Here is a 59,181-nt window from a genome sequence, read left to right on the forward strand (position 1 = left end):
TCTCAACACCATCTATACTTTAAATGTTATTTTTGACGGTAAAGAAATATCAAAGGTCTCGGATTTCCCCCTAGGAGGTAAAACATTATCCTCGAATGTGATTTGTAATGCATTCTTTCAGTATGTAGTTACGCAACCCACTTCGACACAGATAAGGCAAAATACTAGCCCACCAAATCGGCTCTTCCAAGAAGCCAAATTGAAAACAAAAACTTCTTCATGTTTGTGGACTTCATCACCTTCAAATGGGTTTCCATTAAAATGAATGTACTTCAACTTTTTCCTCAAGTATAAGAAGTCAGAGTCTTACAGAGGAGAAAGAAATAAGACTGGATCAAACCAAATGCAAATGTGAGGAGCATTAACAACAAATACAATAAAAAAAAAAAGGCTCAAAATATGATAGGTGTTCACAGATATGAGTGACAGTGATTATTACAACTACCCAAGTCTTAAATGTAAAAAAGAAAATATATCTCTATTAACAAACTTGTAAATTAAGAGCTTTCTCTCTGTTTTAGTTCTTGCATAAATTTTAGAGCACATAATCATTTTTTGTTCATCGATACAACATAATAACGGCTAAGGAAAAGGCTCTGAATGAAAAGAGATTCAATTTCTTCTTAGAGACGAAGCCTTTCAAGAATTTCAGCTGTGCTGAAAACTCCCAATAGGATGATTCTTGCAGGAATGATGATGATGAAGGAGATGGCCAGATTTTTGGGGAAAGAAGACTAAAGGAGTGAATCTTTTACACAGAAGAAACTGTTTGAACCAATTAGATTTCATCTCAGTTACTTCCTTTTATCTGTGCCGAGTGTGAGAAACTCAAAGCTTCGAAGAGTAGCATCATCACGATGGGATCTTCCACTTGTGACACGAGAAACAGATGCAGATTTTGCTTCGAGGCCAGGGTGGATCCTCTGGGTAGCACCACGGCTGCTGCTTGAGAGCAGTCGGCTTGATCTACTATCACTCAGTTCTCCAGAGGCAGGCCTGCTGCTTGAGCCAATAGCCCTCCTAGAACTGCTGCCATTGCGAGAGGAAGAACGGCGTCTTTCAGTATCAGGTGCCTGTTGATCAAGCAATACAAAAAATTGAGATGCATTTCAGTTTAGTGATACTCTTATAAATACTTCTAATACAGATAGTATAGAGATAGTAGCAAAAAATAACGGACACACGAGAAAACTTAATATTCTAGAACAGTGTTACACCTTGATTATGGAAAAGAAATATGTAGAGATTCAAACAGGACACAAAACAAGGAGAATAATAAAGCAAAATGTGTAAGTTGTATTCTTTTAGGGTTTGATGTTACGAACCACTTCTTTGGATGATGTTAAATCCCCATAACTCTTGTGCTTGGAGTGATCACCATGAGAACCAGAGCCCACGGCATTTCTTCTAACAAACGCATCGACTGCACTTGAGAATCTCTCTCGAATATCTTGTCCCACTGGAAAAACAAAAGGGTATAGTATTACATAATTATGTAGGAAAAAACTTCAAACATGTGGATTGATTCACCCGCAAGTATTCTTCGAGTTTGAAAAGATATCTAGATTTTCAGTTCTGTAAACTACATATAAAAAAACAAACCTGTAGTTCTCTCAGCTCTTTCTCCAGATGGTCCAGGGTTTGGCCCTACTTTTCCATTGGAATGCTGCAGATGGTTACAAGAATAAGAACTTGCACAAAAGGATAAAAACGAGTAAGATAGTCTAGCGCACTTACTCGTGATCTAGAACTGGCACCAATCTGAGGATACTTTAGTACAGTCCAGTCAAATACATAGTCAAACTGATAACCTGCAGCCATGACAATGTCAAGATCCAAAAGCAGTTGTGTATCCTGAATCCAACCAAGATGAATATAAACCTGAAGAATGTAGACGAGGAAATATCACCTTCTCGGATAAATAAGTCACGGAATAGCTTTTTCAGATAAGAATAATCTGGCTTGTCATCAAATCGCAGTGAACGACAATAGTGGAAGTACGATATGAACTCTGATGGATACGATTTGCAAAGGACCTGTTGAATGATATACAAAAGAGTGATGAATATTATTTATAAGTCGCAACTGAATAATGAATACATCAGTCTGGACATGAGGATTGTTGACACATGGAGAATGAGCTGAATGAAGGTCAAGAAACTAGATTCCAGAGCATAAGCTCGAACAAAAAAATTTGGCAACATTGTAACTTTTTTACTATCTGCATTTATTTTTGCATATTTTTTATACTAGTTCATTTTCAGATATTAAAACAATGATTCTTAACAAATGAATGCAGTACCTCTATGGGAGTTAGCATTTTCTTCTCACTGATTTTATCATACTTCTGCTTTTTAGTCCCCGCTTTCAGTCCCTGCCATGGAAGGCTAATAGAGAGCAAAAATAATAAATGAATCAGAAATGAGAAGGATACCAACAGTCCCACCAACTTAATGATGATGAGAAACAAGTAAAAGAATAGTAGGAAGCACTATAGTCAGTTTGCTATTCATCGAACCTTCCCCTTAAGAAGTACATAAGCACATAACCTAGGGATTCCAAGTCATCTCTCCTACTTTGTTCTGAAACGGGCAAAAAACTCCCATTAGAGCAAATATAACGCTAACAAAGACAGAATTCCTGAAAGGAAACATGGAATCCAGTTCCAATTACTATAAGTCTATAACTAACACAATTTACTCACCAACTCCCAGATGTGTGTTCACACTTGCATATCGAGCTGTTCCAGTTAAATTTTTGTTTTCTCTGCAAAGAAAAAGAACTCAGTCTTCATGATGAGCACTAAAAAGGCAAAGGTGTGAAAACAAGAGCAGCTACCATATATAAAATATTTCACTGCAACAAAAGCTCATTAAAGAAAAAATGTCCCAACATTTTGAATAAGTTATGCCCACCCATGACTACTATGAAACATGTAGATATTTTAATATCGTTAAAATTGAAGCTGATTATTAAAATTTTAAACATGATTTGTACATCGCGGAAAATAGTATCCCGTTAAATCAAAACAGCTCTCTAACAGTCTTAAGATAAATGAGGAAGCAAGAGAAAATCAACTGCCACTAGAGCAACTTTCACCAGTGCCTCTCACTTGTAAAATCACATCAACTAGCAAGGGGTCAGGATCTACTCAATTGCATCCAAAGGACAGCAGCTAGACATAGTCCTTTTCCATTAACATGTTTCCGAACTTGAAGTGAGTTAGAGGATGGGTCAAATAAGTTCAATAAACAAAAAATATGGTAATAAGTAGCAAGAACAGAACATTGAATTGTATACCTGTATGGTATGTGCTTATGGGTTTGGAGATCCCTGAACTTTTTTGCGAGGCCAAAGTCAATGGCATACACCTGTACAGAGAACACAATAAGAAAAGAGGAAAAGTCAAACGTGGAATATAAAGAGCAGCTTTTATGACACTAAAGTCACTCGTCTGCGAAACTAGATGTGACCAATACTTTCAACTGATTAAAGTTAGACTTCACATGCCTTCTGATTGACAACCTGTATGTCTATTATAATGAAGAAGATTACCTGATTTGCCCGGCGCCCTAAACCCATCAGAAAGTTGTCAGGCTTGATGTCACGGTGAAGAAAACCTCTAGAGTGCAAGTACTCCACCCTGTTAATCTACATGAAACAATTATGGCAGCTAACATCAACAACTAAAATTACTAATATTACAAGTAACAATCATTGTGCTTTTTAATTATTTGCTACATGAAAACAGAAGTACATAAATCGTGTACTTACTAACTGATCAGCAAGCATTAGTACTGTTTTCAATGTGAACTTCCGATTGCAATAGTTAAACAAGTCTTCTAAGCTTGGCCCGAGAAGATCGATAACCATGACATTGTACTCGCCCTGGACCCCGAACCACTTCAAGTGTGGTATCCCAGCTTCAAACAAAAAAACAATCAAAGATTACTTTCAGATGTAGATTCACCAGACGATTTAAACACACCTATTGTTCCTCAAGCTCAAAACAAAAGTGCATGTACTTTAGCTCTTTCCCTAAAGTGGAGATTGGAGAATCTCTTTCTTTAATGCATGAGAATAAAAGAACTACTAATGCAAAGAAAGGGTTATATTAAGAATATAGTAAAATCAAAACTCACTTCCTCCTTGTAGGAGCATATACAATTTTGATTCATAATGAAGCTGAGGGTGCTTGGTCTTTGCAGATTCCTGGAGAGGATAGTAATATAACAACGATACGTTAATAGAAAATAAAAGAAGTGCAGAAGACCAAAAAGCTCTAAAACTTTGCAGTTCATCAACCAACACATAATCATAGAACCCTAGTTTGATTTTTTTTTCCATCAGGATGCCAGGAACAAAACGGCAACAAAAAAGAAGCTTCAATATAATGTACAATAAATATCATGAATAAGAGGTTAAATCCGCGATGGAACAAAACTCAGTAGTTATGGATGCTAGTGCAACATGGAAAAGCAGAATCACAAAATTCTCATAAGAATAGGCAACTCCAGATGTACAAAACTACTTTCACATGATCATAATAAAAACATTAGCCCACAATGAAATTTTAAGATTTTGTGTGGTTCTTTGCTTTTTCGGAAACAATAACCCTCAAATTTGGTTTCTCCGGTAAAGAGATATACATGACTTGACCACTCAACCAAAGTGAGCTTCACGGATCTGTCTCGTTTCGGGTTTGGAAAAATCAATATCTCAATCAAATGTATAGAGGCATTTTAACATCATCAAACTATCTATGCCTAACTAAAAGAAGTTATATACCAGCTTGATAGCAACCTCCTCTCCAGTCTGAATATTAGTACCTGAAGAATCAAACCCAAATCACCAAAACATAAAAACCCAAAATCAAGCAAAATACAAAATAGAAATGAGGAACAAGGAACAAAATATTAACCTAAATAAAGCTCCCCAAAAGATCCACTTCCGATCTTACGGCCAAGTTTATATTTTCCACCAATAGCATTCTCCATTATATACCAATTCCTTAATAAAATTAATTACCTTCTCTCCAAAATCTAAATCCTCAAATAAGCTTCCACCAACCCAACAAATAAACAACAACAAAAACAAAGTTCTAATCTTTTTTCCCTTCTGATTCACCAAGACCACATTTTACAATCAAATCGAACCCTAATAATTATACGCCCAACCTCGATCTAGCTCCTAGTAAATATGAAGAAAACATTCATCAAAAGATGAACCTCTTAATCGAAACCTAATATATCTCCAAACATCAACCAACATTTTCTATCACCTTATCAAATTTAAACAAAAAAGAGAAGATGCATCCGATTCTAATCGGAAAACGAAAAAGATATACTAACAGATTTTTACAAATCAAATGCCGGAAATTTCACCGACACCATCACCGGAAAAAAACATTTGACGATCGTGTTTGGATCTAACATAAGTACAGAAAGAAGAAGAGATTGAAATCGAAGAAGAGAGGTTTGAAGTTTAGAGAGAGAGAAAGTTAAAGAGAGAGAGAGAGGAACGAATGAGCGAGCGAAAGCTGTTTTGTGATTTTCCCTTTTTCGTTTTTGTTTTTTCTGTTTTATTTATTTTATTTTTAGTTAAAGATTTCTGGTCTTAAAGTGCGATATCTGTTTTTATATCGACGTGGCAAATTCCTTAAGTAAATGGACCCGAATTAACATGGTTTATTAACCCGTTCACAAACCCACGAGTTGTGTTGGGTTGTCAGACCAGCCCGCATACAAGCCATCATAGTTCTTCATAAGGCCAGGCCAGTAGCCACACCCTATTTCAAAGCAAACTAGCTAAACATATTGTGTACCTTATAATTGTCCTCAATCATGAAAAGAGACTGCCCACAAGCTAGCTAGCTAGCTCAATATAGTTTGTCCAAGTATATAATCAGACGCATTTAGATGGAGAGCCAGAGCAAATATATTGAAGGCCGATGGATTGATACGTGCATATATCCTTGTATAAATAGTTATAAATTTGTTTTTTTGCGAAGGGTCTTTCTATTGTAGCTGTTATTTCTTTTTCAATTTCATCTAGTTTTCTCTCGAGTTCCATTGGTCTCTATAATTTTATTTCCTATCCCTCCCCATACCAAAAAATGGTGTACATGTCCAAAATCCTGTCGAGATCATTTGACTAAGTCGAAGGGTCACCCTTGAGAATGGTGGTGAAGATCCCTTCTAAAGATTTTCATGGCATACTAAATAGAATAGTACAATAAGTTTAGAACATGGATGATCTCATTATCCACATTAATTTACTTAAGGAAACAATCAGACGCGTATAAATTTGTTGAATACAATGGTTTTGATTATTTTACTCGAGGAGAAGACAATGTAGCACCACCTAAGGGATTTGCAGGGTTATGGGGTTCAACTAAAATATTAAATATACATACAAAAATTATAATTTCGAGAACTTTGGATAATATTTTCAGACATTTTAGCTAACCAAGATTAACCCACCCTTGATAATATAAAATGGAGTTGGCAGATCTCATCCCTAGATCTTTGAAGTTTGAACTCATAATTGTAGATTTTGTGAAAAGGTAGGTTCTCTTCTTCTGCGGAGTCGCTGGACCGATGTTATTGAGTTTAACATTGGATCTCTCTAAATTTATTTTATCAATACTTAAGATCAATTTTCCTCCTGCCAACTCTAAATTTGGCGATTAGTTCCATTTTCGAGAAGTCTATTTTTTTCTTGTTGCAAATAAGTAAACTCATTTGTATGAAACCCACGAGAAACATGTGAAAAGCAAATTGTATTAAATTTTTCATAATCAATATTAGAAAGAGAGGAAAGAACATGTGTTACTAAGAATCCACATTATGGGTCCGAGCAGATCCACAGGTTTGTGTGGGTCTAAGGTTGGGCTTTGAAGCCCAACATACCATACTTGGCTTATACGATCCGTATGGGCCTAAAGGATAAATGGACAGGTCCGTATATCTTCAATGCCAAAGATGCCCACGGGCCTGTTCGGCTATAAAAGATAAACCCATCTGATACGGGTCGAGACAGACCCACAAGTCTGTGAGGTTGGGGAAAACATGGATTCTTAATCCACTGCAATACAAGGTTAAGGTTGGGCAAAATAGGGTTCCCAACCCAAAGTTTGATTGTTCTTGATATCACATTTGCTACAATGTCCTAACCTGAAACAGTTTCAAAAACAAGAAAGGAACAGAGAAAAAGGTATGGAGTAATAAACAATCACAATATTTACTTCAATAAATAGTAGAATTTACAGAAACCCTTGAGAAAATACAAAGTTGCTTACTTTCTCTGAACCATTTCTTCCCTTCTCCTTTATCTATTGAAAAATGCAAGCTCCTGTCAGAGAGAATAGCTGAAGCTCCTAAACTCGCCTTTCTTTTATAGGCAGTTGGAGCTTTCTTCTTGTCTGTCTCGTATTCTTGTAGAAAAATTATCAAATTATGGGGATTGGTTTTGGTTCTTGGAGACTTCTAGTTGGGGAGGTAAGAGGTTGAGAAAGCTCCCTTGAACTGGCTGATCAGCATTCACTGCTTCGTCATCTGTATCGTTCGGAAGTTCAACAAATAAGTTTTTATAAGCGTAATGAAAACAGAGTACACCCTGATTAGAAATACTGTGTATAGAATTAAACCCCTACTGAAAAGTGATTTGATGGATGCTCGCTTTGTTTTGGAACTCTTCTTCTTCAGTTCAGCTGCAATAAGAATATGAAAGAAACTAGTATTGAATTTTTAATCCTTCTCTGGAATCTAAGGACCAAGCTAAGAAAACAAAACTTCAATGACATGATAGAACTGTGAGGGTATGTGGTGGTAGATAAAGCTCACCAATTCCAGGAACTTCATGATCACTAACAATTTCAAAATTCTTATATGTATAACCAACAAAGTTGATGTCCTTCGACGAGAGCATCTGCAAGCAAAAGAAACAACACCAGTCGAAAGTCAAGAAACCGGTGTATTAACATGGTTATTAATTGAGACCACGTGAACCAAAAATACTATATAGAAGTTATTTTACTAACAAATTAAGGAATATAATTTTACTAACAAATTAAGGAATATAATTGGTAATTTATGAATAGTGTGTGTTTTAAGCGATCTTTCTAACAGTAAAACATCTGCTACTACATAAGGACTAATTAAGGAAGTAAGAAGAGCATCTAATGGTTCTGAAAAATAAAATATATTTTCAAGATATCATCGGGGTTACATTACCTTTCTCCACGGTCCTGAGTTCGATGAAGTTTGAACTTGATTCTCAGTTTGCTGCAGGAAGACAACCCAAGAGAGAAGACAATGATCAATATAACATGATTTAAAACAGAGGATCTACGAAAACATAGATAATGAAGCGTAGATTTACTTCTTCAAACTTCTCAAAGTTTTGAGTATCTAACTCATCATTGACTTCTGGAATAAAAGCAGCTTCTATCTGATAGAGATTATCCCATTTAGTGCCTTCGAACCATGGATGATCCTGACATAGCCAAAAAGACCAACAAAGTGATTACGTCAATCAGTGATTTACTTTTGAAGTAAAAGCACGAACATGTAATATATAATAGTAACACCAAGCACACCTTTATTTCTTGAGCTCCTTTTGTTCCAAGCCTCTGCTCGACGTTGCATAAAAGCTTACTGATAAGATCTTTAGCTTCGGCAGATAGTTTCGCTTCCTCGGGAAACTTTAAATGAGTTTTCCAACTTACAATCTGCATAAACGGTATTACAGGCCTTCAGGTTTGATGAGATTAGTGCTTAAACCTTTTTGTTAGAGTGATACTATTTAATTCCAGAAGAATACAACAACTCGCTACAATGCACCATAAATTTGACTGAAATGAATGAGAGTGAGTGATGTAGACGTGTTTGCAGTTATATGAAGGTTTACACTTGTAGATAGGATCATAGGATTCTAATTTTTCAACTATAACCAACAAAGTGCTTAAAGCTGCCGCTGGGCTTCCCAAGGCCAAATGGTGCACCTGTCGGCTGGGGTTTCTCTTGCTCAAACTAGGTTCTTTCTCAAATGGGCTTCCGGAATTACTCACACTGACATAAATCATGCATGTTGACTTAGTTGTACTCAAGTTTCTAACACCTTAACAATGACGATGAGGCACATGTATCATTTTCCAAGAAATTCAATGTTTTCCAACACAAGATCTTCAGTGAAATTTTATCCGAAGCAAGCAAATGGACATCAGGAAAGAACAATGCTTTCTATGGACATCTTTTAACAAAAATTACTACGAGGCCAAGACATCAGATGGGAATTCAATCAGAGTTATAGGACTAAGAATCCTACCTTCCTACAGGTTGCCATAGGTTCATCAGAATAGAAAGGTGGATATCCTACAAGCATTTCATACGTTATAGCTCCAAGTGACCACCTGCAAGAAAAATTGAAGAACTATAGTTCAAGAGAATGTGTATCTTCTTCACAGGTATTAAAGATTGTGTTAACACAAAATAGTTAAAAGTTATATTCATTAATTACCAATCACATTCCATTCCGTAACCCTTCTTAAGCAAAACTTCGGGAGCAATATAGTCAGGTGTTCCGACAGTTGAGTAAGCCTGCAATTTCAATATCAACATTTAAGACCAGATTGAATGCAGAGCAATCGGTAGGAGATATACTCCAGGAAACAAGTAATTTGCAATCTATTATATGTAAAGAAAAATAACTTTTGTCTGATCAAAGTGAAACAACCCTATTTGCAGTTGACTGTATATTTTGGTACATGTTGAAAGACAAGTTTTATGACTTAAAAACAGAGAAGATGAAGAGGAAGTGGCAAGAACCAACTGAATCTAAAATATTTATCACCAGAGAAAAAAACCACAGAACAATGACTAACGGAAGAATTTGCTTCAATGAAAATCTCTAACACAGATAGCAAGCCTACCAGCATCCTCCTATTTCTTTGCCAATGTTGCAACTGCTCCTGTTGTGTACGTTTTGGTGCAGCACGACGCTCATAATTCTGCGAGGAACCGTTAACACTATTTGGTAAAGAAAAGTCCTCATGTAGTGTGCTGCAATCTAATGGTTTACAAAGTCCAAAATCCGATAGCTTCAGATGACCATTTTTGTCGAGCAAAAGATTATCAGGTTTGATATCTCTGTGAAATTGCAAGTAAATATCAATCTTTCTGGTCAAGTTGAAAAATAATACGCATTAAGACATATCCATAGCTCCATGGACATATTCAGTGAACAAACCTGTGGATGTAATTATGCTTGTGTATTGATTCAATAGCTAAAACTGTTTCCCCAACATAGAACCTTGCCTCATCTTCAGACAAAATGTCCTTTCTCATAAGTAATGTCATCATATCCCCACCAGGTAAATATTCCATAATGAGATACAGGAACTCCTCATCTTGGAAAGAACAATAAAGTTTGACAATGCAATTGCTACCAACTTCAGCAAGCAAATTTCTTTCAGCTCTAACATGCTCAACCTGAAGAAGACATGGAATAAGCATACTGAAACAAATACACCAATGCTGTCTTCCCATGTATAGTGGATACGAATATACCTGTCCTCTGCGGAGCATTTCTGATTTCTTAAGCTTTTTCATGGCATACACATGACCTGTTGTCTTCTCCTTACAGATTCGTACCTGCAACGTGAAGATAATGTCAAGATAGGTTTCTAAATTCCTTTCTCTTTCCTCCATTTGCAATCCTTTACCTCCAGGACCAATTTATCCCTATAAAAACTAATTATAAACTCAATGAAATGCCAAAATCATGATAAGATTCTTCCCGTAAGTAAGACTACGCTAGCTCCATTCTGCGGCTTTTGCTTTCTATAGAAAGCAACTGCAACAGAGGCGACATTGAATAATCTGACATTGCAATACAGGGAAACCTACTAACTGGAACAGGCAAAACAGATCGATAATATGATGTGTGATAATATACCTCTCCAAAAGCGCCCTTTCCTATCATAGTCAACAACTCAAAATCGTCAACACCCATTTTATGCCTCTGAAAGCGCATATATTCTGTTTCTTTCTTCTCCAGGTGTTTGAGGAGATTGTTTTGCTCTTCCTCCGTTACATCAGCATTTGCCAACTCTTTTTCTAGTATATCACGCCTGATTCAAAATAGAAACTTAATTAAGTCTGAAGTGGGAAGCTTACTCAATTGTCCAAACACAGTATGGGATCAGAGGTCAGTAAGGATATGATGAGGTCTATTACTTTAATTGACGTATCATAACATGCATATATAAGTATCTGCATCTAACATTCCGTGTTAAAACGATAACCAAGTATAACCTGGCTGAGAAACTGAAAATTTACATTCCTGCCTCAAATGATGAGCCATTTCTCTGCCAATAAAAAGTGTACAAACTACACGTCTCTTATAAAGCCTATATCTTAAATTATATGTAAAAAAATGTTATCCTAATTCTTCTAATAAAGAAAGGAAGACGTGTCAACTAATAAAAAATTTCCTGAAGAATACTCTCGCCATTTTTTAGGTCTAATTCGGCGTTACTCGTCGGTCAATTAGCCACGTAATCTTGCTTTTATCTATAATGGGTTCGGTACTATAAATGCAATAATGATCCGTAAAAGGTTTGAAGTACAGAAGTAGCACAAACTAACTGTTGAAGCATCAATTATAGCAACACGGATATAATATACTAACACATTTATAAGTCCAAAAGCGTACCTCTCCTTCCTTTCCTGCAAATTCTTCATTTGCTCCTTGTAATGATTTTCTATGTATTGTTTTGCTGCTGCAACTTTCTGCTTTGTGACATTTGAAGGAATTTCTTCATTTGCAGCCATTTTCATCCCTTCCTTTCCATCTACATCCTTCTTACTTGAATTTTTCGATTTATCTCTTGGTTGAAACTTATGGAGCCACTTTCTTGCAGAATCCATATCCCAAGTTCAGCCAGAACAAATGCTTCAATACTCACAATATCATAAGGCCAACTATTCTTTCTTCCTACCCATATCAAAAACCAAATATACTCATCAACTACTGAATCTCAATTACCAATCCACAACAAATTAAACTCCTTTCAATGCTGAAAAAAAAATCACAATTTCACCATTATTTTTTCATGAATAAACTACCAAACAAGCATAAACAAATCATCTACCACAAATGACTAAATTCATTACTTTTGTACAAACATCAGAAATTGGAAATGCATATACAAACCCTAACAGATCAGAAACAGAGAACGAACACAATTATTGCATAATATTAAAAGATCTATAACATTGATAAAGATAGAGATACAAACATTATAAAGTCTCATCAAAATCCCTAAACCGCCAAAAAAAACACCTAAAAACGTTAAAAATGTCTAATCAATCTGAGAAATTTTGAAAAATGAAAAGGTAGAAAAGCGGAATCGGATGAGAATAAGTAAGAGATAGCGTATAATCGAGGTTACCGTATAAGAATTGGTAGAAGAAATTGATGAATCAGGAAGAAAAGATGAAGAAGAAATGTGAAATGGGCGCCATTATCGGTTCAGTTAAAGAAGACTCACTAATAAGCAATAACTTTAATCTCTCTCTTTCTCTCTCTAAATATGTAAATCTTTGCATGAATTAAATCTCTTTCTCTCTCTCTCTCTCTAGAAATACTTAACTCATATAATGTTGGGACATGTAAGCAATTAAGTCTGAGTGGGGATAAGGGTTAAACTTTAATAAATGGACAAAAAGAAGGATTTGGATTTAACTCAATCCACTTTAACAAATCGTTTTCACAAATTAGGCATATGAGTTGGGGGATTTTTTTTTAAGGGGGTTGGGTTTGTGACGAATATACCATAAACGTGTGAGATTACCATTTAATTCATGTTAACATGTTACGGATTTAGGTTTTATTTGATTTACATACCGTTATGTTTTGACTTAGTTAACTCGTTAAAAATATGTATTTTCGTAAATTCGTAAAGGGTTATGACTATGTTTAATGTTTAAATCATAGAAGTGCAAGAGATTTTGGTCAAATCAAAGACCATATTTTATGACACACAATAGATAGCCTAGAAAGCTTACTATTGCATAATTTTTTTGGCATCCCTACTATCTTTCTTATCTAGAAAAGGTGTGTTCTGATTGTGAGGGTTAACCCTAATTGAAAATTGAAAGAGAAGCAACTTGAATTGGGGATAAGTTCCATATAACCAGGGAATCATGTAGGACCATCTCTAATCCACTTGTATGCCATTAATGTTACTAGAAAAGCAGACCAAAATACTTTGCTCTAAAATTTTACATTTCATTATTTTTTGTAAGCAATGCTTGTATTTATAGTTTGACAATACTTTTCAATCGAAGTATTAATGACGTTATTGTAACTCCAATTTTGGTCAATTGGGAAAATTGGATAATGGAAATGTAGTTGGGTATTAATAGCATACCATATCAAATGTTCAACTTAATTAACGGAATTGATTATACTGATTAAAACACATTTTTGTTTACAAATAGAAATAACTAGTATCTTAAGATATTGTCTCCGTTTTTGATACTTAGGCCAAATTTACCAGTACAAAACTTCTTTTTCTACAAAAGTCTCACAAACTCACGAAAAAAAACTCAACACTTACTAAACCTGAGCGGGCAACTATAACTCAGACTTCAATCTATCTCCCAAACAATGTGAGACCATCACAAAGAAGTCACCAATAATGTATAATTGTATTGAAGCTAGCCAACACCATTGATATGTAGGGGTGGGAAACGGTCTCGGGTCGGGCCAGTCGGGCTTTTATACTCTCAGTCCATTCGGGCTTTTGGGTTTAATCAGACGGGTTATTAAAAAAATCCTAGTGTCCACAACCCGTCCAAGTCCGTCAGACTTTTCGGGTATCAGCGGTCGAGTATCCGATTTTCACTAAAGTTCAAAATATCTCGGTCGAAATGATCAAAATATTCCTATTTCCATGGTTCCGAAATTTCTATCAAAACTAAAATTTAATTTTCTCTTAACAATGTTGTGTCAAGGGTACTCCGCACTTGACAACAATATACGTATATATATATATCTATATTATACATTTCAAATACACTTCAAATACTTAAAAAAATATATCTATAAATATCTACATATCTATATATATGTCACGAACATACAAGCAAGCATACATATAATGTGCATAGGTATTATCGTATAAATGGATGACATTATTAAGCGGATTATGTCGGATAAAGATTATTGGACGGGTTCGGGCAGGATGCCAGGTAGGACTTCAAAACCCGTACCCGACCCGTTGATTTTATCGAGGCGGTAGGGCTAAACCGCCTTCGGGTTTCGAGTACCCGCGGGTTCTTACGAACTCGGGTACCCGTGACGGGTTTCGGGTTTCGGGTTTGCGGACTTTTTCCCAGCCCTATTGATATGGATAATAGCAAAGAGATGGATATTTGAGTTAAAAGTATGTTATTATTGATGTTTTTTTTTTTGCTGAAAGTGTTATTATTGATGTTGTTGAAGAGGTAGTTGAAAATTGAAATGGGCTCAGTCTTAAAAAAAGAGACCAAATGAAGAGTCAAGAGACACAACCATATGGTCCATACCCAATCAAGATGTGGCCCTGCTGATGGGGAAATGCCCACATGCCCAGCAAAAGGGAAGTACATTACTACAAACATCATAAGACAAAAGAAAGCTTCCCTTCACATTATTCATTCATAGGCTTATCATCTATAGATGCTGAAACGAGTCCAAAGTTCTCCATGTCTCCTGTATTACTAGTATGTCGTTAGCTCGTTCTTCGCTCAAGCCCATTTCATTTGGTAAGGTTTACTCCACAAGTTCTTCCCTTCTACAATGTTCATCCCAAATGATAAAATCCCCAACTTACATGTGAGAAACAACTACAAGATATATATTACAATCCTTACCAAAAATCCAGAGAATCTACAAAAAATTTAGTCAAAATTAACCTTGACACCTAAAATGTACCAAAGCAGAGATACGAAAATCAAGAATTGCAGTTCGGTACTAGTAAGAATTTGGTCATTCTACTCGGAAAAACAAACTATTTAGATTGTCATGCTGCTTCGTCAAGTGACATTAAGAGGTAATAATTCCACCAGCGATGTGAAGATCGATAAACAATAACTTCTCAATATTGTCAAGAGTCCAGGAGGACCAGCCTGCAAGAGCGTGCAGTTAAACAAAACATTTAGATCGAAATACACATTGAAATGGAAAGCGAAAAAGGAAACTGCAAAGCCATGGCAAAGAAACAAAAAGAGATTAGAATCTAGTTTAGCATGTTTAAGCTCAAAGAATTACCTCTTGAAACAGAGTTTGTTTGATAGACATTGTTAGAAATTTGAGCACTCCAGTTTCTTCCAAATCTATAGATTGCACTAAAACTTGTAGAACTCTTAATGTCATCTGCCTAATCGAAAGTTATTTCTTCCTTGAGCACCTTCCGATCGAGTAACGTCTGGTGTAATTGAATAGCATCTTCCGTCATACCAGCTGCGGCAACCCCTTTTATAATGGCAGTGTAAATTGTGTCATTTGCCCTGCATCGACTTGAAGCCATCATATCTAGAACTTCGATGGCCATATCCACCTTACCGTTTCTGCATAATCCTAGGATCACAATGCTGTAAGTACTAGTTCTGATTCTATGGTTTCTTCTGCTCATTTCTTTCAACATCTCGACAGCTTCCTCTACTAGATCCTCCCGGCAAAAACCAGCAACCAGAGAATGGTAAGTAATATCATCAGGATTAGGCCCATTCTCAGTCATCTCTATGTATAGCTCCATCGCCTTTTCTAATTCCCCTTCCTTTGCTAATCCATCAATCAGAGTGTTGTACGTTATTATAACAGGAGAATAACCAATGTTTTTCAAGGAATGGAATATGTTAAGAGCCTCGCTCACCATACCCTCCTTACAAAGGGCTCCGAGAAGAGTATTATACGTGATAATATCAGGGGTACAATCCCGCGAAACCATTTGATCTAGGAAGTCAATAGCTCGATCGAGAAGCCCAGTCTTGCATAGACCATTCATCAATATATTGTAAGTAACAACTGTAGGAGGATTTGAAGTCTCATTCATAATTTCGATGATTTCGTCCACTTCATCCCAATATCCTTTGCTGCAGAGGCAATGGAGAAGAGAGTTGTAGGTGACTGCATTTGGCTCCATGCCACGTGACAGAAGCTTCACGATTATGAAGGTAGTTTGTTCATATTTTCCTTCCTTGCATGTAGAGTTAACCACAGAATTATAAGTTACTATATCGGGATAACACCCCTCAACTGACATATCTTCCAAGACCTCCATAGCTCGTTCCGCTCCACAGTGCCTACAAACAAGCTCAATAAGAACAGTATATGTGATCAGGTACGGAGGGCATCCTTTTCTCAGTTGATCTTTCCAAAAATCAATTGCCTGGTCATACTGACCATGATCGAACATTCGACGAAGAATGGTGTTATATGTGATGACATCAGGAGGACAACCACTCAAACTCATGTCTTCAAGAAGATATATAGCCGATTTCACTTGCCCTTTCTTACAGAGACCACCTACTAACATATTATATGTGATTATATCTGGTACCCCACCAGACATAACCATGATTCTGAGGACTTTAGATGCTTTCTCGATCCGGTCAATTTTAACCAAGCCACGAATTATGTGTATACAAGTCGTAAAATGAGGAATCTGGCTTCTACGTGCCATAACATCAATCAGGTTCGAAGCTTCAATTAACTTACCATTACGACAGAAACTCCTTAGAATGTCATTGTTGGTTTCCTCATCATTATCATTGAATGGTCCCTCTGAACTTAATATCACCGACTTTGAAGGTCGTTTGGACTCTGTGTTCGGTTCTTTTGGTTTCCTATAAACACCCATTACAGATCTTTCCGAGCTCCAATTCTCTTTTCTATTCTCATTAACCTTATCGATGAAGACAGTTCTCTGTTGCACTCTGCATTTCAACGAAAACCCATTTCTCGTAGAAATAAAAGGCACATTTGAGTGTAAGCATAAATTAGGTCTAGCTACGTTCTTGTTCGAACAACCAAAATCAAAACTCGATAATCTAGTCAAGGAAGAGTTTCCACTACCCTGTCTAGAATTAACTGTATACCCCATTTTCTCTTATCAACGGAAGAACATAACTAAACAAATTCACTTATAAAGTATCTTCTCAGCAGTCCACATGAACAGTTTCTTCACTATCAAGCAAGCACAAACAAAATACAGTAGCTCCTGAATCAAAATTCCTGATTTTGTTATGGGGTTTACTCCATCAATCTGTAAGCGTCTCCCTGAAATAAGAAATTCAGATTACTAGATAAGCAAATCTGTACAAAAAAAAAAAAAGATATCATTTTCAGAACTTTTAATAAAAATTGGAGAAGAATATACAAACTTTTTGAGGAAGATAAAAGATACCATCTTAAAACTTCTCAATCTACAGGTTGTCACCATTAACTCCAAAATTGAAACTTTAAACACCCATAATTCACAAATTCAAAATCAAAGAACAACCCAAGTTGAATCTCAACCAACTCAAATGAGAACAATTAACAATTAGGAACATAACAATGGAACCCAAATTTATGAATCCTATAAGATAAACGAAATGAGGGTTTATGTAATTATAGAACAGAAACCAACCAGAGAATCAATGAGAAAGGAAATGAAGTAGTGAATATTTCATGAAGATGTTAAGTGAAAACTTACGTGATTAATTTTTCTTCCTTGAGGATTTGGTTTCGGCTTTGCAGCAAGTGAAAGAGATAAAGAGTTGAGGGGGGTAAGGAGTTAAGAACTAGGGTTTTGAAAAGAAAGCACCTGCGTCAGCATTACTAGTTCCATTTTGAGAAACAACCAAAATATATGTCGGGAATTGGGATGTCAATTGGGTTAACGAACCAAATCAGAACCATTTTCCTATTATGGTTCCAATCATCCCAATACTGGAAGTCTAGAACCACAACCAACAAGACCAGTTCCATCATCCTTAGGACATCCGTCTTAAGCCCATGAGATCTTGAGATCGAGTCATCGTGGAAGTAGTTTATCCCCCATGTAATTTAAGCACTAAATAAAGTAGTTGTTGTCGGGTTTCAGACCCCTTTAATCATTTGTATAACATAGGCGGTGATCGTGCTTATCACATCTTGATGATGTATCAATGCCTTGTAACGACTAACGTAGATCGAAGTCGATTTCTCAAAACAATACGTTTTCTTCTAGTAGGGGGTTCGGTGCGTAAAGAAAAATATTCGTGGCATAAAGATTTAGTCAAACAAGATTGACTCAAGGGATGTATTTATTTTTGGATCAAAAAATTCACTTGATTGAATTTTGCCTATTTATCATCTTCTCATCACCTTCACTACCATATTTTATGACCACTGCCACCATCTCGACCACCACCGCGACCTCTTCTTTCTCTTCTCTTTATCTCTCCAACTCATTCTCTCGTTCAAATTTCTCTCACAGTTACCCTTTCTCTCTCTCCCAGTCTCTGATAGTTTCGACGAGGGAAATACTTCTCTGCGCCGAAACTGTGTGTGTGAGAGAAGGAGATAAAGGAAGAGAGAGAGAGATAGAGAGATGGAAACAATTAGAGAGGGTGAGAGGAAGAGATACCGTGAGAAAGAGAGTGTGAGAGGGGCAATGAGAGAGAGAGAGGGAGAGAAAGAGAGGGAGAGAGATCGATACATATCAGAAAACAGGAAGACAGGAGAGAGAAAACATGAGAAGATGAAGATTAGGAGCAGAAATCAAAGAGTCCAATTTTTGGATCAAAAATTAAATATGTCCTCTAAGTCAATCTTGATTAACCAAGTCTTTATGCTCTTGAGATTTTTCTCTACGCCCCAAAGTTGCGGCCTTCTTTATTTCCCAAATCCGCGGCCTTTTTCTTTTATTGAACGAGATAACTTTTGGAACCACCAAAGGGTCACTACGGCGAACCCATTGGTGATTAACAATAATCCCATACTGGAAAAGTATTTGGTAAGCGAGAATGTATCAAGTCTGGCATAACTCGCGGACTAGGATTCCCCCCACCCAAGCGAGAGGGAATCGCGAACCCATTGGGGATGGGTAGACTTGCTGTTTCCTTTCCATGGAATAGTTAATCATGTAATCTTCGGACAAAATCTGGAAAAGTATCTAGTAAGCAAGAATGAATCACGTCTCGCGTAACTCGTGGACTGCGATTCCCCCACAAGCGAGAGGGAATCTGCAAGAGATCGACCTCACTAAAGTAATATTAAGAATTTCAGCATAAAAAAAAAAAAGATTCAGTTCATGATTTGTGAAGTCCACAAGTGAATCGTAAAGCATTTCTACTGAAAGAGAAAAAAATTAATCATAAAATTAAGAAGAAACTGAATTAGAACAATGTAAAGACAAACAGCAGGCATTTATCTGCTTACTACTAACTGATATAATTTTAATGCAAAAATAGAACGAAAGGAGAAGTTATCTGCTCATGATCACTTCTCTGAGTTCTTCGGAATTGCTGTAAAGCTTGATGTTCTTTATTCTGAATCTTTCAGGCTATCTTCTATTAGCCACAATTTCTTTTGAATTATAAACACGATCTGATCATCGTCATCTTGTTCTAAATCAGTATCACCATCTGCTGTAGCAACACCTTCCCAATGCAATGCGGGTAAATACTTCTTAATCGACTCTACTACTGGACGCTTGTCTCTAACAATGATGAAACCAGTAGGTCTTAGCATTCGATCCATTTCTATTAATAGATCTTCGATACTGCATCCCTTCTTCTCAATGTCGGATAAGACAGTCCAAGCATGAAGAAGATCATATGTTCTCGGGTAGGTTGAGAAAGCTTCACACCTATTGCAATAAAAGAAAATCATACTTCCATATAAACTTCTTATGTGAAGCCATAATTCAAGATCATTAAGAGATGGTTCATTTCATTTTGCCCAGTTAACTTCAATGAAAAAATAATAACATACCAGTTGTGTACAGTTCCGATTAGGCCTCTGTCGTATATTAGCTTGAGAGTGTTAGGTCCATCTTCTGGCACAACGTTCATAACCCATACATCTTTTTCCTTCAGAGAGGCAGCGAATGAACCCATGTTTGTCTTCATGTCCATTAGGTTTCTCAGAGTATTCGACTGTATTTTTGGGCCCAAAAGATTCCAGTAACTCTCTACCCTCCGATGCCAAACTTCCTGCATCACGTAAATAATATCTTTAAACTGGTTTTCGCGGCTTCTCTTATTGCATAAATGCAGAATATATGTATCTTGAGAAGAGATGCTTTAGGTTACCGTGTCTTTTTCAAAAGCTTCGTTTGAATAACCAAAATCAGCGAGACGTGGAGGAGCAGCTGTTAGTCTAGCTGGCCATGGAGCCAATCCGCTCCCCTGGGATCTGTGGACCTCTGGGTTTTCAAAGAAAGAAGCACATAATCAGTTAATACTTGGCTCAGGAACTAACTTTAACCAACTTCCTGAAAACAATGATAAATAATGTGAAAAAAAGCCATGAATGGAAGTAAACAGAACATGAAACAGTTATGACCACCTCATGATCTAAACAAAAACTAACTACGTAGAACTGGACAGGTTTTTCGTTTTGTTAAAGATTTATGACACAGTTATCGGGGTTATATGAGTTAATATTTCTATGGCAAATAAATGCCAGTTCCTGGAAGAGTCACTGAAAATTTACATATTACCCAAGCATGAAAACTAATTTGGGATTTTTTTTCTTTGGCTGTTAGTTAAGTTCATTTGTTAGGAAATAGTAGTCAGCAATCAAATAAATACTTAAAAAGGAGAATAGCACAAAGAGTATGTCAAGAATAGTAATGGTCTTCAGAGTTCACTTTTGACCCACCTCCTAAAGATGATGATGGCAGTAGAAAAAGTGAAAAACCAGAATATATGTGAAAGAAAGCTGTGAGTGGAAAGATATAAAACATGAAACGATTTCGTTCACCCCATAACCTAAACAAAAACCAACAATCGTTGGACTCTAGATGAGTTTTTGTTTTGTTAAAGATATATAATGCATGCAACCTAAAGCAGTTATTACAGCTACTCCGAGTTGTATTATATCGCCAGTCAACGCTGATTCCTGTAAGAGTCACTTGCAGTATACACATTACCTTAGCATGAATGACTACTTCGGGAATTCTTTCTTTGGGGTTAGTTCATTCGTTAATAGTCAGCAATAAAATAAATACTTAAACATCAGAAAGCACAGAGAGTATGGCGAGAACAGTTCAAACTACTCACGTTCAGTGTAAGGAGTGATGCAAGCTTCCATGCGCACACCCCAAATTGCATCTGGATCATCATCTGATCTGCACATAGGAGGTTGTGTGCCAGGCTCTCTTTCCATGTAACAGTCATTCGTTAGAGGTTTAACCCAAATGACAGTTTGGTTTCTTTTGGCGGCAATTCTCCAGCACATGCGCTCTACTAGGGCGCTCATTTCTCTCCATATCTTAAGATCTTCTTCATCCTGTGCATATGCCTCAGGAGAAGAGTAAGCAAAATACCCACCTGGTCTAAGCACCCTATCTAACTCAAGAAGAAGGATTCCATCTCTTTGAAGCCAATCGATTCTACAACGAGAACAGTGTGCAAGTTCAAAGGATCTGCTAGGGTATGGGAGCCTCTTTGTTCCTAAAACACCAAGATATGCTGGAATGCCTCTCTCTAAGGCAAACTGGATCTGGTTTTGATGCACATCATTGGGTGCTAAAGACATTGCTATGATATTAGATGAAAGAAGATACCCCCCAAAACTTGCAACTCCACAACCGACATCAAGAACCGTCCGAAGCCTTCCTTCGTTGTTTAAATTGTTATTTGAAAAGTTGAGCATCTGTCAGTAAAACCAGATATAGTATCATTCCCTTATTGAAGCATTTTAACAAATTTTGAGAGGAATACAACCTGAAAGAGTACTATCACAAAATGTGGTGCCGGTAAAAATATCATTGGTGGAGAGAGAGTATATAATGCGTTTTCATTCCCAAGAAAAGAAAGAGAGAGAGAGAGAGAGTCTCCAAGCATAGGAGTATATTATAGTCCGAGACTTTTAAATTGATCCTACTGCCAGAAACAGTGCTTGAAACCAACTAATGAAGTGTTTGTAAGCTATACACGTATAGCTGAAGCCAGAACTTGCTTCATGTGCTATCCATATGGTGACAAAAGGCAAAAATCTTACATTGGCCAGAGATGCAATATACTTATCAGCTCCATAATGGAAATGGGTGCCTCCTCCTGGAAATTCGATCTTTTCACCTTTCTCAACCATCCAGTTCTGGTCAGACTTCTCATGTGCAAGGTGTGTATGAGGTATGTTTGCTTTCCATACTTCATCTCTGCTCTGTGGCCACTTTATCGGGACCTGTGTATTTTAAAGACAACGAAATAGTTTAACATTACCCACAACTGGAAACAAAAGCAGATAATGAGAACTTTCTCAACTAAAAAAACGTCAATCTCCGTAAAGCATGATATAACCTTGTAGCCAGGTGGCGGAGGGATCAAACAATTGAAGCGCCTCTCAGGCATGGGGCAATGTCTCTCATAGTGCTCCATCAGAGATAGATCTAGCTTCAACCTCATCTGGTAAATTAAGTTCCTGTCTAAGCAGGGAATTAACTCCGAATGTCGATCATCACAAACCTTTGAAAGGGAAACAAAGGTTGTTACTAACACAAACAAAAGAATCAAAGAGAAGCAAGACCTAGCAACGATAAAAATTACTAACAGGAAAGCTCTTTGGTGCAATATCACTATCTCCGTCTTCTTGGCCTACTATGGAAGAAGATTCATCTTGCTTGCTGCTAAGATCGGCATCTTCGCTGCCGCCCAAGTAGGACGATCCAAGACGTCTTAAGGTTGATGTGCCACGTTGCACGCGAGGACCAAAAATGGATCCATAGTATACAAATAGAAAACCAAGAAAGATGGCGACAACACACAAGGAAGTAATCAACTTCCTCTTTTGACCATCATCTGCTCTTCCCCTCATCCTTTGGGTCAATTTCTTCTAAAAGTACGTTATATATTCTAATTCTAGTACAGCATTAAACGGCAGCCATTTTCTTCACTCAATTGTATCAATTAACAAACTACAAACTTAATGCCAATATAACCGTTGAGAAAAAATTGCTATGAACAAGCACTTGAACCATTAAAAGTCCAACCCCAGTCTCCTCAGCCCATACGAGGTCCCATTAGCATCTGCATTTTCCAAAATAAGAAACATCAAGCAGATTCAGAAGCTGCCAAAATCCAATTTCTTAAATTACCCTCAAATCCGTAAAGCAACAATTGACAAATATAATTCACAAAAACAACGGTTTGAGAAATATACTATATTTGAATTATCCAACTATAAATCCATATAGTACTATCTATAAAAGATAGTAGCTCCCAAGTTAGAAAATTTCTGAGACATGAAAGCAACAACCAGAGCTTTAAATGATTAAATCCATGTACGGAAAACCCGTAAAACAACTAACCAAGAGAAATTCATTTTCAGCAAATCGGGTATGGGCTCCACGATTCATAAACATGTCTCATGAATCAAGCATTAAAAACACAAACTATAACCCAACATAATAAGATATTATCAACAGTAAGAACCCAGTATTCAAAATTGAAATCTTAATTGGAGTAATGCAGGAAGCAAAACCCAAAAAATGTTCCCCTAAATTGTGCAGTATTATAATTGAGCTTCTTTAGGGTTTTTTTTTTTGGTTAATCAACTAATGCAGTTCAATAACTATATAATATTACGTCTAACACGGGATATTAAAAATGAGTCAACAGAAATTGATAATTAAATTAATGCAGGATGTTCACAAATACGAATCAACAGACCAAGAATTCTTTAAATCTGATTGATTACCAGATTTTAATTATATTAAGTTAATTAATCCAAACAAGAGAAAAAATTTAAAATAATACAAAATTCTCTTCTCTTTTCTTCTTAAATAGAGATCTTCTTGCGCATAACAAAATCAGCAAAATTTCAGATCTGAAACTAAAAATGACAATAAATATATAGTTCATTAAAAGCGAAGATACGCAATTAGAAGCAAAATGCGATCGAACTAGCTTACAGTTGGAGATAAGAAGACGTCCGTTGAGTTGTTCTCTCCACAATAGTCGCAGGAGAATGAAGAAAGACAAGTAGCGAGAAGGAGTGAGTGATCGGCGATCTCAGAGAATACTAATTCTCAGGTAGAGAGAGAGAGAGTATGTGTGTGTGTTTTATTTTACAGAAAGATATAGAGAGAGAGAGAGAGAGAGGTTTTATGATGAAGAAGACGTACAAGTTACGCAGGAGGTTAACAGGGGAAAATAAGAGAGAGAAACTTATGTGTGACGTAGATGTAGTTAGATGAATTGATATCCAACGGTTCAGAAATTTTTACTAATATTAGGGAATGTTAACAAGTGTCGGTGGAAAGAGTATTTCCCGGGAGAAAAAAAAAAAAGCGAAACTCATTTTACATCCTCTAGCTGTCTACCATCTGGAAGAGAATCGGGACCCATCCGCGGCCCGCGGGTTTACAATTACACCAACTCTATAGGCGCCCCCAAAATTCCTATGGGCCTGCTTTCCTCTTTGCGCCCACCCGGACTGGGCCAGTCCGCAGTCCTGACTTGAACAAGACAGACTTGAAAAAGTTGTTCTCCTTAATTGCATATAATGGGTAGTACTCCATAATTATTCTAATAAGCACCAAGTACTGTCACACAAAAAATACACAATTCCAAATCCCGCAGAACGTCAAGTGCCGTTTCAATATCCAACTTCGATCAGTTTATTTCATCAGACTAGTCAGATTACCGGACTCCGAACTTCAAGTGTCTATCGCCTCTAACAGACTTAATTAAACGAACTGCGAAAGTGATGCAGAAATTTACTTGGTTGTCCATGATAAAATTCGGATTTTTAGACTTTCTTCCGTTTCCTAAGAATTCAAGTCATCATCATACCTGCATCTTAATTTCTCTTGTCTTGGACTCTCAGTTATCTCTCGGTCCACCGACTAAAATTGGGGTAGAATGGGTACCATGTGATTTGGGTAATAAAGTCTGAGGTCCTACCATGTTGGTCCTCAGTCCTTTCCAACTTAGTTTTCATTAATGACAATGAACCCACTCCTAGACCGACAAAATTCGGACCATTTAGGTGAAGGGACAAAATCTAGAGAAATATAATCAAAAACAATTTTTGTTCTTGAACTTCAAAGAATTGATTGTGTATAGTGACTAAACTTGATGAATTGCAATTCCTCTTTCATTAGTCAAATAGAAATGTCATAATCATCTCAAATTCTTATATCTAAGTAAATCCAATGTTAAATTAAAATGTCTTCTCAATTTCGACATAGACTAGCATATAGCAAAGGAGTTCATCCGATGAGTAGCTTCTGGCCTCTCAACTAACAATAACAACACAAGACTGAAGGATTTCTACTAATAGCCGTTAGTCTCCGTTTCTACGTTTAAGAATAGCTCCCTGAGTACATGAGTAGGGGTCGACGTTAAGTTTCTAGCCGCTGTTCTAGTCTTAAGACAAAGTTTACGGAAAGAATATAAAATCATAGAGCTAAAATCAGAAAACAAGAATCTTTAGAAAAGGGTTTCAAGTAGAATGGTCTCTTTCGATTTGAAAGTCTTTTTGAATGAAAATGGTTAATCATGTTTTCGTGAAGTTAGTTACCTTAGTTATAGGTCGGTGTAGATCTGTTCGTTGTCGCAGACTCACTTGTGCAAGAAACTTTCCTTTTGCAGCTTTTTCTTCTTAAGAGATTGATTCTGTTTAAGAAAGGGAATAACTTAAATCCATATGTACTTTTTGGTTTTCCAACGCCTCCATATTGGTCCTATCATTATATCGGTATCAAGAATGTTCTTTAATCATGACAAGCTATCATTATCGAAGTAAATGATTATAACAAACGAGAAGTTTAAAAAGGAACTTACTCTTGTCATGTTAGATGAAGAAAATCTCAAAAATACTTCTGATGGGATCTCGCCAGTCACCACGTAACCAAGATCACCACAAACCAAGCGATGATCACCTACAAAACAGTTTTGTAAGGAAATCAGGAATATACTGGATAAAATGATAAATAAAGTACACACAAACACGATTAAACCAATCCGTTTTTTCCCTAATATTGTTAGTTTCTTTCATACCAGTATAAAAGTGTAACCACAACAATTGTAGAGTATAAAGGTCATACTTTCAGGCCACTCTGCGAGTGTTAGATCTTCCATAGTCGGTCCAGCCGCTTTACGAGGAATTGCTATCTTTTTTGTTTTCGCTTGGTGCTAAACTTTACTACTTGCCAGTGCAGCTTTTACACATTGCCGAGCTGTGCGTCCCTTTGAAACAACTGTTGGGCTTGTTTTCATGAAAAATAATAGAATTAGTCGTTTAACTATAAATATGTTGATCCAAGTGATTAATCCTCATGACACCCCTTAACGTTCCATTATCGTTACACGTCTAACTATAAACTAGTGAACGACAATTCAAATGTAAGAGTGAGATGTGCACCTTCCCTTTACGTAGGTAAGGCAGAAGTGATAATCCTAGTTATTTTAGTAAACTTTCAACCGGCGGATCTCTAAAGAAAGTTTTAACACATCTTTCAAGACTGGTTCCAAGCTCTAAACAGTGGTTTAAGCTTCCAGGATACTTCTCAAGTAACACTTGTTACTCAAGTTGGAATAGCATTGTGGTTTTCGAAGGAGCACAAATGCGAAATCAAATTCAAAAATTCCTCTTTCACCATCAACTATTTATTGCATAGAACAAAGGATTTCATGGCAATACAATACAGTCATGAAGAGGCCATCACAGAAACCTCATGCTCATCCTAACGCAGCGTGGGAAAACGCAACTTCAGGCTTTTATCAAAGTTAACTTTGATCTGTCTTTTCTAACAATTAAAGATAAAGCTTCATCTGTTAAAACACGCATGTTTATGTGTGCTTACCTACATAAGGGAAACGCACCCACGAGGGCAAATGAACTAGCAGGAGGATTGAATGGGTTGAATAGTTCGGCCACGCTTGAATGGGTTGAATAGTTCGGACATGCTACCTTACTAAACCACAACGGATCATAGATTATGTTGAAGTCAGCTATTGTACTGAGCTTTGTTGCTCTGTTCATAGATTGTCCTCATCAGTCAGCCGAATACCCCCAAATTACCAATGCCACAGAGCATGAATGATTCAACAATTATAAAAACAGACAATTGTTAACATGATCCACTTAATAGTTAATACAAAGTATAAAGGTCTCAAGGGATTAGACAATGAGAGAAGAATACATAACGTCCATTGAGATATTTTCCTTCAACCGAGATACAGACGAGGAAATTCCAAGTGGAGTTTCATGTTGGTTGTGATCTAGAAAGAAAAAAACATTTCGCTCCTTCAGTACGAAACATGGAGTACCATGCTTATGAGATCAGAAAGCATGTTTTTTGTGTTTGGGAGCACATGTCTAGACTCAAGAGTCTAGGGCATTCATCACATAGTTTTAATACCATCACATAGTTCTACTGACTAAGCATTAGAAAGAAACACAATCAAACAACCATTAAATACAACTAGCCGAAATACGTGAAAACTTACAAGAAGACTAGTTCCTGCCATTCTCCGCTTCATCCTCTTCCTTCACCAATGCAACAACTGCTTTCTTCAATATGAAATCTACTGGCTGGTGAGAGTTTTCTACAGCTTTCGAAATTGTCTGCCATTTCTGACCATGCTTTGGTTCTGCAGCAATGCACCTCTTCAAGAGATCCTTCTGGTGGTCCTCAGTCCCTTGCTGAAGTTCAGACTGATGCTGCCCAAAGAATTCCACTGGTGGAGCATTTCTTGTAAAGCCTTGGCCATTAAAATGTCAGCTTCTCTTTTGTTGCCATCAATGCCATGTCTTGATTCAGCTCAAATAGCAGCAAGCCGATGTTCGGGAGTTTCTTTTCCTCGACAAGCAGCTTCATAAAGATGAATTCTTGTATAATCAATTAAAAATAAAAAAACAGTCGACTCATTTCAGACTTCAAAACAAGCAGCTTCTGGAATGTACTAAATGATGCTTATGCCTTCTTGATTCTGGAAAAAGAATTTGTCCCATATTCAGATGTTTCAACACCGCCCACCACCATAGCCACCACAAACTACACCACCCCATATCACAACACTACACCACATACCACAAAACCACAGCACCAGTACACCACCACCACAACACTACCACCACAGACCACCACCACCCCATACCACAACACTACACCACATACCACAACACTACCACCACCACCACAACGACACCACCAGATGAACGCACAGTCCTTTAAGAACCTTATCGTGACTGCATGACTCTCAATGTGTTTGACGAATAAGAACAGAGTTATAGGGTTTAGAGGTGAATGAGTTAGATTTTGAAGTTGAAAAAGTGGGGTTGCCTACTTAACACTTTGTCACATATCAAGTTTATTTTTTACTTGGATTTAACCTCGGCAGTGCATCCATGCCTTCGGGACCTAACCGATCCTTCGATAATAGATCCACGATCATACCTGCAATATTTGCTGAAGGCGAATAGCCCTTCCAAGTCATTTCATGTAAAAGCTGCATTGCCTTACTTACCAACCTTATTCTTCCGAAAATATCCCAAAATTAGAGTATGTGTTCATCCGGTAGGTAACCAACCTTTCTTTGTCATTTCTAAAAACAATTCACTAGCTTCTTTCGTATAAACCCAGCTTTACAAAACCCATTTATCATTATAAAAAGATAAAAATGTAATTTTGGATATATAAAACTAAAATGACGTTTGACAACTCTGTAAACATATCATTTGGTAAGAACGACAAAATTATCTTTTGCTCAATGCAAGTAAGAGTTTGTTTTGCTAAATTTTATGGGTAAAAATGTCATTTTGAACATATATGGAGATAAATATTAGATTTCGAGTATCCGTATATATTAAAATATTTTATTTTGATTTTTGACTTTCTACGGAAACTAATTCCTACGGGGAGGCAAGGAATTAAAAGTTGACTATTTCATGGAAATAACTTCCCTAGGGAACTAAAATCATGGAATTATACTTCGTATCAAACAGTGGAAGTATCTATTTACATGAAAATTCTTTTATTTTCATGGAAATAGGAGATATCAAACACACCCTAAAAGGAATGGAAGGGAAGGAAGTAAAGTGGTTATTTTGGTCTTATTGTTTGAATATAACTCGAATATGAATATAAATGTAAATCTCCTTGTTTAGATCGACCTAAAATCAACAATTGACAAGAGTCGTACAAAAATAAATTTGGTGCGTCTATAGGTATCCCTCTATTTTTACTCTTGGGCCGCCCTCACTCTTAGCGACCCACAGACTAAGGCAGTCCGAGGGCAGTCGGCCTTAGCCTAATGAGTAATGGGCTTGAACATCACAGATTCCAACCACAGTCCAGGACCCACAGTGTTTTCGTTTGACCTCATTTTCCCCTTACCCTTGGATTTTCAGTTAGAGTATGACAGAATCTCATCATTAGATTTGACAGTTTCAGCCTCTACTTAATTTCAATTTCTCTCTCATCTTCTTACTCTTCTTCATATTCTCTATTCATTTTTTCCCTACCTAATTGATTCAGTTTTTTTTTTTCTTTCTGTTGGAAGATCTGGTTTCAGTTGTTGGTTTTGTGTTCTTACATATGTAAAATAGAACTTAAATCGACTCAAAACTATGAACCTAGTTGAAGAATTGGATGAAGGATCTGGGGTAGTCAGACCAAGGAATATATTGCAATTTCTAGCACATCAAAATTTATGATGAAGAAACTCCAAGAACCACCTTATCAAAAATCATGAGAAAGTGGTGTTGGAATCGGAGCCAATTTTGGCTCGACCCGACTCGTCAAACTCAGAAACCGAACGCGCAATTGCGTTCGTCTCGTCGAGCTCTTAAATTTAGAGCAAAGAATTACTCGAATCCGATTCCGGATGAATGAGAAATTCGAGTTTGAAGTTTGGGTGAAAAAACGGTTAAGTCTGGGTCTGAAACGTCAAACGGGACAAGTTAGATCAGGGGTCGTTTGAGCGAATACCACGCGCATCCAAATCTGTGGGCACATTTCGGGACTGATCTAACGGTGGGCGTTCCACCCGAGTTTTCTAGCCAGATCCGACGTCCCAGGGTCCAACCGACTCCAATATTCAGTTATTCTTTCTGTTTAGTCCCTCCTTTCGAATGGATACATCTTTTAACCCAACAGACACTATGCACCCATTCAACTCCTATATAAACCAACCAAACCCACTTCATTTTTCAATCAATTCATTCTCTTCTCTTCTTCTCTTCCCTTCTAACAATTAGAGGTTCTGGTTAGCCTAGAATATCTAATTAAAGAAGTATTTTCTAGAGGTTCTGGTTAGACTAGAATATCTGGAAAAGGAAGAAAGAAGTCTCGAGTGAAATTTGAATTTCCGAAGCATCTAGAAGATCGTCCGCATTAGTCAAAGAGCTCATAATACTGACAAAGGTTCGTCCGCTTTCAGAATAAAGAAGTACCATCTTAAAATTCTGAAAGGTTAGTCGTTGTATCCCGAAGGCATTCACCCTAACGTTTGGTACTGTTACGGGGATGTAAAATGTCTTAAGGAAAGAGAATTTATTCTTGCCTCGACTACATTAAACACCTATCTCGGTTAGCCCGAAAGAAGGAATATTGATTAATCATTATTCTTTATTAGTTTATCTCTCTATAAGTTAGAGAATGGAAACTCTGTCCAAATCAAGCCAAGACAGAGAGAAATCGACTTCTCGATTACTAACCAGAGAACAACAATCTTAAGACATTTTATATAACAATTATTTCTCTGGTTATAAGATATTGATCTGGGTTATTTTATGTGTGTTTCAGAAAAAATGGCAAGAACAAGAACAACCCTACGGGTTCTTCAGCCTAACACCACATACGTAGAAAACCCAGAGATGTTCAAAGGAACTGACTTCGCTCTGAAGCGGAAGGGTCCATCTCAAAACAGAGGCAAGTCGAGGAAAAGGCAAAGGCCTGTCTAATGCTACAAATGTAGAAAGCGAGGCCACCTAGCCAAAGATTGTCGCTCCACATATGACAGTCAAGGGGAAAAAGCCGATAACCAAGCTTCATTAGCAAAAGACACCGAAAATCGGAATCACCGTCTAATGATTACTGAATTCGAAAAGGCGTTTGATATACTTCATAAGATGAACCTCTGTGCAGAGGCACATGAAGATAACCTGGTTAACAACCAGAGATGGTGGGTCGATTCTAAGACAAATCATCACGTTTGTAGTGACAAAAGCCTATTCTCTTCCTATACAGAGGTAGCCGAAGGAGAGACCTTATTCAAGGAAAACGGCTCGACCACCCAAGTCAAAGGAAGGGGAAAGATCGTGTTAAAATTCACTTCCGAAATAGAGGTGACTTTGACCGATGTACTCCATGCTTCAGGAAATCAAAAGAACTTGATTTCTGGTTCCCTTTTAAGTGAGAACGGGTTCAGACTAATCTTTCTGTCAGATATCGTTATCATATTTAAGAAAATGATGTATATTGGAAAGGGCCACTTATGTGGGGGGTTATTTCAATTAAATGTTACCCATGTAATGCCGAAGGCACCTATTATTAATAAAATTAATAATTATGCGTATATTGTTGAGTCCTCCAATATTTGTCACGAAAGATTAGGATATGTGAATAATAAGTCATTAAAGAAATTAATGAGCTTGGAGTTAAATTCCGAAACTCGAAATTTACTCAAGACGTACATGTCAAACATGTGCATAGTCAAAATGACTAAAACGTTGTTCAAAGTCTTTAGACTTAATTCACAATGAACCCTATAACCTAAGAATGGTTCAAACATAAGGTGGAAAAAGGTAATTCATCAATGACTCCACTTGTTTCTGCTATATTACTTACTAAAGTGTAAGGATGAAGCAGTCGAAAAGTTCGAGCTTTATAAAATCAAAGTAGAAACTCAACTTTGTAAAAAGATTGAGGCTTTAAGAAACGACTAGTATGAATCTCCTTTCGCCGAGATATACGCCAAGAATGGCATAGTTCATCAAACGGCGACTCTTTTGGTAGAATGAAAGCACAGAACATTAGAAGGGATAAAACTCGATCAGTGGAGATTAAAAATCGATGATCAATCTAATCTCGATGGATTTTGTGAAGTATTTCACTAAAATCTATTACTAGCCATGAACAGAAATAAGGTTCAACCCATGGTGACCATAAATGTTGACTTAGTTAATGACTCTTAAAATATCTTCTCGATAACAGAGACATCGAAAAACTAAGCGACATCTTGACCACCAAGTATCGACATAAATACTGGGTGTGAAACCGTATATCGAGAATACAGAGAGCGATCAATGATGAATACATGATCCTACAGGTTCAATTCGATGACGAATCGAAGATGACAACCGCATAAGTTAGCGGAGAAGTATGTCAAGACAAATGTCAAAACCTAAACGGTTAGACAAGGTCAAGGTCAACGACAGAATATTACAAATAGTTACGAAACGATGAACTGTTCGAAAGAAATCATCGGTCTGAGATAATGAAAATTCCGTGAAACATTCTCGAATACAAAGTTGTCGAAGAATGCAAAATTCGAGAAAGTAAGTTATTTCGAATAACATATTCAGGCGGTAAATACTTCTCTAGAAGGTCCTGAGGCCTGTCTAAGAGTTACAAGGAATCCTCAGATGTGTTAAACGGAAGGACCTTGGCTGAAAGGTCTCGAGATCAGGAGTTATTATAAATAAATCCTTAAGTCTTTGTAAGGAGGTCCCTAATCATTACAGAATAGTCCTTATAAATCCTCATAGTAACCTAATCTTCTTGGATAGACAAGAGAATTAAGGTTGATAAGACGTAAAGTTGAATATTACATCATTCGGTCTAAACGTGACTCGAATAATAAATTCAAGGGTCTTGGTAAGATTTTCGATTCAAGAGTATGAACGAAATCTAGAAACGATAAAGGACAAAATAGGGAATGATAACTTTGATGATCATGCGACAGTTTAAATCTATCAAGAGAGTATATATGATTACGACATATAACTTAAGAAAGAGTTAAAAGAGGAACTCACCTTGTACTATATCTCAAGGTTCTAATGATCATAAATCATCATGTTATAGAACAAAACTAAACACACTACACTAAAGAAATTGTGTACGGAAATAGTTTTGTTAAAGAGGAGAATCCAATGGTTACCCTAGAACTGTGGGGGCAGATATTATCACATATCTGAACGGTACCCTATATGCAATAGTATAAGATTCCACCCAAATTGACGAATAAGAGGAAATACTCTTAAAATGTGGGGGGGACCCGAGAAGGAACCGAAAAGCCAATTATAAAGAAATAAAATGGCATATAGAACTCCAAATTCCCCTGAAGATATAACGTCATAATGACGTGAGAAGAGGGAAATTATGGAGTACCTCGGAAACCAGATTTAACCAATAAGAATGTTTGGTCAATAAGGTTTCATTGAGCTAAGAACTACGGTTATATTCACTAAGTTGTGACAAAAGTGAGAAATCAAGTTTGTGAATATAAGTGATGACGTGAATGTCTAATTCACTCAACAAATCTGGAAAAATACAAATGAAAAGAACTTCTCTTCCTAATCCTAAACTAAGTAACGAGATTCAACCGTGAATCATCTGTTCAAAAGAACAGACAATACTAGTTAGGAATAAGAAAGTGTTTTAGAAGATGTGATTCGATGCTTTTCAGATTGAATCAAACTCATGATTGATAATCTAAAGTGCATGGTTAAACAGAGAATGGTAGAATAACCACTCAAAAAACCACGATAAGCATAAATACTTGAATTTGAACAAATTCAAGAAAGAGTTATCAGAGTAACAAATAGTTCTTAGGTATCTGAGCAGACTCGTATTAATGTTTGTACATGTCATAAAGGAAAATGAAGATATGTGGACAACACTCGAATCTCAGATACAAAACAGTGGATATGACAAACCACTAAGGGCTACGATATCACAAAATCCTCAGAGGCAGACGTGCATAGCTGGATCAACAATGTAATCCTAAAGGCCTTGATGGATACATTGCTTTGGAGAAAGCAAATGAAGTAGGTGAACTTCCTGGAGGATATTTGTTTGTGATTGAAGCCAGTGCACGCAATAAACCTGAGTAGTTGTTGCGTAGGCACTAATACGCAGTGGCGTGGCCGAGAATTTGGGGGCCCGGTGCGAAAAAAATATTTGGGGCCCTTTCTCCACTGATATCAAAACGTAAACTCTTTTCACACATTATACGTTTAGTAATTATCTCTTAAGAAACTAAGTTCGATAAGAAAAAAATTTTAACTCCTTCCGTGAAGTTGAATACTTATTCTAAGTTGTGTATTTTTTCATCCCAAATACTTCTATGCAAAAACCATACACATTTGACAACACTCCTTCCACGAAAAGATAGAACAATAAGTATTCGACTTCATAAACATACAAACTAAACTAATAGTTTATCACTTTATCCATAACTTAATACCATAACTAATAGTTGTTATTTTTTTGTGAAGAAAATAGTTGTTGTTAGAAACAGTTGGAGATAATAACGAGTTCATAAAATAAACAAAAAAGTGACTGTTGGGTGGATTGAACTTGAGACCTCTTTGTTAACACTCAAGAGGTTTACCAATTCAGCTACATCACCATCTTGTTTCATTGTGTACTGCTAAATTAATATAACTAATCGGAATTTAGGGGCCCCTATCTCTATAAGAAAATTATGTGGTTTGAGGGGGGCCCGGTGCGACGGCACCGGTCGCACCCCCTCAAACACGCCCCTGCTAATACGGTAAGTCTAGAGAATTCAAAATAAAATAGACTAGCACCGTAAAGCAATTGCTCTCAAGGAATGCATAAATTAAAATTATGCTCAATCCTAAGTTACCTGGCAGATCCGTAAAGAACAAGGGTGAACAAGAGAGTTGAAATTGCATCATCAAGGGGAATGTGGCAAAAACGCCTAAAGTAAATGAGTAAAGGCATGGTGAAACCCTACCTAGATGACTGGAGATCCCACGATCTAGGTTCAAAGGGCAACTGAAGCTATATCCTGACTCGACAGTAACACTGTAAGAGATTTCTATCTCTTACCCATTCCTAGGATGATAACAGTGTTGCCTGCATTGAGAGGCTAAGCATTAAGCTTTTAATGAATCCGAAAACTTAGAACTTGATTCTAACGTGAGGTATAGCAGGATACCTTATTACGGATAACCTATATGTGTGTGAATTGATGCCGGTTCCGTGGGAAGGTCGTCTAGGCCGACTTCTCTAAAGCACACATGAATTCGGGATTGTTCAGGGCCGAAATGAACACAACCGAGAACCTAAGTCGGTAAGGGATTAGCTGTGTGATAGCTATTCAGGTTTACAATTTCCAGGACTCAGTTCAAGACGATAAGTTCACTGCCGTCCTTGTAGACCTTGTAGTTATTCACTAGGAAAGGTTCAAAGTCGAAAGACTACCTTCTTCCGATGCAGGGAAGTTCCGCATATGAGCTCTTTTAGTGTCAGTATGTCAGCATAGTATGTTTGTATATAGTAAACCTCGAATTTTCATTCATGTGGGGGATTGTTGGAATCGGAGCCAATTTTGGCTCGACCCGACTCGTCAAACTCAGAAACCGAACGCGCCATTGCGTTCGTCTCGTCGAGCTCTTAAATTTAGAGCAAAGAATTACTCGAATCCGATTCCGGATGAATGAGAAATTCGAGTTTGAAGTTTGGGTGAAAAAACGGTTAAGTCAGGGTCTGAAACGTCAAACGGGACAAGTTAGATCAGGGGTCGTTTGAGCGAATACCACGCGCATCCAAATCTGTGGGCACATTTCGGGACTGATCTAACGGTGGGCGTTCCACCCGAGTTTTCTAGCCAGATCCGACGTCCCAGGGTCCAACCGACTCCAATATTCAGTTATTCTTTCTGTTTAGTCCCTCCTTTCGAATGGATACATCTTTTAACCCAACAGACACTATGCACCCATTCAACTCCTATATAAACCAACCAAACCCACTTCATTTTTCAATCAATTCATTCTCTTCTCTTCTTCTCTTCCCTTCTAACAATTAGAGGTTCTGGTTAGCCTAGAATATCTAATTAAAGAAGTATTTTCTAGAGGTTCTGGTTAGACTAGAATATCTGGAAAAGGAAGAAAGAAGTCTCGAGTGAAATTTGAATTTCCGAAGCATCTAGAAGATCGTCCGCATTAGTCAAAGAGCTCATAATACTGACAAAGGTTCGTCCGCTTTCAGAATAAAGAAGTACCATCTTAAAATTCTGAAAGGTTAGTCGTTGTATCCCGAAGGCATTCACCCTAACGTTTGGTACTGTTACGGGGGTGTAAAATGTCTTAAGGAAAGAGAATTTATTCTTGCCTCGACTACATTAAACACCTATCTCGGTTAGCCCGAAAGAAGGAATATTGATTAATCATTATTCTTTATTAGTTTATCTCTCTATAAGTTAGAGAAAGGAAACTCTGTCCAAATCAAGCCAAGACAGAGAGAAATCGACTTCTCGATTACTAACCAGAGAACAACAAGTGGAAGCACCATCAAGGATTTGGTTAATAGAGTTGAACATAATCTACAAACTTTATGAAAATTTATGGTTCGAGTTCGTTAGAAGGGGTTTCTTGTCCTGATGGGTGGTGGTGAAGATGAAAGGTGCCAACAATAAAAATTTATAACTTCTGAGTATGGTTCAATTAAAAGTTGAAAGAACACAGCTTCAGGTTCAATCATACATTTATGCCTAAGTGGTCCAATGTGTTGACATAAACTCCAAACTTCTGGAGGTATAAAAATGTATAACTTCTGAGTATGTAGGTTCAATTAAAAGTTGAACAAGAACGTCTTCAGGTTCGATTATACATTTATGTCCAAGTGGTCCAATGTGTTGACATAAACTCCAAAATTCTGGAGGTACAAAAATTTGTAACTCTCGAATGTAGGTTCAATTAAAAGTTGAAAGAGGACATCTTCAGGTTCAATTATACATTTAGAGTTAATTCCTACTTGGCCCCCTACTTTGTGACCAACTTCTTTTATGGCTCCTTATTTTCTGTAAATTCAAATATGACCCCCTTTTTTGAAGTAAATGTCCTACCTGCCATTTCTATATTTATTTTTTCAAAATAAAATTAAAAAAAACTTCAATTCCACATCATTTCCCTCTCCCCCACACATGTCTCTCCACATCACCTCTCTCTCCAACTCACCTCTCTCTCTCTCTCCAACTCACCTCTCTCTCTCTCCAACTCACCTCTCTCTCTCTCTCCAACTCACCTCTCCCTCTCTCCAACTCACCTCTCTTCTCCGATGAAGGTCGTCGAGCGGAAAATTTTCCGGCTGACGACCTTCATAAAAAAACACTCATCTCTCTCTCTCTCTAGAAACTGCGGCGAAGGTAGGGGTGGGAATCGGCCGGGTATGGGCGCCCACCGATAAAAATACTTCGGGCTCGGACGGACCGAGTAGATCTTCTCTTTGACTATTAGGGTAGTTGGGTAGATCGGACGGGTAATTTTTATTTTTCCTTTGCCCAAAGCCCGCCCAGACCTGCGAAAGGAGTCAGGTTGTCGGGCAACGAGCGGCTCGGGTATCGGGCATAGTTCTTCATCCTAGTCTAAATCACTTTTTTATTTGTTTGTTTAGGGAATCAAGTCATTTCTTCTTTCATATTTCAATAGATTGTTAATGTTATATATAGTAATAGATCTTGTTTACAAATTTGTATTGGTCTTAGTTATAGATCTTGTATAGATAATCAGAAACTCATAGAGGAATGAGATAGAGAGAAAAAGATTAACTCGAGAGAAATAAATGGAAGAAAGAGAATCACTAGCAGAGTACCAGAACGACAGAAAGAGAAGTGGAAAAGGCAGAAGTTTAGGGAGAACGTGGGGTATATATAATAGGGTAGTGGTTGAGTTATTAACCCTAGATTTAACGGATGAGCGATATCTTAGAGATCCCTCATCTAACGGCATACATTTTCTCCGACTTATTGAAGATTTGAAGTGGACTGCTTCTTTTAGGCTTCCTAATGGATCACAAATGGACGGGTATATGTGGGCACCAATCAGGCTTGCCCTATCGGACTCGGGTGCGGGCGGGAGGTCGGGCAAGGGGTTTTACCCGCGCTCGCCCACCAAATTTTATCGGGCAGGGCGGGATCTACCCGCAACGGGTAGCGGGTTCCCGTGGTCAGTCATGGGCTCGGGTATCCATGGGTGGTTTCTGGCTCGCGAGCAACATTTCCACCCCTAGGCGAAGGGGTCATCCTTCGCCAGAAAGATTCCGACAAACTTCTTTGTTCTATGCAGATCTATGTCGAAAAAGATAACACATTTTAATTCAACATTGAAATGATTATGACATTTCTATCCTGCATCAAGAAAGTTCTCATTAAGGCAAGAGGAATTGCAGTTTATGAAGTCTAGTCACTCTCATCAATCAATTATGTGAAGTTAAAAAGAAGTGATTTTTCTTTTTGACTATGATCTACGATAGATCATTACATTGGCATTGATACATCAAAGATGTGATAAGCACGAAACTGCCGAATTCAAACTCTTACAAAGAACGGGCCTTTAGCCTAACTAAATTATGGTCTAAAGCCCAACAACATTATTTATACCTTAATAACCAAGTTTAATAAACCATGGAAACTACCTCCTCTGGGACCTCCGTGATTTTGGAGTTTATGTCAACAAATTGGACCACTTGGGCATAAATGTATAACAATGTTGTTGGGCTTTAGGCCATATTTTGTATATAACTATAACTTTTGTTCAAACATCAAGTTGTTGCTTAAAAAGGGAGCACAAGGAAAGAAATAAGGGGAGAGATTGATTTTGAACAAAAGGCTACTAGAGAGATGTAGTTGAACTCATTCTCATTGAAACTAAATGAAAGAATTACATGAGTTTAAATAGAGAGAAAAGATGAGTAACAAACTCATAACAAATTCTCTAACAGAAAGTAACTACCAATAACAACCAAATAGTGATTGTTATCTAATACATCAAAGACAAACAAGTTTGGTCCGACCTCAACTAACTAAACAACCTATACTTGTGTCTGATCCAGTGTGATGATGTTGAATGAGACTTGGTGCAGCTGTCTTCTTCATGAGAACTCTAATAAGATGAACGTCAAAGATGAAGCTGAGAAGCTCAATAATAGCTAGGCTGGCGATTTTACTCACCATTCAGTTCTTTTAGGGCTGCAGCAAGGTCTAATGGGTTGGCAAAACTAACAAACCCGAAACCCCAGGTTTTTCCAGTCCTTTTATCTCTCACAATCTGAGACATGAAACATAAATACTAGTAATCGGTAGACATCTTGTTGATATTCAGCACTTGTTAAATCACGCTAAATAGGCTGTTCGTACAGAGGTAATGACTTAAAACCGGCATGCGACTGATAAACATGAAGTCTGAAAGGAACTTACTCTTGCCATATTGAACGTGGAAAATCTTGCAAATGCTTTTGCTAAAACCTCATCCTTCACCTCATTTCAAAGATCACCACAAAACAAGCGATAATCATCTGCAGAACAAATCTATGACCAGTTAATGTCATAAATTTGATAATCAAAACAAAATGAATAACGCTATTAAAATAAGATGGTAACTTTATTCCCCAAGGGAAAATAAACTCGAAATCATGGTATACTGGTAATACCGAATAACTAAACTAAATACGATTACGTAACTATAGTCTTCAAAATTGTCAGGAAACATATAATGATAAAATAAATCCCTCCCCAACTCCCTTTTCTAAATATCGTTAGTTGCTATAGTAACAAATGTAGAGTATATAGGTCATACTTTCAGGCCACTCCGCAAGTGTTGGATCTTCCCAAGTCTGTCCAGCCGCTTTAGGAGGAATTGCTCTCTTTTTGGTTTCCGCCTTGTGCTCAATTTCACTACTAGCTAATGCAGCTTTTACACCTTGAAGAGCTTCTGGGGTAATTCTCTGTGCATCCCTTTGAAACAACTGTTGGGCCTGCTTTCATAAAACTAATCGAATTAACAATCTAACAATAAGCATTTCAATACAAATTCTCTATACAAGATGATATTATCTAGGGTACGAACAAATGTGATAACATCAACAAATATTCGAACCTCCATTTAACCTTCGTAATACTATGTTTCATCATACGAACCATTGAACATCACATAATATGTGTATACGAATCATTTCATAAGATATATTGTCCGTTATTTTCATTTTTTGAGAGTCATGTCATACATGAGTAATGTAGCATGGTTGAGTTTCATTTTTCTCCGAAATTTTTATCCTAGCTGTCCAAGACTAATTTACATGCTGGTATCAAGGAATGAAACTACGGTTTTGGTTGAAACTTCGGTGAGTCTAAAAGTGGGAATGTTTCGTGGAAACGTGTCGGTCTATATAGAAACTTTACAAATTTGTGGAAATGTTAGTATCCTTATTAACGTCTCTTTAATATGAAAGGTTAGTATCTTAGAGGCCTAATATGCATTAAAGTAGTTAATTTAGAGGCTAAATTTAATTATTCACCTCTAATAACCCTAAAACACTAATGTTAGGGGTTAATCTACAATAAAATAGTTAGTTTAGGGGGTAAATTGATTTTTTTTAACCTATTCTGTTAGGTTGAGGGGCTATATTCACTTATGAAATTGTTTATGCGTTAAGTAAAAAAGATAATTTCAAGTATATATCAGGTTCTTAAAGGCGCCCCTGAAAATAGTTTCTGGCACCCCTTCAAGACATTGGGACAAAGAAGGAACAGGTGCCAGATAACTTTTGAGGGGTACTTTTAACTTTATAACTTTTAGGGTTATTTCCCAAACAACCCCCAACTTTGTGACCGGTTTCCTGCCTAGCCCCCTACTCTATCAAAAATACTCAGATGACCCCTTTTTAAGATTCCGTTATAACACCGTTAACTAGTCATCATTTATCTCTCCTCTATCTCATCACCTCTCTCTGCGACCTCATCGTCTTCACCGGCAAATGTCGCCGGCCGGTGACCTTCAAACCTATTTTTTTTTCCTCTCTCTCTCTCTAATTTTTTTCTTTCCTCTTTAATTTGGTAGCATTTGCCCTAATTCATCCCCCTAATTTCTGAAGAAATCGCGAACTACTAGAACTCAATGAATCAGACCTAGAAATATTATCTTCAAACAATTCTAAACTTAAAGAACTACCAGATTTAGAACCACGCAATCTCCGAGTAACAAAAGTTGATCCTTTCGGAAAACTCAACCTTCGAGGAGGTAATAGTAAAAGAGAATCCAACAAAAACAAGTATCCATTTGAACGAACAAGAATTCTATCAATCTCCACAAACACATGTATTTAATCCACAGAATAATTACTTACTGATACGATTTTTGATAATACAAGACTGAATTGTTCATGTTTGATTTCGTTTTCATTAACTGGTTGAGTAAGATCCGAAGAACTAACTTCTTTTTCAGAATAAGATGATAAATTGTTCAAGAAGAGTAAGATTATAGATCCAGATTCAGTTCCGATGTAAATTAAGGTTTGAGAATCTGATTGTGTTGAAATAGCTGAAGATTTGAAAGAACGAGATGATGATGATAAAAGTGATGATGACTTTGATGGATCGAATTCTGCGATAGGTTCAAGAACAGTATGATCTTTAGGTTCGAATTTAGCCATTAGAAGATTGAACTAGTTAAGCTTCATTTGAAGTTGAACTGTCGAAGATCGGTTGTTGGGGAAGAACAGATGATTCATTGAGTTTTAGTAGTTCGAGAACAGACCTCCTCTCTTTCTCTTCCTACAACATATCTAGAGAGAGATAGGAACGAAAAATAAAAAATAAAAAAATAGGTTTGAAGGTCGCCGGCCGGAAAATTGACCGGCCGGCGACCTTTGCCGGTGAAGACGATGAGGTGGCGAGAAGAGGAGGTGGCAGAGAGAGGTGATGAGATAGAGGAGAGAGAAATGATGACTAGTTAACGATGTTATAACAGAATCTTAAAAAGGGGCTATCTGGGTATTTTTGATAAAGTAGGGGGCTAGGCAGGAAACAGGTCACAAAATTGGGGGCTATCTGAGAAATAACCCTAACTTTTACAAACCCAAAACCCTAATCTTTTATCCATCAGTCGCGCCTCTCTCTCCTTCTTCTTCTTCTTCTACGAAACCTTAGTCTCTTTCTTTTCTTCTTCTTCACCCTAAACCGACCATAAAATCTGAAACCTGAAGCTGTAAAGAAGAAATCAAGAAGATTTGATGAAGAAATCAAGAAGAAAACGATGAAGAAAGCGACATTTCGTGAGATTTCGGTCGAAATCTTACACGAAAAGTTTGTAAGTGTATTTTTGTTTCCATGTTCTGAAAACTGAAAAATTTCGGTCAGTTCGATGACATCTCTTTACTTTTGAAGAATTTCAATCACAAAATTTATGTTCAAAGATCGAATTTTTAGGGTTTCAAAATTACCCAATTACTAATTTTGATATATGAAAATTAAATTAGGGTTTATTACTGGGAGTAGAAATTCAGAAAATTAGGGAAAAAAAAATCAAACAATGGTTTCGTAACTTTGGTTTCTCGCACTTCTCTGAAGAGGAAACAGAATGAAAACGTTTTCCCGAACATTATTGTTATTGAGAAATAATATAGGGCAGTCGTTACAAGTCATATAATCACGGTAATCATCTGGACTAAACCAAAGAGGCGTACAACCCTAAAACATGAAAGAGGCTTAAAAGCGACAAACTTATCACATTACTTTTATCACCCGTAAAAGTGAAAAACATTTCGGATCAAAAACTGGATTATGGACTAGGTTGATTAGAGGGTGTTGGATATCGACCCAATATCACATTTGCTCCATCAATTATTTTGTTTTGGAACTCTCTAGCTAGAGTGCCAGACTTACAGAGAGCGAGAATCAATTTGGTAACCGGTCCACTTAAAATTATAGATTAACTTGAAAATAAGTCTATAATTTCTCGTTTCTTCGAATAAAACGAACACGTCTTCTGGTGCAGTGTTTGTACAATCCCTTTTAAAATTTCAATGGAAGCAGTTTACCCTATGAATTATCTCATATAATCCCGACATAAAATAAAGTGAATGTACGAATTAAGGATGACTTTAACGTTCCTTATATGATGTTTTATTCAATTTATGATCCATGTGGGTCTTATAATGTAATCACTCTTGAAGTCTGTGAAAATAAACATTATAACTTGTGTTTGAATGTCATTGAACATTTTGTCAAATATATTACGCCCCATGTTGGTTTCCACTGCATCACAAAATGTTGATTACCTAATCTCTCTACACATAGTCAATGTTGTCAAATTCATTATGAAGTGATCCATCCAAATGTACACATATTGATAGGATCTTACTAAAAAAGCAACTCCTTTTATCTCACTTAATAGAATTAGACTTGCCATTATACCAATCATTTGATCTTCATTTTAAATATAATTGATCTTCACTATAGCAAGAGCCAAGTGGACCAATTTATCACACTTTTCCTACAAACTTATTTAACAGGTCAGCTATATTAATTTTATTAAATCAATTTGTCTGTGACTGTTATAAATGTGGAGATCTAGGTATGGATTTTTCCTTAAAAATGACAAAATGAAATAGTGTTTTTTTTTGTTGAACAAATGAAATAGTGTTTGTAAGGCAATTAGTGGTGACAATGAATTAATGGCATTTGTATTATTAAACATTAAATATTACTTTTTATTTTGTTTTATGTGAAATAAAGAAATATAATCTACTATATGCTAAAAAGAAATATCTAATCCCGTGGATATTCCACATTAATTATGATGTATATGGCCATAATGGGTATCAAACAAAAAACAACTTGAAATGGAAACAAGCCCAATTCCATTTCATTTTTTTAAGTTTTTTAAAGAATGTTGTGAAGTTACTTTTAACACTATTATGACCTTGTTACTCTTTAAAATTAAATAACACACACACACAGCTATATATATATATATATACTTTAAACTTAATGAAAAGTATAACGTAGAAAATATTTAAAGCGGAACAATATCGTATAAGATCATGTGGGTACAATGCAAAAATAAACTCTATTATATGAGGATTTTTTTCAAATATGTCAATATCAAGGGAAAAATATACTAGAAGCAATAACAATGGCCAAAATTCAATAATCAAATATCAAATAAAACCAAATTCCACTTAGACAATAGAGAAGTAGACAAGGATCCACGTCAGATTCGACCTTGTGTGTATGGTATTACATCATGACAAAGAGTTAACATCAAACATGATTGCTAGCCATCCAAGAGTTGCCACCTCTTAAGTATACAACAATGATGGATTGCTAAATTATTTTCAGTTTACTTAGAGAAAGTTATAATACACCAAATTATATATGTGATTTTAATATAAACACGAAATCTACTTGCTCTTAGTTTATTTATTCTGGCACGACCTCAGTTTTTCAATCGACGAAATCACAATAAAACCTATTGATATTTTTCTGAACTTTATGTAGATCCTTTAATAGTATGTAACTGTTGCGTATCATCTTAATATCTTTTCGTATAGATGTGTAAATTCAATCTCGAAAATTGTTTATTATAAACTATGATTTGATAATATGAATAACTTTGTTAATAGCTTAATTATTGATTAGAACTAAGAATCAAATTTCATACTATGTATTATGTATACACCATCTACAATGCTTGTAGAGAACAATTACCTATTTTTTTAAGCTATCGATTGTATATTTTCTCTTAATTATGAAGGTCCAATGATGAGTTTATTATGAAATATATCGGTATAAGGATCGGATTAATGGTGTTTTTGTCGTTATTGTTCATCATCAATTTTATATTTAAGTGAATTATCCTAAGTAACGGCGCAATCAATGGCTCATGCCTCATGTGTTGTTTTACTTTGACGAAAATTATTAGTGGGACAATCCATATAATACAGTGTATATATATATTAACGTGGATGAAATATATGTATACACACACAAATAATGAATTAAAATTAGTATAGTAAAGGAAAGAAGTGTCAAGGGTTGCAATGTAATGGCAATTACATTTCTACATGTTCTAAAACATGTATCAATCTCCAACTTCTTGATAGAATGGAAACCAAAGAAAGTAACAGATAGAAAGTCCTTCCTCCATCTTTGTACCCCTCCGGTAATCATTTGGGTCATATGGTTAGAGCGTAATCATAGAGTTATGGAGATAGAAAGTGACAGAGAAGCTACACGGGATAATATCATCATTCAAGCTAAGAGCCTAATTCACTATTGGGCAACCAATCAACTGTGGAACAAGTCGACCCCTTTTAGCCAATATATTAGGAATTGGGATGCTTTATCTAGGCTATAAGCCTAATGTATCTATATTTTCTTGTCTTTTGTCTGTGTATTGGATGGTTAGCCAGCTAGGCTTCTGCCATTGCATTGTTTTGTTTTTTCATTAATGATACTATTTTATCTTCTCCAAAAAAAAAAAAATTATTTCATATCCGGTTGAATGAGCTGATACTTAAATTTGATTTACTATTTGGCCTTCTCTTAAAGCACAAGGCAGAGATTTCATGTTTAGTAGTGTTTGATACTTTCGTAGATTATTATAGTGGGACATATAGCTTCGTGAATAGTATTTTGAATTGATTCTAGCGAAAACGTTTTTTTACCATATAAATTTATGAAAATCTAGCTAATTATATCCACAAAGAAAGATCTTACTCCTTATCTATGGATAGAACAAGTATTAAAAATCTAGACCACATATTTCGGTGGTGTAATGTTTGTTTCTTTGTTTGTTTGTTTGATAATGATTTTCACGGTACACAGATGATCTTTACAAAAAATCAGAATGAAAGTCATTTGAATTACGTATTCTCCTAAATGCGTGCATACAAGACAAGTGCCTATGAACGATACCGATCTAAATGAAACGATCTAGGAGTTATATATGTATGAGTACATTCTATTAGTTTGTCTAGAAACGGTTAGCTAGACATTCTATCATAGTAGTTCTCCTCAAATAAAAGAGGAAATGCAATAAATTTATTCAAAAATCAAACCTTAACATTTCAGTATAAGAGTCAAGTGAGATTCACATGAGTCAAAGTCACACTAGTCTCCCTTGCAACAAAAAAAAAGTCACACTTAGGGGGGGTAGTGGATCAAGACATTGGGGGACATTTTCATGTCCCCCAATGTCCGTGTTATTCGTTGGGGACATTTGAAATGTCCCCAAATGTCCGTGTTATTGGTTGGGGACATTTTAAATGTCCCGAAATGTCTCCAAATGTCCGTGTTATTGGTTGGGGACATTTCAAATGTCCCGAAATGTCTCCAAATGTCCGTGTTATTGGTTGGGGACATTTTAAATGTCCCGAAATGTCCGTGTTATTCGTTTGGGACACGAATTTGGGGACATTTCAAGACAAATTAGTTTTGGGGACATTTGGAGACATTTTAGTGTAAATTTGGAGAGCTTTTGGAGAGAAAATGTCTCTCAAAATATGGAAGACATTGAGGAAACTTGGGGACATTTCAGTGAGGAAGATAATAAAAATAATTATTATTATCAAATTAGATTAAAAATAATAAATAACATATAAAATATTATCATATTACTGAATTATACTATTATTATATTATTATAATATTATCTTATTATTATATTACTATATTATATTATTATTATATTCTCTTATTATATTACTATATTATTATATTATATTATATTATGTTATAATATTATTATTCTATTATAGTAAAAATAATATTATTATCATTACTATATTGTGCTATTATTATATTATTATAATATTATCTTATTATTATATTACTATATCGTTGTATTATTATTGTAATATATTATATTATTATTATATTATTATATTATTATATTATTATTATATTATGTTATTTTATTATATAATTATTATATTAATGTCCACAGATATCTACGGATGTCTATCAATGTCCATAGATATCTACAGATGTCTACGAAAGTCAAAAAATATATTTCAGATTAGTGGTACAAATATATTATTTCATATGATTATACAATAATGATAATATTAAAATAATAAATGTCCACCAATTGTCCATCAATGCCCTCAGATGTCCACGGATGTCTACAAAAGTCTTAAAAAATATATTTTTGAAATATGAGTACAAATATATTATTTCATATGACAATATTAAAATAATAAATGTCTACCAATTGTCCTTCAATGTCCTCGGATATCCACAATGTCCACAAATATCGAAAAATATATTTTTGAAATATGAGTACAAATATATTATCATATATTTCATATGGTTAGACAATATTAAAATAATAAATATCTACCAATTGTCATTCAATGATGAGATAATAATAATAATAATAATAACAATAATAATAATAACAATAATAATAATAATAATAATTATTATTATTATTATAATAATTATAATAATAATAACAATAATAATAATAATAGTAATAATAATAGTAATAACAATAATAATAATAATAATAATAATAATAATAATAATAATAATAATAATGTCCACTACACATTTTGTCCATGGATTCAGTATGTTGAAATGTCCCCGGAACAATTTGTCCGTGAACCAAATTCTTGAAATGTCTCCAAGACATTTTGTCTATGAATCAAATGTCTTGAAATGTCCATAAAGACATTTTGTCTACGAATCAAATGTCTTTAAATGTCCATAAAGACATTTTGTCTACAGACAAATGTCCCGAAATGTCTTGAAATGTCCACGGAACATTTTGTCTCTAATTGTCCCCTAATGTCCCCCAATGTCTTGATCCACTACCCCCCCTTAGTCTCCAAATAAGTATTAGGGAATTTCTAAAGGCGCCTATTTACCCCTAACTTTTCAAAACTTTTGGTTGTGTAGACCGACTAGGGAAGTAAGGTGAGGCACCTGCAGACCTACCCTAAATATTATATATACAAACTGGTATAGGAGATATTTTCCTTTTAGATTAGAAGATAGTATAATATATTCATAAAAACATTATTGCATTAATTTAGAGATGTGGCAAGCAGCCTGGTTGGTATGACCTAAATTCTTAGAAAACTACATGTGTTTTACAAAATTGCACACATTAATGGGATAGAACCAATACATTATGATCCAATCTTGTTGGTAATTTTTTTTCTTATTATTTGTATGTCATTTTCATATAACATCTCCCTATGGTAAGATTTGTGACGAGGTGACCGAACTATCTTCTCCATAAATTTTTGGCTTAGTTTCGTCTTGTCATCCAATTTTTGACGAACTCTTCGTTTTGGTCCCAATATTGCCGGACACGTATGGAAGACAAAACAGCGAGCGGGTCACAAATTGGAAGGCCAAGACGGAATTCCCGCTTATTTTTTTGTTTAAAACTTAAGTATATGTACATGCTGCAAATAACTGAAATAAGTAGAATAATCGTTTATAATTATTTAATTATTATCGGAATGATCTTTGCATATGAAGGCCAGAGGATCCCTAAAATCAATTTGTATGTGCAATATTTGAATTAAAATTACCATTTCTGTATAGACTATGTCTCCCATTTTTGAAGGACAAAAGAGGAAGATCTCTTCAAGTATTGAACAAAGACAATGACCAAAAGTTAAAGAGGACCATAATATGTTATTTTCTTCATCACAAGTGTTATAGATGTTCAGAAGTCTACCAATGGATGAGGAGTTCAAAAGTCAGGAGGGGGATGGTTAGATTTGCGGGGTAGGTGTCTCTAGATTTACGGGTAGCGGGTATGTGCTGAAACCTGAAAGGACTCAGCAAGAAGGACTGAAGGAGGACAAAAGAAGATTGTGAATCCTTCTAGAGACCTAGGTAGTGCCGACGAACTCCAACAATCAAATTAGATACTTAATACAAGATGAAAAATAAAATAAACACAAAGAGTGAGGGAGTAACTCTGTCAGAGTTGCCAACAACCCTTGGTTGGAGTGGTAAGAGGTATAATCTTCCACTTAGAGATCAAGGGTTCGAGGTACACGCTGAACAATTCAAAAAGAAAAAAAACTCTGTCGGAATTTTTAAAATTTCTTCTTCTCGTAAAGTAGTTGGAACGTAGCTCTGCAGGAAGAATATACTTTTTTTTTTGAATGGTCAGCGTGTCTCGAACCCTTGACTTCTAAAGTGGAAAACTATACCTCTTACCACTCCAACCAAGGGTTGTTGACCCAGGAAGAATATACTTACTGTAGTTGTCCAAAGACAACAATGGGATGAAAGCAATGACCGAAGACTTCACTCTACAGTCCCCAGGATTAAGTTAGCGCTCTACAAACCTCGAGACTAAGCTTGTGCATGCTCTACGCTCATGGGTTGGTTGAAGGACGAAACCTATCTCCAAAAGATGATCATCTGAGTAATTGATGTCAAGTTGTGGCTTTCTCCAACTACGATTGCCTAGTAGGCTAGTGCCCCTTAAGGTGACATGACGGGATGAACAGCTAGGTAACGTATATGTCTGAAGACACTTTCTAGCATAACCCTTCCTACAGCTAAGATGTTTTAGAGAGTCATCTCCCACCTTGGATGTGTCAAGTATTAATGTATTATAGCCCTACAATGTCCAGTATGGAGTGAGTTTACCAACCTTACTAATGAGCCTTCGTAGACCTTATCGTTAAGAAGCTCATGGGCAGCGTGGAACACATGATATGTATGATGGCAGAAGACTTTGACGTTTGTTGGCTCATTGTGACTGCCAAACGGATACCCTGGCGTCTGACATACAAGCTCGGAAGAGTTTGGTCTTCGTGGGCTTCGAGGCTAGTGGGTTTTGTGGCCCGCGAGCGTCTATGGCCTGTTGGGTCCGTAGTACTCCACAGGTTATTGACCACTGGACCTCGTAAGTTACGGTTTTGTTAGTTTCCCTAATGATAAACCTAATTAAGGTCGAATTATCAGAAGGCACTTCTTCTAGATGGATTTTTATTCATACCAAGTGTTTTAAAATTTAAATGTGGATCCAAGATGGAATAGTTAGTTGAAAAACCTTTTTTCCTTAACAGAATAACAGATAAATAGTTAGATTAGAAAATATACTGGCTGAGAGATGGCACAATTGTATAGTACTTATAATTTCATTGATATACCTAAAGACAAAAGAACACAAGGCAAACATAACATCAATCATGCCAAGTATTTGGTCCAATGAAAAAGATAGTTCATCTCCTTTCACTTTAACTCTCATAGCAACATCTCTCCAAAATTGTGGCCTTTTCCCTCCTTTCTTTAATTTGTATTGCCCTTGGTAACTTTGGTCTTATATATTTCTAGTTACCATTAAAAGTATCATTTTTTGAAAAAAAGAATATAATGTAATACACAAAAATGAAGATAATCTTGTAGACACGAAATACCCATACTTCATGGCCGTCATAAAACTTTTTCTACAACATCTAAACTTAAAACATACAATAATATCTACAATACTTGTTTAGTTGTTTTCTTGTGTAAAGTACGTATCAGCTTCCAGTCAGTATAATATTTTACTGCAAATGAAAAAAGAAAATAAAATTAGTGCGAACGAATGCCACGTTAACAAAAGTCTAAAAGGAGAGTTTTGAGGAATGAAAATGCTATTATTGATAGGGTAGGATGATTATTGTTGAAGATGACTTAACTTGTGGGGGTGAAAGAAATACAAGAGACATAATGGATAGGAAATGAAAAGTACAATTGGTTGGTTTGGGGAGATGGACATATCAAAGTCGTGACTCTTTCTATAACATCCTCCCTACATATGAATATATGATCATCATCTTCTTTACCTAACAACTTACTATTCCCCAAAAAATACTTAAACCCTAACTCTCTTCATTTTACTCATATAGTTCTATGTCTTCATGCAATGATTGGAAAATTACTTTTTGCCTAGTTTTCTTTTAATTTTTTTTTTTGTTGAAACTTTTGCCTATTTGGTTAGTCATAGTTCATGTGATCCTTAAACAACTTATATAAGGACAAGAAAAATAACAAGCACGAATTTGTGTTTGTTTGATTGGATTAACTTGTAGAAGTTAGCTCTATTTTCAATTATTATTAAAATATTTTACAAAAAAAAAATCAAATTATGGGTCAAAGTTGATTAGTAATAGTAGGTATTTTTATTATTAAGACTAATATGCAGTTCCTAGAGTTTTATCATTCAATTACAATGTTGAAAAATTCATGACTTCGTCAACTCAAGTCAGGAGTGGCCCGTGACCAAAGCCACCAAAGCGGTCGCTTTGGGCCCCAAATAATCAAGGGCCTCATGTTTCCTATTTCGTATGTAACTTTCGAAAAACTAATTATACTTTAAACCAATTTCAAACATAATTTAAGGTGTAGCTTAGTGGTAAATAGTTTATATCTTGCGTAAAAGGTCAAGTGTCCGATTCTTACCCTTTGCATTGTTTAAATTTTATTTAATTTTTTTCTAGTATCCATCGTATGGGGCCCCAATTTTTAATTTCGCTTTAGGCCCCCGATATACTTGGGCCGACCTTGACTCAAGTAGTGAGACATAAAATATATTCTTTAGGATAGGTACTAAATATGTAAATATTAAATCGACATATTTTTCAGGCTCGTAGTAAAAGTATTTCTTAATAGTAGTTAAGAGCGTATTGGATCTGATTTTTTTCATCCGTCCACTCACTATATCATAAACATTAATTTTTCATTTAAAAAAAGTAAAATAAAATTAGTTTATGCATATTAAGAGAAGATAATTGAGCACATGAAATGTGGATCTATGTTTCCAACATAAATGTTTAAATCCTTTTACCACATGAAAAACAACTCAAAAATCCAGTTTCAGAGAAATAGGATTAGGGTTGTGTAACTTCCAATGTCATATCAAGTTAAAACTCACCAAGCATTGAGGCTCCATTATTAACCCAGCTCTGCTAAATCATAGGAGCCCCCCCTTAAGTCACTATCTCAAGTATGCCCTAGAAGTCATCATCCATCATCATATCCATGGTGACTAATATTGTAGTACTTTATTTTTCTCATAAATTAGTTCCCACTATAAATGTTTTAGGAAAAAAAACTGAATAATAATAATAATAATAATAATAATAATAATAATAATAATAATAATAATAATAATAATAATAATAGAAAACGAAGATTATATACATCTACATGGATAAATCATTCTGCCTATTTTCCTCAATAAACCACAAATTTATCTTGAGAAAAACCCTTCACAGTTATAATTAAAAAGGAATATAAGAAAAGAAATTGATTAATTATTTATAATATAACTAATATCGAATAGCATCAAGAGTCAAGACATTAGACCTAAAACCTAAATTGATCAAAAATATCAAGCAAGAGTGGAAAACTAAAGTTGAGATAGTAATAAAGAATAATTTGGATAATATTATTTAAGCCAAGCTTCTAATTTCTTGCCAACAAATACAGAAGAAATTGCTCAAATCCGTTATAAGATGGAGGAATTTCCTTGAAAAATTTATTGTTATTAAAAGTTGGATTGGAAGCTCGAGAATTTAACAACTAACCTAAGCACAAATTATTAGAGAGAAAATTAAGTGATATTTTTCAAAAGCTTAATTTGTGAGGATTTAAAGTATAGTTGTTAATTACAGTATGGAAATATTGTTTATTTTTAGTGATGTTTATTAATGAACACTTAAAACTCGTTTTCTTGTCATCTCGTTCTGATATCATGTTAAAAAAATACTTAATGTTTGCTATAAAAATATGATCATTTGAAAGTGAGAACTAACTACATATACAAGGGTCAATTGGTTAGGGCAGAGAGACTCATGCTTACTCAATATGACCAATTTTGAATATTTTCCTTGAAATAGATGCTTGATCATTTTATTATTAAACTTCATAACATCACTTTTATAAGTCAAATGCTCAAAATATACTTTGGAATATTAACAAACTTTTCATGCAAGATATCTAGTAATCAGCATGAGCTATTACCTGAACAATATCGATAGATCTGGACGTTACCGTGTGTATGACCTAATTAAACACGCGATCGAAAATATGAAATAATTCATCCGTGTTTTATAAATCAACCACATATGTATATAGGTGGCATTGTGAACTTGGATATATATTAATCATTGAAGATTGAAAATGAAGAGAAAAAAGAAAGAAAAATAAATAATTGTCTTTATTTTGGACAGTTCTTTCTCATTATTTGGTAGCTATGATTTCAATGATAGATTCTTTATATATATCATAATTTATCAAACTCTATCCCATAAAAGAAGATTTCTTCAACCCTCTTTCATACAAGAAATTCTTTAGGAAAAAACTTAAGTCCTATATAAAGAAGACTAAGCACTTGATGAGACTTTGACATTGAAAGTCATTTCTCATAACCTAATTACATATTTGAACCTCATACAGCTAGCTAGCCAGGGTATCTAGCTTGGTATAATATATATAATCTTTGTGTACACATAAAGTAGATATTCCAAGGGTTTTATTTCTTATACAGTTTTCTTTATCTTTTTTTTTAAGTATTAAGCAGATATGGGTTTAAGGGATGTAGAAGCTACACTTCCTCCAGGGTTTAGGTTTTGCCCTAAAGATGAAGAATTAGTCTGCCATTATCTCTACCAAAAAATCAATAATGGAAGACTCTCAAGAGGAACATTGGTGGAAGTTGATTTGCATGCTTGTGAGCCTTGGCAGCTTCCAGGTTGGTCTTCAAGTACCCTTACCCTTTACCCATCTCTCTCTCTCTCTCTCTCTCTCTCTCTCTCTCTCTCTCTCTCTCTCATCTATATGTGTTAGTATTTTAGAACCCTTAATCTGCATGCCAAGTAAAATCTTCATAAAATTCAAAGAAACTGGTTACAATTAATAGTTATGGGTTTAGACTTAGAGATATTTTGAGGTAAAGCATGCATATATACCAAGGGAAAACTTTAGATTTTAAATTTTGTTTTTTGCAATTTATTTTTGATTATGAACTTAGAAGCTAATGCTTCTGCAAATTCTTTATTCCTTTTTTTTTGTCTTATTGATCATCTCAATTATTTATTTTGTATTTTCATACAAGAAGATCCATTCTCCTTGATTTTGATAACACATGGAACAGCTGCATGTATGTTTTTTGGAGTATTGGCACCAAAACAAAATGTTGTTGTTGTTGTTATTATACAACTTTTTGAGAAAACAAAATAACGATGATGCGTTGCCTGACCACTGTCTCGGCGAGTATGTGTCTTAGCAGGATTTAGAGAGAGGGTGTTTTACTTCCTTTCTCTAAATCCTGACCGAATACATACTCTGACCAGAATTCGGCTGAAACAATGGCTGACTAGAGAGACATTTTCCAAAACAAAAAGAGAAGAGGGAGGAAAGTTTAATAGATTTTAAGAAAGCAACTGAAAGCCTCACCTATATATACCATGACCCATTAATGTATTACAAATTATAAAACAATAGTATGACCTAATGTTTAAAGTTTCAAGTCTTTGGTTATACAGTTGTTTTATAATTTGTATTTAGGTCCTTTTAATGGCTCATATAAGGGATGGGTTTCAAGTCCGGCTTGCGACCGGGTAGTTTTTGCTTTTCTATGTCATCTTATTTAGTTGTAGGTTTTCGATTCATACACAATAAACCATACATATTTTAAGAGAATTGAGATCGCTTAGAGTACTCTTATTCAGAGTCCTCCAGCATTTGACACAATCTACACTGTATGTGGTCAGAATGATACCACACAAACTTTTGAGTAAAAATTGGAGTAAAACTCTAGATGAAAGAAACATCTCCCACATTTTAGGGAGAGTGAAAGAGAAGAAAAGATGGAGAAAAAGTTACTTTTAGTTGTGTAAAAGGATAGGATGATGCTAATTGATTGTTAATTGGTACCAATTATTTGAGTCCAAAGATAAGTCCAAAATATTGAAAGATCACTACAAGAAGAAAAGGTTAAAAGAACTTGAGGTCCCATATATGTTTGAGCTAATCTAGTTGTCGATTAAACCATGTTATTTTTGTGACTTGATGAACAGATGTAGCTAAGCTTGGTGCAAATGAGTGGTACTTCTTCAGTTTCCGAGAACGAAAATACTCAACTGGTTTTCGAACGAATAGAGCAACCACATCAGGATACTGGAAAGCAACAGGAAAAGATAAGCCAGTTTTCGATCTAAATAATCCGACGGTTATCGTGGGTATGAGGAAGACATTAGTGTTTTATAGAGACAGAGCTCCAAATGGCATCAAGACTGATTGGATTATGCATGAGTTTCGTTTGGAAAACCAATATATGCCTCCTAAGGTGATCATACTTTTCTTCCTTATTTCATTAGATATATATTTTCACTCACACAGGCACTCTCATATTACACATCTGGTAGAGAAAGAGAGAAAGACAGGTATCTAATCGGTCCCCACGACCCAGAAACCCGCCAAGGGCCATACATGGAGTAACATCATAAGTCTAATAAGTTATCGATATTGTCACTGCATTAGACAATATCCATACCCAAGTCCAACAAATACGGGATTTTGTTTAGGCTCCATGGATCAACTCAAAATGTCTCAATATTTATTGTGAGAATAGTCCCACATAGGAGAAGGGCTATCTAACACCTAAGAATATATTGTCTAGGTCATCTCCACTCATTTGTAATTGGTTTTGAGTTGGATTACCATACACTTAACATTTATTAAGTTTGAGCACACACCTTCAGCCTAGACACCAAGAAGCTTGCGAGCGATGAAGAACTACCACAATCTCTCACCCTTGGTGACGAGATAGCCGTCCTCAGCTCTGCTACCAACTGTAACGACCCCTAGCCTTAGCAGTTATCGATAATGCTTCCGCTTTAGACATCCAAGTCTAAGTCCAACATATATGTAGTTTTATTTCTGACGAAAATTTCACGAACCCAGACTCCAGATGCTCTCACAAACAATGTAGAAACAATGGGTACGACTAGTGATCAGGTCGCCGTTCATAGTGGGCAATCACGTCATACCTTAAACCCTACACTCTAAGCACTAATCTAATTATCTTCATGTCTCTCTAAATTTGCAGGATTGGGTATTATGTAGAGTCTTTCACAAAAGCAAAGGAGATCAATTCACTTCACAAATTGGCTTAGAAAATGATGACAATATTACCCACTGTGTTTCTTCTTCAAAATTTGCCTGCTCAACTTCTATTGATCATATTAATGAACATCAAACAGTGCCAACAATTACTGGGTACCAAGATCAGCAACTCCCCACAACCTCATTCTCAGAAGTGCCACATTTTCAGTATCAGAACTGCCACAATAATCTCCTTAAAAGTATAGCAGCAGTGCTAAACCCCAATCCCATTCATGATGATGACCTAATGATCACTGATCAGGATGCAAACAACCTAAGTAACTCATCTACAAGTATAGTTGCTGATCATGATTATGGGTTTCTTTATGATAAGTTATTTGAAGACAACAACTTGGGTGTGTTTTAGATGTTGTGATTATGATGAAAACTCAAGTTCTTTATATTTGTTTGTAAAGTATTATTATTAATATTAGTATGATGTTTGGTGCTAGCTGCATGGGTGGGGTTAATGTTAGGTTTAGGACCTTAGGTTATGGAAGGTTAATGAAAATTGTTAGAGTTTATATTATTTGCACATGTTATTTTGTTATGTTTGTTTAGAGGATGTTTAATTCATGTTAGTTTAATAAAATTGTGTAGTGAGAGTGGCATTGGTCTGGCCAAATGTGTTAAGGTTGCTGCTCAAACAAGTATTACATGTTTTTTTTTTTTTTTGAAGTAACAGAAAAGTTTCATTGATAAAAAAGTTTTAGAGGTTAGAGAAGACTAACTTCATAAAACAAAACAACAATTTGACTAGGATAGATTACAAATGGCTCGAAGCCTAATTAAAGCATCCCAGTTTGTAATTAGGTTCGAGAGTATGAAGTGTTTTCTCCAAGGTTGGTTGTTGTTCCAGTAGAAAATGGAAGTTGTTGCTTGGATAATTGTTTCCTCCATTGTGGCTTCTTTGTCGTACGCATCATCCATCGTTCTCTTGTTTCTTTCAAGCCATATATTCCATATAATTGTGGAATGCATAACCTGAAGAAACTTTTTTTATCTGTTCCTTTCGTTGTTTTCCATTCTTTCATTAGTTGGATGATATCCAATTGACTTAAACCATTCCATTCTTGTGGAAGTAATCCTTTCCAAACTTCAGAGGCAAAAGAGCAATACAAAAGCAAATGGTTTGATGTTTTTTTTATCTCTTTTACACATAAAGCAACTATTGGGGTAGAAAGCTCCACGTTTGGTGAGTCTATCATTAGTGGGCAAAGATTTGTGCAGAATAGACCAAAGAAGGAAGGATACTATTAGAGAACAGGGCCCAAACCAACAACGGCCACAACTTGGCATGGCCGACGGCTACAAGCCAGGGTTTAGCTTTCTTGGATATCAAGTTTAGGTATCTTGGGAATCAAGTTAAATATTGTTACTATTATGTAGTATTTTGTAATAATGGTCATCTAAAGTCCATTATATATAGGATGTAAACTTGTATAATAAATCATAACAAAGTATTACAATTATTTCTTCTTCTTCTTCATTTATTTTGTTATGACTTATTTATCTCCAGCCTATTCTAACTCTAGAGATTTCACATGGTATAAGAGCCATAATCTTTTTTTTTAATCAATCATGACTAGTGAATCTAGTGACCTTACTACCAAGACGATCTCCAATACTTTATTGGCGTTGAAGTCTCTCGTTCTCCTCAAGGCATATTTCTTGGCCAACGAAAATACATCTTTGACATCCTCAAGGACTCCAACATGACTGCCTCACGGGTTTCCCCATTTCCAATGGAACAAAAATCCCGCCTCAGCATTACTGATGGCGACCCACTTCCAGATCTAACGGTCTATCGACGCCTCATTGGTCGTCTTCTTTATCTAACCGTTACTCGACACGATATTTTATTCGCGGTAATAATCTGAGTCAATTCATGCAGTCTCCTAGGTCTTCTCACCTTAACGCGGCTCATCAGGTATTACGATACCTCAAAGGGTCTATTAGCATGGGTATATTCCTCTCAGCTTCTAGTTCCCTTACTATAACAAGGTATTGCGATTCTGACTGGGCAGGTTGTCCCAACTCCAGACGCTCTACCACTGGATATTTCACTCTCCTTGGTTCTAGTCCCATTTCATGGAAATCCAAGGAGCAACCAACTGTTGCTAAATCTTCTGCTGAAGTCGAATATCCAGCTCTAGCTACTCTCACTTGTGAATTGCAATGGCTAAATTATCTCCTCGATAATTTGGGCATTGACCATTGCTCTCCGACGCTAGTTCATTGTGATAATCGTGTTTCTCTTCATATTACAGACAATCATGTTTTTCATGAACGTACCAAACACATCGAGTTAGATTGTCATTTGGTACATGAGAAGATTCATTCTCGTCTCCCGATATACACCAACTTCGGAGCAACTCGCCGACATCTTCACAAAACCCTTTAGTGCAGATTCGTTTCAAAAGATACTTGGCAAGTTAGGGGTAAAATCACTTTCCCCTCCAACTTGAGGGGGAGTATTAGTGAACAGAGCCCTAGCCCACGGCGACCACAACTTTATAAAACAAAACAACAAATTGACTAGGAAAGATTACAAAAGGCTCAAAGCCTAATTAAAGCATCCCAGTTTGTAATTAGGTTCGAGAAAATCAAGTGTATTCTCCAATGTTGGTTGTTGTTCCGGTAAAAAATTGAAGTTTTTGCTTGGATAATTGTCTTGTTCCAAAAATATGTTTTTTTATTGGGGACTCACCAAACGTGGAGCCTTCTACCCCAATTGAATTTTGATTGGGGAGTTTTTTTAAGAAAAAAAATTAAATGAACTGTGGGACTTTAATACTTTATTGAGGATTGAATTGGAGACTCTTTTAAG

The 59,181-nt window shown here is 35.9% G+C and overlaps 5 protein-coding genes across 15 annotated transcripts; 1 reads left to right on the forward strand and 4 right to left on the reverse strand.

The window, feature by feature from the left end:
- Positions 1–389: 389 nt before the first annotated feature.
- Positions 390–5,612, reverse strand: LOC147551017 (casein kinase 1-like protein 10). The gene is made up of 14 exons (XM_086666079.1): positions 4,922–5,612; positions 4,789–4,829; positions 4,143–4,212; positions 3,775–3,923; positions 3,556–3,651; positions 3,301–3,371; positions 2,705–2,766; positions 2,519–2,582; positions 2,303–2,387; positions 1,910–2,036; positions 1,738–1,811; positions 1,603–1,666; positions 1,326–1,459; positions 390–1,073 (listed from the first exon to the last, which is right to left on the reverse strand). Exons 1-14 carry the CDS (start codon positions 4,995–4,997, stop codon positions 795–797), a joined length of 1,392 nt encoding a protein of 463 aa, XP_086522205.1. The 5' UTR covers positions 4,998–5,612; the 3' UTR covers positions 390–794.
- A 1,487-nt stretch (positions 5,613–7,099) lies between these two features.
- On the reverse strand, positions 7,100–12,833 carry LOC147551018 (uncharacterized). 5 transcript variants are annotated; one of them, XR_015237058.1, is made up of 15 exons: positions 12,455–12,776; positions 11,716–12,079; positions 10,957–11,131; positions 10,569–10,652; positions 10,249–10,490; positions 9,932–10,148; positions 9,520–9,599; positions 9,328–9,412; positions 8,600–8,731; positions 8,383–8,496; positions 8,235–8,285; positions 7,845–7,929; positions 7,655–7,711; positions 7,301–7,556; positions 7,100–7,175 (listed from the first exon to the last, which is right to left on the reverse strand). XR_015237058.1 is itself a non-coding variant. In XM_086666681.1 (15 exons), exons 3-15 carry the CDS (start codon positions 11,928–11,930, stop codon positions 7,456–7,458), a joined length of 1,638 nt encoding a protein of 545 aa, XP_086522807.1. In that variant the 5' UTR covers positions 11,931–12,079; positions 12,302–12,345; positions 12,455–12,833; the 3' UTR covers positions 7,219–7,455. The 5 variants fall into 5 exon arrangements, 4 of the variants coding, with proteins under 4 accessions (XP_086522807.1, XP_086522809.1, XP_086522806.1 ...); XM_086666681.1 differs by lacking the exon at positions 7,100–7,175 and adding an exon at positions 12,302–12,345 and having other exon boundaries at positions 7,219–7,556; positions 12,455–12,833; XM_086666683.1 differs by lacking the exon at positions 7,100–7,175 and adding an exon at positions 12,302–12,345 and having other exon boundaries at positions 7,219–7,556; positions 11,716–11,997; positions 12,455–12,690.
- Positions 12,834–14,884: 2,051 nt separating this feature from the next.
- LOC147551019 (Pentatricopeptide repeat (PPR) superfamily protein) lies at positions 14,885–18,092 on the reverse strand. 2 transcript variants are annotated; one of them, XM_086668918.1, is made up of 3 exons: positions 17,747–18,092; positions 15,319–17,328; positions 14,885–15,176 (listed from the first exon to the last, which is right to left on the reverse strand). In XM_086668918.1, the coding sequence occupies exon 2, from the start codon at positions 17,150–17,152 to the stop codon at positions 15,428–15,430; it is 1,725 nt and encodes a 574-aa protein (XP_086525044.1). In that variant the 5' UTR covers positions 17,153–17,328; positions 17,747–18,092; the 3' UTR covers positions 14,885–15,176; positions 15,319–15,427. The 2 variants fall into 2 exon arrangements, with proteins under 2 accessions (XP_086525044.1, XP_086525045.1); XM_086668919.1 differs by having other exon boundaries at positions 15,319–17,350; positions 17,747–18,085.
- A 1,279-nt stretch (positions 18,093–19,371) lies between these two features.
- On the reverse strand, positions 19,372–24,312 carry LOC147551020 (putative methyltransferase PMT8). Of its 2 annotated transcripts, none has more exons than XM_086672116.1 (8): positions 24,155–24,312; positions 22,795–23,270; positions 22,545–22,709; positions 22,246–22,428; positions 21,303–21,897; positions 20,331–20,443; positions 20,011–20,231; positions 19,372–19,885 (listed from the first exon to the last, which is right to left on the reverse strand). In XM_086672116.1, exons 2-8 carry the CDS (start codon positions 23,056–23,058, stop codon positions 19,561–19,563), a joined length of 1,866 nt encoding a protein of 621 aa, XP_086528242.1. In that variant the 5' UTR covers positions 23,059–23,270; positions 24,155–24,312; the 3' UTR covers positions 19,372–19,560. The 2 variants fall into 2 exon arrangements, with proteins under 2 accessions (XP_086528242.1, XP_086528243.1); XM_086672117.1 differs by having other exon boundaries at positions 22,795–23,439; positions 23,529–24,312.
- A 29,014-nt stretch (positions 24,313–53,326) lies between these two features.
- LOC147551021 (protein CUP-SHAPED COTYLEDON 3-like) lies at positions 53,327–56,959 on the forward strand. 5 transcript variants are annotated; one of them, XM_086671696.1, is made up of 4 exons: positions 53,330–53,655; positions 53,767–53,937; positions 55,265–55,533; positions 56,296–56,959. In XM_086671696.1, exons 2-4 carry the CDS (start codon positions 53,769–53,771, stop codon positions 56,716–56,718), a joined length of 861 nt encoding a protein of 286 aa, XP_086527822.1. In that variant the 5' UTR covers positions 53,330–53,655; positions 53,767–53,768; the 3' UTR covers positions 56,719–56,959. The 5 variants fall into 5 exon arrangements, with proteins under 5 accessions (XP_086527818.1, XP_086527822.1, XP_086527821.1 ...); XM_086671695.1 differs by having other exon boundaries at positions 53,371–53,655; positions 53,757–53,937; XM_086671693.1 differs by having other exon boundaries at positions 53,494–53,667; positions 53,757–53,937.
- The last annotated feature ends 2,222 nt before the right edge of the window (positions 56,960–59,181 follow it).

The sequence above is a fragment of the Eschscholzia californica genome, unplaced genomic scaffold (genome assembly GCF_041429995.1).
Source record: "Eschscholzia californica isolate CP2 unplaced genomic scaffold, dmEscCali1.0.p SCAF_3, whole genome shotgun sequence".
NCBI classification, from domain to species: domain Eukaryota; kingdom Viridiplantae; phylum Streptophyta; class Magnoliopsida; order Ranunculales; family Papaveraceae; genus Eschscholzia; species Eschscholzia californica.

What these genes read in the sequence shown, in the direction of transcription:
- LOC147551017 (XM_086666079.1), bottom strand. Translation starts at nt 4,997, where the DNA reads ATGGAGAATGCTATTGGTGGAAAATATAAACTTGGCCGTAAGATCGGA. An exon ending in TAATGCTTGCTGATCAGTTA is followed by an intron (nt 3,652 to 3,774) that starts GTAAGTACACGA and finishes TGTTTCATGTAG; the next exon opens with ATTAACAGGGTGGAGTACTT. An exon ending in GTGCCAGTTCTAGATCACGA is followed by an intron (nt 1,667 to 1,737) that starts GTAAGTGCGCTA and finishes AACCATCTGCAG; the next exon opens with CATTCCAATGGAAAAGTAGG.
- LOC147551018 (XM_086666681.1), bottom strand. Translation starts at nt 11,930, where the DNA reads ATGGATTCTGCAAGAAAGTGGCTCCATAAGTTTCAACCAAGAGATAAA. An exon ending in AAATGCTCCGCAGAGGACAG is followed by an intron (nt 10,491 to 10,568) that starts GTATATTCGTAT and finishes TGTCTTCTTCAG; the next exon opens with GTTGAGCATGTTAGAGCTGA. An exon ending in AAAGAAATAGGAGGATGCTG is followed by an intron (nt 9,600 to 9,931) that starts GTAGGCTTGCTA and finishes TTGAAATTGCAG; the next exon opens with GCTTACTCAACTGTCGGAAC.
- LOC147551019 (XM_086668918.1), bottom strand. Translation starts at nt 17,152, where the DNA reads ATGGGGTATACAGTTAATTCTAGACAGGGTAGTGGAAACTCTTCCTTG.
- LOC147551020 (XM_086672116.1), bottom strand. Translation starts at nt 23,058, where the DNA reads ATGAGGGGAAGAGCAGATGATGGTCAAAAGAGGAAGTTGATTACTTCC. An exon ending in TTGCACCAAAGAGCTTTCCT is followed by an intron (nt 22,710 to 22,794) that starts GTTAGTAATTTT and finishes TCCCTTTCAAAG; the next exon opens with GTTTGTGATGATCGACATTC. An exon ending in CATCACTCCTTACACTGAAC is followed by an intron (nt 20,444 to 21,302) that starts GTGAGTAGTTTG and finishes TTGAAAACCCAG; the next exon opens with AGGTCCACAGATCCCAGGGG.
- LOC147551021 (XM_086671692.1), top strand. Translation starts at nt 53,769, where the DNA reads ATGGGTTTAAGGGATGTAGAAGCTACACTTCCTCCAGGGTTTAGGTTT. An exon ending in TGAGCCTTGGCAGCTTCCAG is followed by an intron (nt 53,938 to 55,264) that starts GTTGGTCTTCAA and finishes CTTGATGAACAG; the next exon opens with ATGTAGCTAAGCTTGGTGCA. An exon ending in ACCAATATATGCCTCCTAAG is followed by an intron (nt 55,534 to 56,295) that starts GTGATCATACTT and finishes CTAAATTTGCAG; the next exon opens with GATTGGGTATTATGTAGAGT.